At 31.8% G+C, this 61,445-nt stretch overlaps 3 protein-coding genes and 2 pseudogenes across 3 annotated transcripts; 4 read left to right on the forward strand and 1 right to left on the reverse strand.

Annotated features, from left to right (window-relative positions):
• Positions 1 to 8,099: 8,099 nt before the first annotated feature.
• LOC148193390 (uncharacterized) lies at positions 8,100 to 11,607 on the forward strand (annotated as a pseudogene).
• Positions 11,608 to 22,591: 10,984 nt separating this feature from the next.
• On the forward strand, positions 22,592 to 24,399 carry LOC148193391 (CBL-interacting serine/threonine-protein kinase 11 pseudogene; annotated as a pseudogene).
• Positions 24,400 to 42,578: 18,179 nt separating this feature from the next.
• On the forward strand, positions 42,579 to 43,199 carry LOC124835984 (uncharacterized). Its single transcript, XM_047311036.2, has 2 exons — positions 42,579 to 42,825; positions 42,919 to 43,199. Exons 1-2 carry the CDS (start codon positions 42,673 to 42,675, stop codon positions 43,021 to 43,023), a joined length of 258 nt encoding a protein of 85 aa, XP_047166992.1. The 5' UTR covers positions 42,579 to 42,672; the 3' UTR covers positions 43,024 to 43,199.
• A 706-nt stretch (positions 43,200 to 43,905) lies between these two features.
• LOC124835983 (CBL-interacting serine/threonine-protein kinase 10-like) lies at positions 43,906 to 46,961 on the reverse strand. Its single transcript, XM_047311034.2, is given in 3 exon segments — positions 43,906 to 44,561; positions 44,564 to 45,993; positions 46,483 to 46,961. Coding segments are annotated over 2 exon segments (1,338 nt in total). The 5' UTR covers positions 45,585 to 45,993; positions 46,483 to 46,961; the 3' UTR covers positions 43,906 to 44,244.
• Positions 46,962 to 48,764: 1,803 nt separating this feature from the next.
• LOC124835985 (auxin efflux carrier component 2-like) lies at positions 48,765 to 50,688 on the forward strand. The gene is made up of 3 exons (XM_088099410.1): positions 48,765 to 49,743; positions 49,860 to 49,975; positions 50,148 to 50,688. The coding sequence occupies exons 1-3, from the start codon at positions 49,677 to 49,679 to the stop codon at positions 50,265 to 50,267; spliced, it is 303 nt and encodes a 100-aa protein (XP_087955536.1). The 5' UTR covers positions 48,765 to 49,676; the 3' UTR covers positions 50,268 to 50,688.
• The last annotated feature ends 10,757 nt before the right edge of the window (positions 50,689 to 61,445 follow it).

Consider the following 61,445-nt stretch of genomic DNA (forward strand, 5'->3'; position numbering starts at 1 on the left):
AGTTCTACTGTTTGGAGTATCCTTTCTGTGTGCTTTGGAAACTATCTTTAAGGTTTTCATGATTTCCATATTTCCTTTTATAATTTTTTTTATATTTTCCTTTTTATGTGCTCCAAACACTGAGTTTATGGTTTTTCATAGTTTGCATGTTTTGTAATTTGTTGAGTTTAAAATGGTTCGTTGGAGTTATTTTTGGGAGAAAATTTCAAAGACTTGAAGGAAGTGTTTAAAAATTGGGAAAGGTTGGAAGATTTTGAGAGAAGGAAAGATTTGTTGTATTGAATGTTTTTAAATTTTTTTTGACTTAATTACAAACAATAAAAGTTACAACCATCTTCTATTTATACTAGTGGCACTTACTTAACCAATGGTTAGGATCTTGTCACACCACATTCATCTAAGGGTTTTTAAAACATTCATATAATTCTAAACTTGTCTAGAAACATCTTATGGATAAGCATCCCTAGATTTTTTTGTAGATCATTCTAGAATCCTTTCAAATAGGATATTCTAGAATTCTATTTGGGTCTTTTCTAATCTTGGGCTTCTATCTCTTAGACCTAAAACACAAAATCAATTTATATTCCAACATTTACCGTATAAACTTTTGTGGCCTAAAGAATATGGGAGTTAAAGGACATGGTAACATGTTTTTTTTCCGATTAAGGTTCATTAGTAATTAATGTAATGGTAAAATGTTTCATCTGACAATGTGGTATTATGATTTTTGGTTGACAAATTTTGAAATGCCTTTGGGAACTATATAGATTTCTAAACCGTTTTAGGTATAGTTAGTTGCTCTGTTATTATATTTGTAATGGTTTGGTATATTGTTTTGAGAGTGCCTCTTCATGCACCATTCACTTCTGTGCTTCCAATTTTTCAAATAGGTACTTGCTTTGACTATTCTCAAATTCTTCTCTCATATTCTTTTATTAAAAAAACCTAGCATCACCCAGCACTTTTACGTCTCATTCTTCATCCTTCGCAAGAGTTATTGGTTTTCTCATTCTCCTTCTCTTTCATTTTTGTTTGTCTTCTTCGACCCTCAGTTGTTTCGTGTACGGCCGACAACGTCGTTGCATTAGTCGTTGGTGGTTTTCTTTGTTTGTAGCATCCTGTTAGTGGTACGGCGTTACAACATTTCGTCTTTTTCCTGCAACAAAATCTATTCATCGTCCCGGCAGAAGTAACCTTCATTTCTCTTTTCCCTTTTTTAATTGTATTGTGTTGATTGAAATATATAATGGATGAGTGGTTTGGAGTGATGCAAAACGTTAATTGATATTCGAAAGTCATTGAAGGTATTAACGACTTTCGAATATTGGTTAACATTTTTGCCAACATTCAAAATATGTTTCGACGCAATTCATCATCCCCTCTTCTTAATCTCACTATGCATCACTCCAAATCACCACTCCATTATGCATTTCAATCAACACAATATAATTAGAAAGAGAAAGGGAGAAAGGAGCATTACCTCAATCGGCACGACGAATACGTTTGCTACACGAGGAAGACAAGATGCACCTCCAACAGGACGCCACAAACAACGATAATCACCTGCAACCACTGTAGCATGCATCGAGCAAATGAAGACAGAGGAAAATGAACGAAAACAAGGGGAAGAAAAAGACCGGGAACTCTCGCGGAGGAAGAAGAATGAGGCGTGGAGGTGCATGATGCTGCTAGGGTTTTTTTAATAAGAAAATTTGAGAGAGAAGAATCTCATAATGGTCAAAGATTCCTAACTTGTCAATTGGGGCAAATCTACCATTATTTAAAAAATTGAAAGTGTAGGAGAAAACGGTGAGGTGCAAAGAAAAAAGTGAAGCACTCTAATTCCTTTTCCTTTTAACTTCATTATATTTTTTAGAACCTTTGAACATGAAAAAGGTAGAGAATGTCTTCTAAGATAATTTATAATTCAACAACCAACTAGTTGGAAATTGTAACATTTCACATTTCTCATTGTTTATCTTAAATGTTTTTAGATTATTTTTGTCATTTAAATTTGTATGTGTTTTAGATTATTTCTCTGAAATATTTTTGAATCTTTTAACTAATGGATTGTCAACTATGGAACCATTATCAACATTTATTACTCAATATGGTGAGAGTGTGTATTGAGTTAGTTTTTGCTTTTAAAAAAATTTCAATTGTATTATTATTTTTGGAAAAGTATTTTAATTAGGATTTTTTTGAAAAAAAATTACTAACAAATTTGTGTTGTCATGTGTTAAGTCACATGGAAGGGTTCTCTCAAGTATCAGTATCATTGTCTTGAATTCAATTTTGTTCTTATATTTATTTTATTGATTCAGTTTATTCTCAATTTATTTCAAAATGGAGAATATTGTCTTCCTCAAATTTAAATAAAATTTATTATTTTATAAATCTTACATTGATATTTTATTAAAAGTAATTTTTTACTAAATTACATTATTATATATTATTGATATATGATTTGATAATTTTGTTAGTATATTATATTATTATATATTATTAACCTATGATTTCTTAATCATGATTTTAATCTCTAAATTTTTATAAAAATATCAGTTTAAGATTTATATAAATAATAAATTTTGTTTCAATTTGGAGAAGGACATTGTTACTCTATTTTTTAAAAAATTGAAACTAAATAGAATTATATATATATATATATATATATATATATATATATATATATATATATATATATATATATATATATTGACTAAATTAATATCAAGATAATAACATTTAACAATAATATTAACATGTGACAATATTATGTCACGTGACACTATTAATACTACATATATTATATTCTCATTCACTTCTTTCTCACAAGTATTGTTTTTTCTCTTATTACTACTCTTAAATAAGAAATAATAATTTTCGATGCCAAGAATAAACTAAGCATTTTCACAAAGTCACAAAGGAAACATAATGTTGTTTTTTTATGTGAACATAATTAGATCCTGTTTATTAAAAAAATATAATTAGATTCTTATTGTTCAAAGATAATATTAAATCCCTATTATTAAAGGTTATAATGATAATCTATTTTTCAGGAATATTTTTGTACTTTAATTATAATATACTAAATATGTTTTCATTAAAAAATATATCTTAATTTTTGTGGATTATCAACATCTTTCACGTTTATAATGTAATATTTTATCATTCTATTCAAGAATATAAACATACACAGACAATATGTTTTCATTTGAGATTAGAGCCAAGGACAGGTTTAATGTCTTTGTACGACTAAAAAAAGGTAAGATAGTGAAAGTACTAATTGTTTCTAGATATTGTTTGTGATTCTTGCGTTGTTTTTGTACTTTGAGGGTTCTAAATTTTTTAATATAGGATTATTTTGTTTTAAATATATGTTAGACAAGTAGTTATAGTGTTGATGTTACCTTTATTAGGACTTTTGTAGTAACATATATTAAGTTACTTTTTGTGAGTTTGATACTAAATCAAATATAAGATCTTAGGATAATTGTAAGACTATATAAAGAAAAATATAAGAACTAACCTACAAATTATCTTTCAATTAAATTTTGTGATTCTTGTGTTCTTGTGGTGTTGAATGGTATAAATGTATTTTAAGTGGTGTTGCCTTTGTTTTGATTTTTGTGATAGTATTTATATTAACCTACTTTTGTGAGTTGAAACTTAAGCGAATGTAAGAACTTAAAGATTTTTGTAAAACTAAAGTAAAAGGTAAGAGTAAACGTATTAACTATTTTTCAATACAGTTTGTGCTTTTACATTCTTTTATAATTGGATGATTCTAAATTTGTTAATATATATATATATATATATATATATATATATATATATATATATATATATATATATATATATATCAATAGTATATCTATAATGTTGTTTCTTTTAGTAGGATTTTTGTGATAATGTTTACATTAACTTGCTTTTGTAAGTTCAAGATTAAAACAAATGTAAGAGTTTTTATACTAACAATTTTTTAATACAATTTGTGATTTCTACATTCTTTTGAAATATGATGATTCTTAATTTTTTAATACAGATTTATTTTGTTTTAAAAATATCTCAGTATTGTATTGACTTGTTACTTTTACAAAATTGAAGCAAAAGATAAAAGCAAACTTTACTAATTTTGTTTCAATAGAGTATGGGATTCATGTATTCTTGGAATTGAGTAGTTATGGATTTTTTTAATATAGGTTTGTTTTTGTACGAGTAATGTATTTATAATGTTGTTACTTTTTTACTTGAACTTTTGTAATGGTGTTTATATTAACATGTTTTTGTGAGTTTGAAATTGAAGCAAGTGCTGGAGTCTAAGATTTTAGTAAAGTTGAATTAAAAATTATGAACTACATTATAATTATTAACAAATATAATTTTTCTTTCATCCTTTTAAAATTAGATGATTCTTCATTTTTTAATGTAAGTTTATTATCTTTGGAAAATGACTTAGTAATTTTACATTGTTATTTTTACTAAGAATTTTGTTATGGTGTTCACTAAAGCACATAAAAGATCTTATAGTCCTTGCCAGACTAAAACAAAGGCAAGAGCAATGATACTATCTATCTTTTCAATACAATTTACTATTGTTGAACTCTTTTGAATGTTTTAAATTTTTTAATATATATGTTAGTCAATTAGTTACATTGTTTTTAATGTTGCCTTTACTTGTCTTTTTTTCTTTACATTTATATGAACTTGCTTTTATGAGTTTAAAACTGAAAAAAAATTTATAAAATATTATACTTTCTTGTTAATTCTTGTTCTGTTTAAGCCATTAGTTTTGTACCTGTTGTCATCATTTCCTACGTTGTCTCTATCATATAAAATTTTGTATCTTTGCCCCTCATAATATATATAATTTTTTTACTTCCAATTTAATTATTATTATATAAAAAAAAGTAATAAAATCTTATTATTTTTAACTTTTAATAACTAACAAAATATATGACTCAACCCTAAATTGGTTAAAATTAATTTTTTTAGTCCAAATCGATTCATTTTGAGTTCAAATGCACCTATTTTAAACTTAAAAGCTTGAGTCGAGCCATCATGATCAAATTCGATCGAGTTTTGGCCGAAGATAACAACAACCAAATTTTGGTTATAGCCAAATTTTGAAAAGGGTGAACTTTATTGAATTTGGCCAAATATCGACTAAGGCAAACTTCTTAATAAATCTCAGTTAAAGCTAGCTCGATCGAATTTCACTGATAGATAGCTCTACCAAATTTCGGTTAGGTTCGCATGAATTCTAGTTAGGGTCAACTCAGGCAAAATGGTCATAATAAAATTTAAGTAAAGTCGATTTTGACCACCTTTTGACAGAGTCGAACCATGCTGAAAATTGGACGAATTCGATTGCATTGTCCCTATCTGAAATTCAACCAAATCCTCCCTAGCTTCTCCAAATTTGGCAGAGTAAGGCTTCTCCAAATTTGACCAAATTCGACACTAGTCGAAATTTGGCCTATTTGGTTGGTCGAGTCAATAATGGTCGAATTTAACAACATTAGCCCATCCAAACTTTGGCCGAATTCGTTGGATTCGATCGATTTGTCCCCGACCGAAATTTGGCCAAATTTTGTCATGTCGACTCAAACAAAACTTTAGTCGAGTCAATTCTTGTATAAATTTGGTCAAGTCTACTCCAATTGAAATTCAATCGAATTTCCAACGTGTATGTTCCAAACTTGACCAATTCTTTGCGCGAGGTTTAACTTGGCCAATTCGGTTAGGCCCGTCTCAACCAAGGTCAGTTCTTTCAAGCCTGTCACGACCTTTGTTTTGGGCCAACTCATCTCAAGGTTTGGTCTGAGTAGATCCCTCTTGACCTTTGGTATGGCCTGTCTTAACATTCATTTTGAGTCGGTTCATTTCGACCTTTGAACTAGCTTCATCCTTTAGCTTGGGCTGACCCATTTTTATCTTCAACCTGGGTTGATTGATTTGACCTTTGGTCCTAGCTTGCTCGTCTAGACCTTCAGCTCGAGTTGACCCTTCCAGACCTTTAGTTCAAAAGAGCTCGTCTCAAATTTTGGTCGGAAACAAAACTTCTCTACTTTTGGTCCAGGCTCGTTTGTCTTGGCCTTCGGTCCGAGATTGATCGTTTTGACAAGATGAAAGTATTATTTTTAAGAATTAATTGAAATATTGCAGTGGGTCCAAACTCACATAAGCCTTATTCTTAACCCGCTTAAATAGGGACTTCGAGGATTTGAGTTTTTTTTTTGCTTTTGAACCAATAACTTCTAACAAAAAGTTTTTTTTTCATAGATGAAGTAAGACTGGTCATGAATCAAGGCGAGAGTTCTACTTACCATTACAATTTATAAGTATATATTGGAGTTTATATTCGTTGAAAGTTGGAGGTGGAAAGGTAGAGATTGAAGAGAGTGACTAAATGGTAAAGATTCGTGGCAAAATGTTTTAGTAAAGTATCAACAGATTTTTCTAAATGCCACGCTTGGATGCTAAATTAATTTATAATCATTCTATCTTTTAGTCTTTTAATAATATGTACAATGTTCAGGAGGTGGCTGCTTTGAAACAAGAACTCCATAAAACAAAGACTGCTTTGGACATATTCAATGGAAAGCCAAGTCTAGGGTGTTTGAAACTGTATTAGCTGCACATGAGGCAATATAAAGGTCTTAGAAACTAACTAATAATATTGCAGATAAACTTCGTGGGCGAGTTGAATAACTAAACAGACAACTAGAAAAATGTGAAAGCAATATTCATAAACTAATACGCATATGTTCGTTATTGTAACTTTTCAAATTGACCTCTGGCAATATAGCAAACACTAGACTTGGAGATACCAAAATGATGCTACCAGAAATGCAAGTCTTAATTTAATCAACTAAAATGTATACTTACATTATTTTGCATTAAATTTTTTTATTATCCTTTTAAAATATATAATTAAATTTTATGAAATTTTACCTATAGATATAAATTTTTAATATGCAATTAATTGATAATTAATATATGCATATACAAAATTCTTATTATTAACCTACAATTAGTATATCAGAAAACTAAAAAGCTGAAAATGTGGAATAGAGAAGTCTTTAGTATCATGAAAACTAAAAAGCAGAAACTCATTACCCAGATAGTTGAGTTAGATAAGAGGAGTGTATAAGAGGGTGATGAGAGTAACATAGACGACAACATGAGACTATAAGAAATGAAGTTACTTGGCCAACTAAGATTGGTATGTAACAAAGAAGAGTCATGCCTAAAGTAGAAAGATAAGGCTAATTGGATAGGGTAGGGAGATACGAATTCCAAATACTTCCACTCTAGGATTAGATGGAAAATAATAAGGAATGAACTAAACGGGTTGGAAAGGGAAGTTGTGTGAGGAACCAAGCAAATTAAAAGAGGTAGTACAAGAATATTTAGAAGAAAAGTTTAAAGCCAAAAAATAGTATATAGATTAGCATTTGAAATATTGACTATCTTTATCAAAGAAGCAATAAGGTACTGATTGATGACGTGAAGGAGGAGGAAATAAAAGAAGCAATTAATTGTGGGAGTGAAAAAGGCCCTGGGCTAGATGGTTTCAACTTCTATTTCATAAAAACCAACTGGGATACCATAAAGGAAGACATAGTCGAAGCAGTACAATGGTTTCAAAGGGTTTGGAAAATGCCTAAGGTCTGTAATCCATCTTTCACAACATCGGTACCTAAAAAGGAGAACTCAGTAGTATTGAGTGAATTTAGGCCAATCTCCTTGGTTCGATGCATGTATAAAATCATATTAAATGTACTTGCAAATAGGCTAAAGAGAGTGTTCCCAAGACTCATAGATCGGTCACAATCAACGTTCTTAAAGAATAAAGGAATGTTAGGTAGTATACTTGTTGCCAACGAAGTAGTGGACTAAATAAGAAGGAAAAAGAAGAGGACAATAGGATTATGAAAAATCTTATGACTTGGTGAGCTGACAACTTTTGTATTATATGATGGAAATATTAGGATTTGATAATAAATAGATTGGTTGGATAAAAACAAGTTTGGAATCATCAACCATATCGACATTACACTGAATAGCAGCCTAAGAGAGAAATTCCATCCAAAATGAAGGTTGAGAGAAGGGACCTAATTGTGTCATTCCTAATTCTATTTGTGGTAGAGGGGTTGGCAGGGATATTGAGGCAAACAACTGTTGAGACTTCGGCAAGTTTACCGAATCGTACAAGTAATATAAAATGGTAAGACCAAGTATCGTGTTCCAAGAGACTCTCGACAGTAGACAGTTGTGTGATAACTCAATTAATCATTGGTTTAGAATGCAAATACAGAAAATTAAATATGAATGCAGTTTTGATCAATTGAAGAGTAACACAACAATGAACGGATGAGGTTTAGGTTATGAGATGAATATGTTGTTGAGGTTAGATTTCACCAAGTTTACTCTCATGTATATAAGAATTCTTCTTCTTTCATTAAAGTCAACGTCACTCACTAAATTACTTAAAACCCGATCCCTCGGTGAAGAAAGTTTATCCTTAATTACTAGTTCATAGGACTCCTAGCATTCCTAATAATTAATTCTGAAGATCAGAAGCTTAAGACGACCAAGACTCATACCCTCATTCCTGGGAAATACTGCTCTTGGAAATAATTCTACAAGAACCTTAATTGTAAGGAACCTCCCGGCACTCATGCAATTCATACATCACGCTATGAATGAGTTAAACAAAGCGAGCATTGATCACAGAAGAATTACCCTAACAGTTAATTAAAGAAGCATAAATTATTAAGATTAAATTCAAATACATGAGAGTTCACAAGGTTACATCATCCCCCAACAACAAATAGAAGTTAGTTCTTCATTGTCATGGAGAAACTAGATGTACAATGGAGAAGAATGAGATAGAAAAACCCTAAAAGTTGAAGATGGAAGCTCTCGCATCCAAATCCGCCTTCAAAGAGTGGGAGAGTGTGTTGATGTGCTCCCTCTACCAAAGATACAAAACCTAGGGCATCTGGGCCCTTTAAATAGAGCGGAATGAAAACAAAAAAAAAGTCCAGGCCCATCTCGCTAACGCTCAGCGCCCCACTTAGGGCGCCCGAGCGTGCTGCGATACCAAAACTTACGCTCAGCTTCACTCAAAGGGCAAGCAAGCATGGTTCATCAGGAAAAGTTACGCTCAGGGCCTCAAATAGGGCGCTCAGGCGGTGTGCGGTAGGCTTTGGCGCTGAGGGCCCCCAAAAGGGCGCTCAGGCGTTGTGCGTTCCTCCTTTCTGATGCTTTTCTAGATCTTTCTGAGTTCCATCGCCTTGGCACTTCAGCTCTGCTTCCCATATTATCTCATTTCCTGCCAAAATAAGGGAATTTAGTCATAAAATCCTTAAGTTCAACCTCAACTCTCTTACTCACACAACTTAACAGAAAACATGATTTCAAGGAAGTTTCTAAGTAGAAAGGGTACATATAGTATCAAAATCACATCATAGATAACGGTATTTTCAACCGTTATCAACAACATAAAAAAAGTTGTTTAAAGAAGTTAAGGTAGGGAAAATAAGGGAATAGAGATTAATTTTCTACAGATTGCTTACGGCATACTATATGCGTGTGAAGGTAAAAAAGATAATTTAATAACCATTAAAACTATCTTAAGATGCTTTGAGGTTGCAACAGGACTAAGGATAAACTACCACAAAATAAGAATTCGCGGAATATGAATTAGGAAGGACACCATAGAAAAATTCTTAGGGTTTCTATGTTGGGTACAAATAAAGTCCCACATCGGATAAAATAAGAGATGGACATGAGTTTATATACACATAAGATACTTCCATTGGTAAGAGGCCTTTTGGAGTGGTACCAAAAGCAAATCCGTGAGGGCTTGGCCCAAAGCGGACAATATCTTACCAGTATGGAGATCTATGTGTATGTGTGTATGTTGAACCTCCCTACAAATGGTATCATAGCCCATGGTTCAGGTTTGGTGACCAGGTTCAGACGAGTACGTCCCTCCATGATCAGGTGAAGCCTTGGCAGGTGGCCGGCAGGTAGCCTGAAAGTGAATCATGAGAGGTGGAGAGCAAGAGATGTTCAATGTTTGACCATGGATTGTGAAAGAGAAGTAATGACCATGGTGTACTCGAGGATAAGAAAAAGACTTCCGCTGTAAGGAAGGTGGAGGTGGAGAACCATAGTCCTTTGTTTGAGGGGAGGATGTTGGGTACAAACAAAGTCCCACATCGGATAAAATAAGAGATGGACATGGATTTATATACACATAAGATACCTCCATTGGTAAGAGGCCTTTTGGAGTGGTACAATATCTTACCAGTGTGGAGATCTATGTGTATGTATGTGTGTCGAACCTCCCTACAAATATCCGATGTATGTTAGGAATCCAAGTATGAGTCTAAGTCCAACATTGGATAGAAATAAGAAAGTAGAGCCTCTTATAAAGGTGAAAGACCCATTAACCCATTGCCTTAAGGTTTTGGGTAATGAGTGATGTCGATCCCTTTATATAGTTGGCTCAAATGTTATTGGTGTTTGTGTAACCCACAAGAGAACCTCCTCCTCAATAGACCTAACAGTGGTATCAGAGTCATGTTTGTCTTGATGACCGACTCAGACGAGTATAATGATCCCTTATACCGAAAGTCTTTCTGGCAAAGAGTATTCAGGTAAGCAAGTTCCGTTAAGATACGACGGTTGGAAAGGGCTACTCGTGGTTGTGGTTGATTGGGAATGCTTCCGCTGGAGGGGGAGTATACTTATGTGGAAGGGACTCACCCTTGATGGGGAGATGTTGGGAATCCAAGTGTGAGTCTAAGTCTCACATTGGATAGAAATAAAAAAGTAGAGCACCTTATAAAGGTGAAAGACCCATTAACCCATTGCCTTAAGGTTTTGGGTAAAGAGTGGTGTCGATCCCTTTATATAGTTGGCTCAGATGTTATTGGTGTTTGTGTAACCCACATGGTAACCTCCTCCTCGATAGACCCAACATTCTAAATTGCAGTCACATAGGAAAGAACCCTTAGAAAAACAATTGTGGAATGAGGTGGTAGTTAAAATTACGAATAAGTTATTTAGATGGAAAGGGAGACAATTGACCTTTGTGGGTTGTGTGTGCCTAATTAAGTCGATACTTTCATCTTTTTCATTATTTTACTTGTCATTCTTTGAAGCACCAAAGGGTGAATGCAAAAAGATAATGGAAATACAAAGAATATTTATGTGGGGTTGGGAGAAAGAGGATAGGAAGATAACTTGGATCAAATGGAAAAATATATATAAATAAAAGGAAGATGAAATAGGAAAGTTCAATATAGCTATATTGAAAATATGAAAGGAGACTAGGAAAAACAACAAGGATTTTGGAAGAATGTGCTTGAATTTAAATATAGCTCATGGAAGAACATACAACGGTAAAACTTAACAAAGGAAGGGTCGTGGTGGTTGAAAGATATATATATCTTATTTAAGGAAAAGGCTCTTGATAACTATTTTGACAATAGTGTAAGTTGAAGGGTGGGGAGAGGGAACATTGTAAAATTTTGGGAAGACAAATGGGTGGGAGATATACCTATGAGGGATAGGTTTCCAAGATGATACTCAATCTCAAATTCTAAGGAAAATTTGATATAGCATGTTGGGGGAAGGGAGAGATGGATCTTGGAAGTGAGAACTAATTTGGAAAAGAAAAAGATTTATATTAGAAAAATATCAACAACAATAATTTTAGCAACTTATTTTTGCCCAACATCTTAAGAGAGGAGAGGACATATGGGTTTGGAAATTTGATGAGGTGGAATTATTTTCTGTCAGTTTTGCATATATAACACTCTACAACACAACCTAATTGGTGAAAATGAGACATTGTTCAAATCTTTTTGGTGTTAAAGTTTTCCTAATTCACAACACTTGGATGTAGAGTATTACTTGATAAGGTACCAACAAAGGATAAGTTATTAAATATGGAGTACATATTAGTGGTAGCATGTGTGAATTATGTAATGAACAAAATGAAAATGTGCTACATCTATTCTTCTATTGTAAAATAGCATAAAAGTTTTGGAATTTGTGTATGGGCGGAAGTTAGTTCAATGAACCACATCCAACCTAAAACCCACTTCAAGCACTTCAATCTAATACATCTCAATAAGAAATACAATAAAATATAAAAAAGTTTATGAATAACAATCAAACGTGTCATATGAAATCATAGAAACGGGGTCAGTTTTAGAGAAGACAAATTAGACATAAAAGAAATATTTAGCATGACACAACTAATACATGGCTATGGATGAAACATAAACAATCCAAATTATCATTTTCATTCTCGGATTGGAATTAATGTCTTCTTATATGCTTAAAATATGTGACAATAGAAATTGAGGATTAAACTATTTAAGGATGTACATTATATTTTCCTTATTTATATGCCACAAACAATATTACCATTTTAAACCTAAGGTTATTATTAATATGGGACTTCTCATCACAGGACGTGGAACAATTCATATTCAATGACTCAAACAGTGATGCTGATTAACTTTAAGTAGAGTTTTTGGATTGAGCACATTTTAAATATGAGAGGGCTTTGATTCCAAAGTAAGCTCGAGTTCGATCAGTTAAAGCAACCAATTTTATAATAAATATGTCGTAAAAAGTTTCAACAACCATACTTTTGATCTATATTTATAGTTTTCTTAGTAGAGACTTTTGTTTAGAATTAGTCTAATTGCGACTCAATTATGTTTAAACTTGATTACTAATATATTTAAATTAACTAAAAGATTAACTGATTTTAATCATGACCGATTGGTGTCTTTAGACGATCTATCATTGTATTTCGATAATATAAAACTGATTTTACATGCATTTCTCTTTTCTTTTCTTTTTTTCACGGACTCCCAAAATACCTACAGTTCCGGATTATCTTAAGCCTTCACTTCTTTATTTTAATAAATTCTGAATAATTAATTTCAAAGTATTTCTGACTTTCAAATATGCAATCTGAAATTTGTTTTATACATACCAGATTAGTTATTTCGAAAGCATATTAATGGATACAAGAGACTGTAAATGTCAATGGCTCCCGAAATTGGAAATAACGTTGCCAATGTCACAATTGAATGGTGAAGAAGGCTCGCCGGATAAGATAAATCAACCCACCGTGAGAGAGGATGAAATAGGGATGGGGCTCCATGGAGAGGAGTTTGGGATTGAGGAAGAAAAGGGAGACAGTATAGAACACCTGAGAGAAGAAGAAATGGGGTTGGGTGTTGAAATTTTCAAGGAAGGATATTTTTATAGTTTCAAATCTATAGTGGGGGTGCAGGAAGAAAAAAGAGAGCTCCAAGAAGAAACAACCTCAACATATTTAGTTAGTGATAAAATTATTATAATTGATAATTTGAGACGTATAAATTTTTTATATTTACTTGATATTATTTTTTATATTTTTTTAATATAAAAGGTTATTATTTTATGATTATTTTTTTTGTGTTAAATGAATATAAATATATGACATTCTATTATTTTTTTAAATAAATATATTTAAAAGAATGTGTTAGAGAAGACTTGTTATTATATTTTTTAAAAATAAATAAATTTCCCCACAGTGTTTTTATCTACTGGCAGTTCGTATCCGCTGGGTTATTATACAAATCAAATATTTATTTAATATGAATTATAATCATAATAAAAATACTAATAGTGATTGTAAATCATATTCCATTGTGTAACGTATTTAACCACTAATTAACTTTATATAAATCAATACATAATAGACAATAAATATATATATATATATATATATATATATATATATATATATATATATTTTGTGTGCCATTATACATTATTTTTCTAAAATAATCTATATTATTATTGAATAAGAAAAATATTTAACAAATATTGAAAATAATAAAATAAATAGTATTTAAAAAATAAAATATTATAATGAAGACTTTATGAAAATGAAATCTTGTATCCAAGTTATCTAATGAAGATCTTTATGTTAAAGAATATGTCTAAAAAATTACTTACCAAATATAGAATAGTCTCTCATCTTAAATAATTAATACTAAAATATAAAAAACACCCAAAGTAGTTTAGATAAATTCATATTCTTCAATATAAATTATTTGAATACATGTATTCATATATGATTAAAATGTGCATTTCTTTTACTCTGAAAAATAGTTTCCTGACAAAATAACTCCATCTTTGATAAATATTAATATATGTTATTGTGGATTACTGAAAAAAAATCTTGATAATTATCTGACATATTTACCATATATATTAAATTTATCTTTGATACATTAAAACATTTTATAATATTATTTGATTAAAAACAAAAACAATTGATATAAAAGCTAATAGTATAATTAAATTTATAAATATTTATACAAAAATTTACAATAATGATTTCTTAAACAACAAGGTAGAAAGAATTCTGGAACTAATCTTCCAGTAACGAAACACACGAAAAAAAATATTGTACATTTTACCTCATGTATTGCATGTACTATATATTTATGCACATTGTTCCGTGTAAAATCTCTCTTATTAAGTAAAACGTGTATTAATCATGATTAAGTATCCTCTATCTCTGAATAAAAATAGTTAAACAATAAAGATTAGTCTATACACGTAATTTACGCTTTACGGCCATTTTAAACTGCAATATTTCACTTTAGATGATGGTCAAAACCTACTTTTTGATTATCAGCTGACAAGGTTGATTTAATCTAATATTACCATAAACACGGTTTAATTAGAATGAACGTGTATTTAAATAAATAATCTACTATAGTTAAGTTGGATTTGAATAATCTAGAACTAAAATATATCGTGATTTGCGGGATTCCCTTGCAGTTGCAGTTTACTTTATAGCTTCCTGGTTAAAAGAAAACGTTTTAATGATTTGCTTTATCCTTTATAGTTTTCATAAACAATCCGAGTTTAATTATTGGTAAAAAAGTCATCGTATTATTTGCACTACAATTTTTAGTAAGATTATACAATTTAAATATGTGTATCAAAACAGTTATATGTTGTAGATTAATTGAGGAATTTTACTACTAGTTTAAAATATTAAACAAAAGAGTAGTTTACATAAGCTTTTATTAAAATAAATAAATAAAATAATTTATTAAATATACATATATATAAAAAGTGATTTATATATAAAAACTAAATAATTAATTATATATAATACCTATAATATTTAAATACATTTTATTCTAATAATTTTGAATTAAAAAAGTAGCCATAGAGACTAAAATATTAAATTTGATTAAAAAGTATTTATTATTTGAAAATATAGTAATAATAATAAGACTCGATTTCATTGTTAATTTTTTTTAAGCAATAGTAACAAAACAAAACACATATATAATAATAAAAGAAAACACATATATAATAATAAGAAAATGGCAAGTTAATCAAATTTACAATATAATTTAACAATAAATAGGATTGAAGAAAATTCATCCATCCAAGAATTTTATATAACAAACCATCTAAATCAATAGACAATAAGATATAGTCCTTGTAGACTAGACTTTCAAAATATTTATACATTAAGTTCAATATTTACGAAGTTCTAGGTATCATGTAATTTTATATTGAAATTACAACAATTGTTATGCCTTCACTTGGCTTTAAAATATTTAAATCCTTCATGACAGGGTTAGTTAATTATAGTCTAGTTAAAAAGATGTTATTTCACACCAAATTCTGCTATAGAAACCTCTTTTAATTCTCACCACCTCAAATTCATCCTCTATGTGAGTCTATTTATAGTTAAGATAATTTCACTCTTTGAACTCTTACTCAATGCAAAATAATATAATATCCAACATGGCATTCTCCCTTAGAAATAATCTCATTCATACCACCCACATATCATATTTATATCATTAATTCCTACATTTCAATATATTTCAACCCTCACAAGCATATTCAAAATGAAACTAAATGTTGACAAGTATCGTCTAAGGCAAGAAGCCAAACGCCAACAAGTCAGGAAGAAAACTCTAACTCGCATCCAATAATACAAATCAATGCTCAACGTCAAGATCCCAAGAGCTTTCTGCCATAAAATTTCCAATTTGCACCCAACGATTTATACATAATGTCCAATACCAGAGATCTTTGGAGCTCACTGGACTTTTTATATTAGAGTGACGTATAGTGATATTGGTTGTTGGTCCTCACCATATTATATACAAAAATTAATGTTGGATTCGAGTGTGAAACAGAGAATCAGAAAAAACGAGAAAGAAGAGAGAAAAACAGAGAGGAATTATCTGAATATTACGGGATTGAAAATTTTTTTTCCAGAAAACCAAGACCAGCTACAATATATAGCCAATCCAAGTAAAGAAACAGAAAGGACGAACGCCAAAGAACGAACACAAAAGAGGCCGAACGAGACCGAACAACCAAAAGACCCGAACGCTCAGAAGAGAAAGTTTGGCCACAAACGACCAAAAAATAAAACCGAACGGTTAACAACAAGAAACCGAACGGTCAAAAGTAAAAGCTGAGTCTAACTAACAAATCACCACCTAGACTCAAAAATTACAAAATTACCAAACGATACACAAATTACAAACCAAGCGGTACAAAACCAATCCTGGACAATAACTTCAGAAACTTCTCTTTAGCGAGCGACTTAGTCAGCATATCTGCAAGGTTGTCTTCAGATGCAATTTTGCAGATTTGGACATCACCGGATTCCACAATGTTCCTGACAAAATGCAGCTTGACGTCAATATACTTTGTTCTAGAATGGTAAACCTGATGGTTCGCCAAATGTATGGCGCTCTGACTGTCAAATGAACATGGACGGTCGTTTGATCAATACCCAATTCCCAAATCAAGCCTTTTAACCATAGTGCTTCCTTTATCCCTTCAGCGAGCGCACAATATTCAGCTTCAGTGGTTGACAGGGAAACAACTGATTGCAATGTAGACTTCCAGCTTACAGTAGTACCGAACAGTGTAAACACATATCCCGAACGAGATTTCCTTGTGTCCAAGCACCCGGCAAAATCTGAATCAACGAATCCTTCAATATAATCTCCACCATGAAAATTATTCTGAAAGAGTAATCCAGTATCAAGAGACCCCCGTACGTATCTAAGCATCCACTTCAACGCTTCCCAGTGACATTGTCCAGGATCAATCATAAACCGACTGAGAACACTTACCCCATGCGCTAGGTCAGGTCTAGTGCAGACCATGCCATACATGATGCTCCCAATCCCACTTGAAAATGGAACAGATTCCATTTTCCTCCTTTCAGCCTCGGTCTTCGAGCATTGCTCTTTGGTGAATTTCAAGTGTTGACCGATCAGTGTGCCAGTTGGTTTGGATTCAACCATTCGATACCTTGAAATCACCTTCTGTAAGTAACTCTTTTGAGATAAAAACAAATGTCCCTTCAGATTATCTCTCTTAATGTCAATGCCCAAAATCCTCCTTGCTTCTCCGAGCTCCTTCATTTCGAAAGCACCACCCAATTTTGCTTTCATCTCATGAATCATGCTCCTGTCACTGCTAGCAATCAGAATATCATCCACGTATAGAAGAAGATACAGAACTTCACTGTCACGATGCAAAATATACACGCAGTCATCATAATTGCACCGCTTGAAGTTTAGCTTCATCAGAAAATCATCAAATTTTCTGTACCACTTTCTTGGACTTTGCTTTAAGCCATAAAGAGACTTTTGTAACAGGCACACTCTTTCATCCACAGCAAATCCTTCCGGCTGCTTCATATAAATTGTTTCCTCCAAGTCTCCATGCAGAAACACAGTTCTCACATCCAACTGTTCTAGATACAAATTTCGGTGAGTAACTATCGCAATTAAAATTATGACCGAACAGTGTTTCACGAAAGGAGCAAAAATCTCATGATAATCTACACCCTCAATATGAGTAAAGCCTTTGGCAACAAGTCTTGCTTTGTAACTAGCTTTCTCACCCCCTGATATAGCTTCCTTTTTCTTGAAGATCCATTTTAAACCTACAACCTTCTTTCCCTTTGGCAGATCTACCAATTTCCAGGTGTTATTCTTCCTCAACGCCTCCAGCTCTTCCTCCATAACACCCTGCCAAAGATGTCGATCGTTGTTGTGAAGAGCCTCCTTGTAACTTCTCGGTTCACACGAGCTTTCAAGATCTTCAGCAGCATTCAAGGCATAACAAATTAAATCTGCCTCTCCAAACCGTTTGGTTGGCTTAGATATTATCCTTTCTCTATCACGAACAAGCTGATAATTCCTCAATTCATCACCAGCTCCTCTTGGGTAACTCACATCGCCAGATATACCATATGTTTCATCACCAAGATCTGTTCGTATTTCACCCGTTCAATTTTCCTCTGATGATCGAACGCTTTTGTCTTGCCCTTCACCCGTTCGGTCTTCCTCAGTCAATGATCGAACGTCCCCATCAATAGTATGCTCCACGTCAACGAGCGTTTTCTTCTCACATCCAGGATTTTCAACATGCATTGCCATTCTCGTTTCGTCGAAAACGACATCCCTACTAATGATCAGCCTGGACGGTTTCGAGTCTAACCTCCACAACCTGTATCCCTTAACTCCTTCAGCATATCCAAGAAATACACTTTTTACCGCTCGGGCGTCCAGCTTATCTCCTTTGGCATGAGCGAACGCCAAGGAACCGAACACCCTCAAGTGTGAGTAGTCAGCAAGTCGTCCACTCCAAACTTCCATTGGTGTTTTATAGTTGAGGGCCGAAGACGAACTCCTGTTAATCAGGTATACGGCTGTATTGGCAGCCTCTCCCCACAAAGCCTTTGACAATCCTGATCCAAGCAGCATACACCGAACCCTCTCCAGAATTGTTCTGTTCATCCTTTCAGCCAAACCATTCTGTTGAGGAGTTCCCACCACAATCTTGTGCCTCCTTATCCCTTTATTTTTGCAGAACTTATTAATTTCATCTTAAACAAACTCCAGACCATTATCAGTTCTAAGATATTTCAGCCTATACCCCAATTGATTCTCGGTCTGTGTATGCCACTCCTTGAATTTCCGAAAGGTTTCAGATTTATTTTTCAGAACATAAATCCATACTCTTCTTGAAAAATCATCAATTATCCTCAGGAAATACGCTCCTCCACCATGAGTCTGAGTTCCTGCAGGCCCCCACAAGTCAACATGGGCGTACTCAAATGATCGTTCGATTAAGTGCTTCCCTTGACGGAACCGTTCGGCCTTCCATGGCCTCAACTGTTCCAGCATTCGGCCATTCGGCCTCGCAGGTGTTCGCCCACTCGGCCTCAACCGTTCGGCCTTCCATGGCCTCAAGCGTTCCAACATTCAGCCTCTCAGGTATTCGACCATTTGGCCTTATAGGTACTCGGCCAATCGGCCTCAAAGGTATTCAACCATTCGGCCTCGAAGGTACTCGGTCATTCGACCTTGCAGGTAATCGGCCATTCGGCCTCAAAGGTACTCAATCATTCGTCCTCACAAGTATTCAACCATTCAGCCTCAAAGGTATTCGGCATTGAGGCCTCAGGTATTCGACCATTCGGCCTTACAGGTACTCGACCATTCGGTCTCACAAGTGCTCGGCCCCTTCAGCCTCGACTGCTCGGCATTCGACCATCCGACATCTATTGCTCTGCCTTCCATGGCCTCAAGTATTAGGCCATTCGGCCTTCACATTCGGCCCTTTGGCCTCAACCGCTCTGTCTTTCATGGCCTCAGTACAGATGATAGGATCTTGCGCACAAAGCATTTGGCTAATATGAGCCTACCGTTCAAAGAAACCTAGGGACGTTCTCTAGGAACCTCTAGGTCAACACCGAGCGGGTCGGCCGTTCCCACCGCCCAGCAATCCTGGGTGCGAAAAACTGAGTGGGCGGTCGTTCCCACCGCCCAACAACCCTGGGTGCGAAAAACCGAGCGAGTCAGTAGTTCTCATCGCCTGAAACTCCCAGGTGCAAAAAACCGAGCGGGTCGGTCGTTCCTGCCACACAGCACACCTGGGTGCGAAAAAACCGAGCGAGACTGTCATTATCGTCGCCTAGGGCCCCTGGGTATTAAAAGCTGAACGGTGTGATCATGGACCATCAATCGCCAACCGAACGATCTTGCTTGCTTGGCCAACCTGCCTTGAGAAGTGGTTAGTATAATCATCCACATTCTTTTTACAGTTCAAATTCAATTATTATTCCTCAGTACAGATATTATTGGTTATCAATCAACACGAGAAAAGGTTCTAAAAGAACTCTCATCAACCACCACTCAGTTTAGAAAAAGTTCCAAAAGAGAACTTCTTTGGCATCTTGCCATTAACCGATCTGTTCAGCCTTGCTCGGTGAACAACAATCTAAAAGGGCATTACATACAGCAAATACAGCCTCCCTCAAACTCATAAGTCCTATAGTTAAACATGGCTAAAGTCGAACGCTTAACTCGAACTTGGGCGCATGTATCGGATATGGTGTATACCGAACGGTTAACATCACAAGTCGTTCAGTCACCACCACGACAATGGTCAACCGGGCCATCATCAACCGCATCAACTAAAGTGAACCGCGTTAAATAGTGTTGGGCCATAATTGGGCCAACACTTAAGGTACTATTGGACAGTAGTCCAGCAGAAGATAAAATAATCAAAGAAGAATAAAATAATCAAGAATATCTTATTAAATCTGAAGATGTTGATAAGTGGTTAAGATAAAGTCGTTTATGAGTAACTAACCGGATCTCTAGGTAAGGTTGTTTTTTGAAACACTTATAAATACACTAACAGGGTCAAAAGCCAGGTATGTTCAACTGAGACTCCACTACGGTCTACTTACGTCTGATCAGGACTTAAATATTAAATTGTGATAAACAGTTCATAAAACCGCTCCTAACTTGAGCATCGAAGTGTCTTTTGCAAGTACCTCCCCCCATCTAGAGTACAACCGAACGACATCCAGAGTATAATCGAGCGACATCCAGAATCCAATTGAACGACATCCAGAATTCAAGCGAGCGGAACACTCGATCCAGACGTTCGAAAACAAGGAAGACACGTGAGAAAAGATTAGTCTCTCAATCTTACAAAACTCTACCGAAACATATAGTAAGTGGAGATTTTCCATGTTGTGACAGATAAAGAAATGTCATGTTAGGATATAACATTTGATTCCTTCTCAAACTAAATTTTGAGTGTAGACAATATATGTTGATGGAATTAGATTTTGTAGACAATATTAATTAAATTGATAAATATTTTGGTCTTGATAATATATTTATAAAAGAAATCTTGTAGTTAGTCGTTGTTTTCTAGGTCGTGAAAGGAGAAGAAAAAGAATAGTCTACAACTCACTTTAATAATAATATGTATTATAATTTCAAATGAAAAAATAAAATAAATGAGATATCTTAAGTTTTCAAATAACCTTTTTTTTTGCGTGTGTCAAAATATCCCTTTGAGAGAAACCATGAACACGCATTTCATTTGATTCCATTGCACATCGTAATGTATTTTGAAAGTATCTCGCCTTTTTAAAGTATATTCTCAGTTTTTGAGAATCATTCTTACGTCCTACAATTTTATTTTATTTTATTTTTTAAAACCACATAATGCTTTTCTTTTCTGAGAGACTGAACATTATTATTTATACAAAATTTAAAAATATACTCGTTTCAAGGAAAGAGTCCAAAAACACTGGTAAACTCTTTTTTTAATCTTTGCAAGAAATCTCAACATATTAAAGGTCAATCTCAAAGCGCCCCCAACTGTACAAGAGAAAAAATCAACTATTTTGGTAAAACCGGCACCGACGTGGCATTATCCTATTGCTAAAGTCAATCTCATGTCCCATCGCCACCGCCCACGTGTATGGCAATAGTTAACACCTACGACTGCTGAAAAGAAAAGGGGAATCACGTTCCCATTCAAGCAATGGATCCACCTAGCGGTCTCCCAACTCCAACCACACACGCGCCCTTCACGCGTGTCATTAAAACCACCTGCTTTACATTTTTATTAAGATAACTAATTAAATTTATTATTTTATAAACTACTTTTAATATTTATGCAATTATTTATTTTTATTCTCCTATTTCAATTTTTTATTCATTTAATGTTCAGAGAGAACATAGTTTTAATATAATTTATCACTACTCATTTTTTCCAATTTTAATGAGACATTACCTCATTAATTTTAATATTTATTTTTTAATTAAAATTTCTTGAATAATTAGTAGTTTCTTGTAGAGATATATAACTGATGTATCAGATAATTAATAAAATATCTTATTCAAAGAGATAAAAAAATATTGGAAAAAGATTTAAAGGTGGGGCATATTTTTCCTCCAATATCTATAGTTCATTTTCTTTTTTTTATATTTAAATTTTTGAAATGTTTCAGTTTTTATTTTCTAACGTTATTTTACATTATCGCTTATTATTTATATAATCTAAATTACTTTGAAAAAGATAGAACAGGTATATGGAAGTTACAAAAGTACAAAAATTACAACAAATTATTTTTTGTTTCTCTGAACACATTAAATAATGAGAAATACATAGGCTACTGAGACCCCATTCAGTAAGTAGAGACATTAATAACCACCAAACCAACTAATAAACGTAATCTTCCAACGAAGTTCCAAAGCAGTTTCTTCGTGAAACATCTCAAACAGCCAGTGCCAGCAAAACCTCGTTTCCTTATAACTTAATCGATCCCTTCCAATTACGCTTCCACCAACCACAACAGCAGAAAAGGAAATCAATCCCGAAAGCTTTCATCAACAATTTTCGGGAAATTTCCAGATCCCCTTTCAACCTCTCTACAACAATCCCCCAATTAAGATCGTGCTGAGCACGATAGTCTTAGTGAAACCAATGCCGGAAATTGAACAGGCGGCGGCGGCGGCGGAGAGCACCGTTTTGTTTGAAAAATACGAGGTGGGAAGGCTCCTAGGATGCGGCGCGTTCGCGAAGGTGTACCACGCGCGTAACACCAGCACGGGGCAAAGCGTGGCAGTGAAAGTGGTAAGCAAGAAGAAACTAGCCGCAATGGGGATGGCCTCCAACGTGAAGCGCGAGATTGCCATCATGAGCCGTCTTCACCACCCCAACATCGTGAAACTCCACGAAGTGTTGGCGACAAAGACAAAAATCTACTTCATCTTGGAATTCGCGAAAGGAGGCGAGCTCTTCGCGAGAATCGCGAAGAGTCGATTCGGCGAAGATCTCGCGCGACGGTTTTTCCAGCAGTTGATCTCTGCCGTCGGGTACTGCCATGCGCGGGGCGTTTTCCACCGCGACTTGAAGCCGGAGAATCTTCTGCTGGACGAGCATGCGAACCTCAAAGTCTCCGACTTTGGACTCGGCGCGGTGAAGGAGCAGATGGGGGTGGATGGGGTGCTGTACACGCTATGTGGGACCCCTGCTTACGTGGCACCGGAGATTTTGGCGAAGAAGGGTTACGACGGGGCTAAAGTTGATGTTTGGTCTTGTGGGGTTATTCTCTTTGTTCTTGTGGCTGGGTATCTACCGTTTAATGACCCGAATCTTATGGTGATGTACAGGAAGATTTACAAGGGGGAGTATCGATGTCCGAGGTGGTTTTCGACGGAGTTAAGGAGGTTTCTGGCGAGGTTGTTGGATACGAATCCCGAGACGAGGATAACCGTCGATGAGATTTTGAAGGAGGCGTGGTTCAAAAAGGGGTACAAGGAGGTTACATTTGGCGATTTAGGTTTGGAGTGGAAGAGTGAAGGTGATGATGTGAAGGATTTGAACGCGTTTGATATCATTGCTTTCTCCACAGGCTTGAATCTCTCCGGTTTGTTTGATTCATTGAAGGAGGTGGAAGAGGGAGAGAGGTTTCTGCTTAAGGAGTCGCCGGAGAAGGTGGTGGAGAAGGTAGTTGCGGCGGCGTCTACTGTGGAGGGTATTATCGTGCGGAGGAGGAAGGAGTGTGGGGTGGAGTTGGAGGGGTGTGATGGTAATTTCGCCGCTTTGGTGGAGGTTTACCGGTTATCGGCGGAACTGGTTGTGGTTGAGGTGAGAAGGAGGGATGGCAATGGCGGAGTTTTCAGGGATGTGTGGAGGAATAAGATTAGGCCGTATCTCTGTGCTGCAAGTAGCAGTACGACGTCGGATCGGGAGGAAACCGGTGCGCAGCCGGTTGCCGGTGAATCATGATTCCGCGTCATTATTATTTTTCAATTAGTAAATTTAAAATAAAATTTTAAAAGAGAATTGGAAGTGGAGAATTGAAAATTGAAACGTAGTAGGGCACAAATAGATGTGGAACACAGTTAATTAAGCGTGCAAGTTCGCTATGTATATTTTTATCATGCTTATATGTAAAGTATTACAGTATTTTGCTTAGCCTTATTATTTTCAAAGTGGTTTGCTTGAAGTTTATGAAAATAATAATTGTTGTTCTAATAAGTTAATTCTTGCTCTGTTTCTTGCATTTGCAGGTTATTACAACCAGTTTCTCAGGATTCCCTTGAACTGGTTGGAGGTTCAAATGGAACTAGACGAACATTTGAATGAACTTTTTTTTGTTATAAAAATAGCTTACAATCTCATCACTTCTTCTTACCCGATTTCAATAAGTTTCTAACTTTCTAATCATTACTTGAAAAAAAAAAAGACTTTTTAAGTCGGTCTTTTCAATCGGATACTTTAAAATCATTTTAATAAATAATGCAATGATTTAATTCTAAAAAAAATTGAGCTTTTGAATAATATATTTAATAAACTAATCAAGTTCTTCCGTTCCTTCAGTTTCTTTATAATAGAACATAAATTATAGATAATACGCATGGGGTGGTGAAGGGAGGGCCCAACTGGTAGAAAGAAAAAACCTGTAACCTGAGGTTTTGCTGCACTTGCAAGAAAAAGTACAATAAAGGAAGATCAACAACTTTCTTCAAAAACCTATTTCTCGTGAACATGTTTGTCGCGTTCTCTCTGGCAGAAAGTGTCAGCATTTTTCGTAGTTTGTCCTCGTCGTAACTTCTCTAGTTTGATTCTCACTTCTGCAAAAACCTTCTTATGATGATGCTTAATTCTGGAATTTGTTGAGTCAAGCTTATTGTATAATATTTCTTTGTGCGGTTAGGAGATTTAAATATTTGGATAGGCCGTTCTCGTCCTGACACGTTTTCTTCTAGTATGTGCCTTTTACTTATTTGATTGCATATAAAGTGCTCGATTAAATTCCAGCTTCAGATATAATAAAATGCATTGCATTTTTGGAATGATTTGGCAATGGCGTGTCCCATTGGTCCATGTGCCTGCCTCCCCCAACATCAACAATGGGTGATCTTTTTAACATTTTTCATGACATTTCTCAATGACCAAAGTAGTAACTAATTATGTGTTTCACTTGTCATATCTTAAATTAATAGGTTGTTAAATCTTGTTGGATAGGTGGCCGTCGTGCTGGTGTAGCAAGTCTATGATCATCGGTGTTATTTTCACTTCTACTGGAGATGTTTAAGTCGTCTATTTGAACTGATAACAATTCATAAATGAAGTTGGATTGTAAAATAATGATAAATATATTTTTTCTCATGTTTTTATGAAAATAATATAAGTTTAATGAGTGTTGGGACTGGTTTGTTAAAAGTCAATTGTCTCATAATTAAACTAATTTGATGAAATTCTACAATTGTAAAATATATAAGAGATATAACAACACGAAAACCATGTTCGGCGATTATTAAAAACACAAATTGAAACTTCACATTTAAGGTTTAAATTATTGAATAAGATAAAAATATTCATCCATTAACCTCCTTTGGTTGTAATAAAATTCAACAAAAAAAATTCAATGTGATAACCGATCAGTTACATAATTGACTTGATCATCAGAGTGTCTTTCACAGATACTTACTCACAAAGTCTAGAATTTGAATATTGAGGACGGAGAATAACCATGTAACGGAAACCTAAGACGAGGATATGGAGAAAAGTGTGAATGAGTGTTTTGATCGTGATTCTCGACCTCACATCCAAAAAAGAATAATATTTTGATATGTGAATAATCATTGTTGTCTTTTAAAACTTATCGTTGTGTATTGTGTAAGTTTCTAAAGATACAATAGAAATTTCTTGAATATTTCAAGAAACTCAAAACTAGCAAGAAATATTTTTAAAGAGAAAAATAACTCAAGATGGAAGAGGAAGAGAAGAGAATATGAGTGAATGCATTTTTAGAGAAGTGAAGGTGCACCTATTTATCAGTGATGGATGGGGTTAGAAACCCATCACACGTAGCAAGAAAAATTGGAGCAGAAAAACAACTCAACATGAGTTGCATTTGTTGGAGAAGATCTCAGAGATGCATACACGTGCGGGAGAGGAATCAAATTGTTCCATAGAGGAAGCCCACCTTTCACGGATTGTGGAGTTGTTAGAACTCCATTCATGCATAACGACACCATATTTGGATTCACTTTGATTTGTTGTGCCTGATTTCAGGTGAGGTTGTAATCAAGTGTAAGCCTTTTGCAATAATTAACACTTAATTCACTTTGTTGTGCGAGTCAAAAACAGGGAAGAAAAAATGTTTCACAAAATTCCTCCACATATTATTAAAGGCAAAAGATAGAAAGAAATGAAAGAAGAAAATCATGGGTCTTATAAGATGTAATGCATTTAAAGTTGGTATAGAAAATTACATGAACTAGTCTTATATTAAGAAATATAACTCACAATGTAGTTGCTATAACAAGATCTATGAATAAAAAACAACTTGATTTGTGTTAGTGGTTTATCAATCACAATATATCATCATAATTCTTGTTGTTATCATTGTGTTGCGCTTATTAGGTCATGCACTTGCCTGATATTTATGAGTGTTCAATATATCCTCATTATTTCAACTCTTAAAATCACATTGGCTTAACCCGTGCTTTTCATTTCAAATTTAGATCCAAGAAATAACTTAGTTCCAGAGACCATCTCATTGCATGTGTCTAATATTAGGATGTTATCCACATATTTACATAAAATGACACATTCGTCGTTTTTAGATTTAGAGTACACACATTTATCAACATCATTAGGTGAAAAACCATCATAAAAACACAATCAAGTTTTTCATATCATTGTTTTGGTGTTTTTTATAAAGATTTTAAAAGTTTACACACTTTTTTTTTTTCTTGACTAGAAACAACACACCTTTCATATAAATTTCCTCCTTTAATTCACCATTTTAAAAAGTATTCTTAACATTCATCTGGTGTATATATAGCTTATGGACATCTGTCAAAGCTAACAAATACTTGAATAAAGTATATCTAGTTATAAAGACAAAAGTATTAAAGTAATCTAGGTTGGGTTTTTATTTTTATTCTCTTTTTTTTCACTTTGAAATTTTATAAGAACAATAACTTCAACTATTCTAAATTACAAAAAAATTAGATTAAAATATTTCACCATAAATAAAAAGATTAAAATAACAAAGTCATAATTATGTGTTATACTTTAATTAAATAATAATAATATATAAACTAAAATATTAATTTGGTCCCTACTTTTCATTGACTTTTGTTCATTTTAATTATGATATTTTTTTTAATTTGATTCTAATTTTTGTAAATTTTCTTCAATGCTTTTTACTAATATCGTTTAAATAATTAAAGAACAGTGAAAATAATGTAGGTCACGTGTAAGTTTATGGTTTTTTTGTTTTTTTTTCTAATATTTTTTTAATTTAAAAAAAGATATCTACATGTTGATTCACATCATGTTAAGTTGATAAAAATGTTACTTGTTGGTATGTATTAATGTTTTATATTCAATTTGCTTCTTATATTTATTAATTTTGTTTAATTCATTCTCAATCTTTGTTTTTAAATAGAATCTATGTTAATTTTCAAATTACTACAAATTTAATTTTTATATAAATGTTATAATAGTATTTTTATTAAAATTAACATTTGTATTAAATATTTATAATTTATGATTAGAATTAATTTAAAATTAAAATGAAAATTTTAAAAGTAGATACTAAAACCATTGATTTATAAATTAATTACATTAAGTATTAAATTAAAATGTGATACAACATTATATTAAAAGATTATAAAATAAAACTGTCCACTTTTCTTTGGTAAAAATACCTTTTTTTAATTTTCTTCGTTCTTTGTTTTTCTATCATAATAATAATTATAATGAGTTTTTTAATATTATAAAATTTTTTAATTTTTTATTTAATACCTTATGTACCTTTTCGAACTTCTTAAAATTTTTGTTCTAATTTTAAACTAATTATAATTTTAAATAAAAAGTATTTAATAAAATTGTAAATTTTAAGAAATATAATATTTATATAAAAATTAAATTTAGTTTCTTTTTTTTAAAAAAATTGATCTATTTTAAATAAAAACGAAAAATAAATTAGAAAAATATAAAAATCAAATTAAATATAAAATACTACGTCACATTGTTATTATGCACCACCCCATGTGAAATTAAAAAATAAAAAAATGATAATGATAATGAACTGAACATAACATACACTATTCACTAATAATTATTTAAATGGTGTTAACAAAAAAAATTAATAAATTAAAAATTAAAAAATAAGACTAAATTTTAAAATAATATTAAAACTGAATTAAACAAATTAAAAAAACCAAATTGTTATTTAAGTTTAAAATATAATAACATAAAATCGTGTATACCTAGTATTTATCTACCAATGAAATGTCAATTATCTAAATATAGGTCTCAGAATTTATTGCTGGGTGCTTTTGTCCACAAATTACACCAATAACGTATAATCATTATAGTAATATAGATCAGAATCATTAGTACGATTCCGGAGCTCATGATCATGTTCAGTCACATTCACTTGGTCTTATATTGTGGCGTCTAATTAATAGCAAATGGACATGCTGCAGTATCACATGCATGCATTCTCTCTGCTACTTCAAGTGGTCCAGTCCAAAATTCAAATAGTATCCTAACTTTCCAAACTTGTTCAAGTTAAAAAATTATTAGGTGATTTAGAAGTATCTATCGACACACAACTTTTTAAAGTAATTTTTAACATTATTTATTCTAAATTTATTTTCATTCATTATTTTTATAATTAAAGAAAAAAAAAAAAAGAGGCAACAAGGTATGGTACACGAGAGACAGAGCTATGCAACCATCCAAATTTCAAGCATAGCATGTGAGGAAGTTTGCTTAGAACTGAACCATTTTATTAATTGAACCATGTTACTCTCTATCCATCCAATTCAAATACTATATCCTTTTGGATTGTTCCTCCATTAATGCATGCTACGTTAAGTTCATTGTCGCTTTTCGTTGGCTGCACAGACAAAATATGATTGGTATTGGAATCCATACTTCAATCATAAACTCTTGACACCAAATATTAGTTTGCTTGTTGGAAATTTTAACTTTGGATTTTATAAGATAATTTGTTCATAACTGAGATTAAGTCACAGTTGAATTATAGTACTTAAACTTATTATATTTTTAAGTAAAAGAAGTACATCTTAATTGAACACTATAATTTTTATCTTAGTGATAAGTTTTCAATCAAAACTTAGATTATGTATTCTATTTTCAGTAAACACTTTTTAAGAAGTTACGTCTTATCTAAGTGAGCGTTAGATTCTACAAAATAAGTCTGATAGTGTCATATTTAATATATATATTGTTTCGGTCGGATCTGGTCTGACTCTTTAAAACACATAAGAGTTTGTCGAAGATCGGGCAGACGTTGCTGAATCCCACGAATTGAAGCAAACCGAGCGGCTCTGTCTCTAGGGGGCACTAGAACCGGCTCTCCCGTCTTCAAGTCCTGGTTGTAGCATTTGTTCTCTCTTCTCGCTCTCTAAGTCGGGCGGTCAGGTACCTGTCAAAGACACTCCGACGCTCGGTCTTGATGGCCGATCAGGGTGGACATTCGATTTATGGATGATCGACCTTGGAGGACCGCTCGATCCATGTGTGGTCGGACAGCGTTAGCTTGAACGCTCGATCTTGATAGCCGACTTGGATGGACATTCGATTTATGAATCGAGAGGACCGGACGGTACATGTATATATATATAAATAAAGATTATCCTATGTGATATTAAATATCTACCTCAAAATGATAAATAGAAAGATAACTTAACACAATAATGTGGTATACCTAACATGGTTGTCTATGATGGAATAGAATATTATTATTGTTATATATGTGTCATTTCCTTCTGTGTGGAACATGTCATGCATGATAATTGTAAATTAGTGTGTTAATCATGCTAATATTGCGACTAATGATTACTGACAAAACTGGCTAAAAATAATAGCCAAACAACGAACGAATATTCCCACGGACCCATAACAGAGAATCATGAAATAATATTTATAGTATTGCTTGTAGAATATATAAGGTTTAAATCTTGAGATGATATTTTATTTGTTTTAAAATTTTAATTTGGTTATTTAAGTATTTTTAATCTTTTTAAAAATGAATAATAAATAAAATTTAATAATAAATAACTTTTGAAAATATTTTAACAAAAAACATATTTAACTTTAAATTTAATTTAATTTTTTAAAATTCACTTTAAAAGTAAAATTTATTCATGTCTATATATTATAATGTAATCTTTTATTTAATTTACGTTTTATTTTTAACCTACTATCTTGCCTTGAATATAAAATTAAATATTAATGGATAATATGATAGAAGTTATATAATCAACTTAACAAATCTATTGTTAGACTAAACTTCGATAGTTAAAAAAAGTGAGTTTATATTTAAGGCTTAATACCCTATTTTGTTTCCAGTTTCGTTCGAAAATGTCAAATTAGTTCATCCTTTAAAAAATGCGGCAATTACGTCCTCACTTAATAAAATTTGCATAAATGAAATCTCTTCCGTTAAATCCGTACAAACGGCGTTACTTAATAAGAGAGAAAAATAATTAACGCCGTTTGTACGGATTTAACGGAAGGGATTTCATTGATGCAAATTTTATCAAAGGAGGACGTAATTGACGCATTTTTTAAAGGATGGACTAATTTGACATTTTCGAGCGAAACTGGGGACAAAATAGGGTATTAAGCCTATATTTAACTAGTGAAAGCGATATGTACTTATTATATAATAGTTATATGGTGTAATTTGATCTTATTGTTAATATATGTATTATATTATCGTTTGGTCAACTTTGGAACAAATTGTCTAAACGAGGTCAATCATATCGCAAACATGACCGCACATAACTATGAGATCAAGGACATTGATAAGAGGTCAAACGGTCATTCTAGAGAGAAATTACCTCTAACATTAATCAGTTCAAGATAAAGTATGATTAAAATCAATTGGATCGTAATTAGATTATTGTTGAACAGTTGAATCTTTATTTAGGTATTGAAGTATTTTCTACAAATAAACTCCAAGTTTGACAGAAATTGTAATAGAGTGAAGTGTTGACCTCAACTCATACCAAAAACAATATATATCCAATTTTTCATTTTTAACGAACCTAATGTCAAATCTAATTAAGGAATATATTAATTTATTTTTTAAAAAAACTAACAAAATATTTAAAATAACTAGAAAAAATTGAAAAAATATTATTATCATAGTAATAGAACTTACAAAAAAAACTATTCATCCTTTATAATTAAACAAAAATTAAACCGTTTTAGTTACCTTTCGTTTTCTTAATTATATTTAATGAGGAAAACAAAGTTGACCCCACGGTAAGAGCATGAAACATGCACCTGACTTGGCGTTGGACAATTATTGCTACTTTTTTGGCCACGGATGACCACAAAAATAAAGAATTAATTTCTTGTGTGTGATGGGTATGGTGACATTTGCAACTAAATATTTACTTACGAATAGTTAATTAGTCGCCTGAAAAAAAAAGTATAAAATAGGAAAATGAAATTCGAAAGAGAGAAAATGTAATGAAAATTTAAAAATTTATCTTCTTTTTATTTAATCATACAAAAAGTGAAAAAAAAAAACTATGTGAAATAATATAAATATTGCTAACTCTATATGGATGCTGTTTCATAATTAATATATTAAAACTAATATTTATATAAATTTATAAGTAATGTATACTCGAAAATAACCATTATACAGAATTTCATGTTTTATATGTCTTTCTTAATATAAAATCCTCTAAACAAACTTTGCTTTCAAGTTTAATAAAAATATTTTAAAAAATGATTTTTTTCAAATAAATTTTTTAGATTAAATACGTTAAACGCTCTATGTATAAACAACATCTTAAACATTAAACGTTCTTCAAACAATCTGTGCCAAAATGCTTATACACACGTTTAGAATGTCTAACGTTTTTAATGCATGTACGAAATAATACTCTCTTATTTATTGTGTTGTGCTATCTTTTTTAAATTAATTCAATACAAAACTTTATTCAAAAGTTTGCATTGAATAAGAAGAAGAATATTAAGAGATAGAAAGGTATTTTAAAAATGTTTCATTTATGTATTCTATTTGTTTCTTCCATACAAGCAGCACAATTACCTCTACATGACCAAACATAGCATATTTGATTTTGTACTAAAAGGTTACATCCCTATATGAAAGTCAATTATTTGAGTAACAGATCATTTTGAAAAAAACTTATATAAAGAGGACTACATAAAGAGAAGATAACAAGAATTATAATTGCTTACGCTTACACTATTGTTTTTCTCTTAAGCTTACACTATCTAGACTTTGTCTTTAAAAAAAAAAATTTCTTTATAAGTTTTCAAATCTTTATTGTAATTATTTTATATCCTCTCAAAGAGAGTAATTATACTTTTAATTTAAAAGACACTTTGTTGTTTTAGACTCAAAAGTGAATTAAAACACTTGTTGGTTTAACTCAGTGGAGTTAAACAATCTAATGAGTTGAGTTAGTGTTATACCAAGAATGGTGAAACTAGTCTAACCAATTAGGTTAATTTGTAAAATCAGGAATGGTCAAAGTCGATTGTAATCTTTGAAGGATTATTGAAACCCCTTAAGAGTGTTTAAGGGAGAACTTGACGCAACTCAGTTTGGAGTGAACCAGTATAAAATAATTTTTCCTTCTCGCTTTCGTTTTCGTTTTAAAAGCTTCTCAAACTCTTCTTATAAATATTTAATGTTTAACATTATTTGCATACCATCTAACCCCTACAAAAACATCTAACACTTATTTGTAAAGAAGTTTTAGAACTCTATTCAAACTCCTCTTTCTAAAGTTTTACTTATGTTTAAGTTTTTACTTTAATTACAATGTCAAAGTAACTTCCTACTACCGTTTCTATTGGATAAATATCCGCCTGGTACATATTCCCATATTCGTGTGGATTTGTTATACTGGTATCTACATATTTCTTTTAATATCTGCAAATATTCACAAAAAATATTTTAACTATAAAAATCTATAAAAAAAATATTTATAAAAAAAGTATAAAATTATAAAAAGAAATGTATAGTTATAAAAATCTTAAATATATATATATATATATATATATATATATATATATATATATATATATATATAAATACTATATATATAACTGAATTTTAAACATTCAACAAAGATAATAACATTCCAATAAGTTCAAATAAAAAAATACATCATTATCACAAGTTTTAAACAAAGTCTAAATAAACTCAAGTTCATAAAAATCCAAATAAAATTATAAAAATAAATATTAAATCATGTTTAACAAAAACTCTTTAATTAGTGTTTAATAAATTAAAGATTACCGACTACGAGCATCCACGGATACTATTATTATATCTTAGTCTGTTTGTTAATATGCAAATACTACCAATTATCCATGAATATTCATTTATAATATTGATCTCACTAGTGTAAAAACAACGTATAACGTCACGCGTTCAACGTTGAACCACTCAATATTGTAAATAAATACAATTATTAAACGTCGTTTAGAATTGTAATTCGACGTAAAAGGATATAAAACGTTGAATGCCCCAGCATTAGGCGTCAAAATTAGTGAATTCAATAAAAATTTGAGCGGAAGATTGAAAATTCATTCACTTTTCTCGAGCGAAGTTTGACGACCATCACATGTAATATTTCTTTCATTTGTATGATTTTTGTTTGTTTTGACCGATTATTTTCATGTTGTTGTCCTTCAAAGACGCATTCTGCTTTCTCTCTCACGTGTGGCAACACTTTATTCCGATGAACCAAGGTTAGTTTTCTTTTTCGTTTTGAAGAACTTATTTGTTGAACTTGTTTCTTGTTATTTTTTGTTGAACTTGTTTCTTGTTATTGTTTGGGTGAATTTGTTTGTTGTTGTTGTTTGATTGAACTTGTTTGTTTGTAATTGTTGTTTGTTGTTGATACTATATTACACGTTCATAGTTCATGCTTTACAAAATACCAAAAACTGAAATTTGTTGTTTTTCTGCTTTTCAGATCTCGTAGAGACAATTAATTTAAAAAAATAAAAAAAAATTTAAAGTCGTTTATTGATAAAATTCGATGTTAAATTTAACGTCTCCCGATATGACGTCGTTTTCGAATTCGACGTGAAAGACCCAAAATATTCGACGTTTGTAAGCTGTTTTTTGTATTAGTGTCTGATTTTATTCATAAGTACTCTATATACATAATTTGTTTTTTACTTTTGTGATTGTAATATTTATATATCTTTATAATTTGCGGAAAAAAACTTTAATATATTATAGTTATTGAATGAAATATAAATTTATAGTAGTTGTTTCTTTTAGTAGGAACTGAATGAATGCGCATGTAACATACAACTCACTTTACAAACCTTTAACACAATTGTTAAATCTAATAAAATTTAATGCATTTTAATTATATTTAACAATAATTAACTATTTCATACTAATAATATTTGTCACATAAAATTAATGTAACATTTGGTGTTACAAGTTCACTTTTGTTTTTTATGAATATATACGTAAGTATATTATTTAGTGTTAATTATTAAACTTATCAAATATAACATACTTAATAAATTCAGTAGTTATCAATTTATTATGTTTGATGTTTATTCTTTTATTTATTGAAATTTTTAACATTTTTTATGTAATAATAATAATACATTTGTATTTATAATTTTCAATTGAAATTATTTTATTTTTAATAGCCAAAGATTAAATATAATTTTATAATTTTTTTCTTAAAGCAGGAGTAAACTTCGTTATTTTAATTATAAAACGTGATATTTAAAAATAAACAAACTTGCGTATTTTAAAAAGTACATTTAGTTTAATACATTATACATCAATGGAATAATAACATATATAATTAATTATTTTCATAAAAAAGTTTACATTTCAATAAATATTAAGTAAGTTGATTAATTGATTACATTAATTATGCAATATCAAACTATTAGTAATATAATTATGATCTTGAATAAAGGTGTTTTTAAATCTCCTATATGTATTTATTTCTTATGATAAATTTCAAATGCATATAACTCCGAAGGAGGAAGAATATTTTTTTACTTAATTACTTTTCATCTAAATAGTTAATATATAAAAAATATTATTAGTAAAATTTTTATTAGTAAAATTTTATTTTTAAAATTAAAACTTTTTAATATTCTCCAACTCTAATTCTCATAGGAGAGATAAAATAAACAACTCTAAATATCGATTATTTATAAACTAAAATAATTACAAGCATTTTGATAAAATAACTAATATTAAAAAGTATTAAAAATAATGTAATAAATGAGAGAGAAAAACTTAAAAAAAAAATGTCTCGGGAGGAAATATATATAAAAAATAATAAATAAACAAAATATGTGGACCAGAACCTAAAATAAATTATGAAAGATGTGGGAGTGGGTATGGTGTAGTCATAAAAGAACTATATAAAATGGCTAGCAAATACAGTTCATGATTTCCCTTAAATTAAGCCCATTTAGACACCCAAAGTACAGCTCCTTCCTTCACCTCCATAATTTCTTTCTGCAGCTTCATAGTTTCTTCTTACTTCTCCATATACTTAAAAAATTCCAATTATATCATCTTTTCGTATTGAGTTCTAGCATATACAATCAGGAGACTTTTCATAACATAAAATCTGGAATGAAAAAAATATATTTCAAATTTTACGTTTCGAAATACAAAAATTATATATCAGAATATACAATTTGGAATATAATTTTTGCATTTTAGATTATGTTTTCTGAAATACAGAAAAAAAATATATTTTGGATTATACATTTCAGAATGAAAAATAAAATATGCATTTTGACTTGTAAAATCTAAAATATATTTTTTTTTTGTATTTTAAATTGCACAGTTTAAAATGTCTTTTTGCAGAAGAAAAATGTGAAGAGTAAGGTGAAAAGGCTAGTGAAGGAAGAAGAAGGTGATGAGTGGAGGTGCCAATAGAAGTGAAAGAAGAGAGGATATCAATGCAGATGAAGAAGAAGGGATGTTGGTGGAGGTCGATGAAGGGACTTCGATGGAAGTGGAGGAAAAAGAAAGGACACCAATGGAGTTGGAGTTAAAGGCACCGATGGAGGTGGAGGAAGATTAAAAGGGAAGAGAAGTTTGTTGGTGGAGGAAAAAGAAAATAAAGAAAGAAGATAAGGGCAAACAAAATATATTTTTACTTGACATACAGAGTTGCAAGAAAAAATGTATGAAGGTGCATGAAAAAATTTTCTACCAAAATTTAGAACTTTTGAATTAAGTCATATATATAACATGTGACAAGTTTTAATAGAATATGTACCAAGTAATTTATTATTTTATATGTTATTAATTAGATCTTTATTATAAATCTCTAATTCTTTAATTAATTGATTTTATTCACATTGACTCGTTTATTATTAGTTTTAGCTATTGCAATAGATTTGACAAGAACGATTACATTATTTCATTACTTGTAGATGACACGCCAGTAAATTACAAGAAATATCAAATCCAAGAATTGAAACTACAATTAGTTAGAACGTTTGATACAAAAGACTTGGGAACAATAAATAAGAATTCTAAGAAAAAAAATAACTAAGACAAAAGAGATAGGAATGCTTGACTTTTTAAACATAATTACTTGTTGAAAGTATTACATGGTTCGACTTGCAAAATTGTAAGTAAAATTATCTATCTTTTTTGTCCTTTACAAGTTATCTTTAAGTATGTATCATAACAATGAAGCCAAGAGGATGAATATGTCTCGAGTATCATATGTGTTAATGATGTGAAACTTTATATATATCATGATTTATATAAGACTAAGCATTGCATAAAATTGATATCAATTAGTAAATTCATCACAAATCGAAGTGAGAGCATTGAAATGTTGTTAAGTGGATATTTAAACACATTAAAGGAAACTCTGGTGTTTATCTATGTTGTAAAGGACCAACATTTGTTTTTAGGGACTACATCAATTTAAATTTCGCAAGTGATCTTAATATATAAATATCTATTATTGATTATGTATTTACATTGATAGGAATGATAATTATTGGCCAAAGAAGAAGATATTCAATAAAGAATTTTGATGATGATAATGTATGGAGAAGTGTTGAAGACTTAAAGAATGAATTAGTTCAAGAGAGACGCGTCTACCAATCATGTTCACTCCCAAATGAGTCTAACAAATCAGAATACACTCCTACAAACGATCCATCATCTAACAACTCAATTATGTTAGCAACAAAAGAAGATTTGAACTCAAAGGATGTTTTGATAATGAAGCTAGCTATTGAAGATTAGAAGAACATGCTATTCAAAAACTTTTTGTATTAAGTCATATATTAGATTTAGGATGGAAAGATGTATAATAGGTTGGAGGACTATGAGAAAAAACATTATTTTAAAAATTCACTAGAATAATCGATTATCCGAGTTAAATTTAGTATTGGCAAAAGGCATTGGAATAATCAATTATCGCTTAGGATAATCGATGGTAGCTACAAAAACCTTTTTAGCTTCTGACCTACTTTCAAACTTGGGCCTATAAATACTTTGCATATAAACACTTTCAAGACAACTTTTCACTAAGAGTTTTAGAGTTGTGTGCCTAAGAGAAACTCTTTGTGTTTATGAAAAGGGGCTTTGAAAAACCTAGTGTAGGTAGGGCGATAATTTTCACTAAGTGTGTTTTATGATTGAGTGTTGTTATTGTTGTTAAGAAAGTTGTACATCAGTTGTGTGTCAAAGGAGGTGTTGTTCATCTTTTATATGTCAAAGAAGGTGTTGTTCATCTTTTGTGTCAAAGGAGGTGTTGCTCATCCTTTATGTGTCAAATGAGGTGTTGTTCGTTCTTTGTATGTCAAAGGAGGTGTTGTTCATCCTTTGTGTGTCAAAGGAGATATTGTTCATCTCTTGTGTTTTCAAGATAGGTGCTTTCTAACCTTAATCTTTCTTTGTTATTGTAAGTATTGGTTATTTATTAGTGATTAGTTAATCCCTCTTTAAAAAGATTAACAACTGGATGTAGAGTTATTTTTTTTAATTCAAACCAGTATAAAACTGCATGTGCAATTCTCTTTTTCCAATAAGCTAGTTATCCAAGCTATGCGATGTCGTATCTTGGTGTACTACATAATTTAAGTATATGCAACATGAACCTCATTAAGTTCTTGAAGAATTGAATCTCTCCAGTCAAGCTTCAAAAGACAAGAAAGATTAAGATAAAGAAACCTTACATCTTTCATTGATTTATCGAAGTATTTATAGAATGAAATTACTTCGATCAAGATTGTAAGATTGTAAAAGATGGAGGAAGGTGGTTGATTCAATTAAGTTATGTTTAGTTTGGTTCTTAATTTTTTTTTATGAATCTTTGAAGGTTGAAAGTGATTATTAATGGTAGATACTAGGCATGGGATGTTGGCTAATTTTGGTTGAAATTTGTTAAAATTGGGTGGAACTTGATTGGGTTCTATAGAGGATTGGTATCAAAGGCTATTAGTTTAGGTGTTTTGAATTTTAAAAGTTTGATTGGTGAGAAGGGAATGACTATGGGAAACAAGTTAAACTTTTAATTGTTAAAAATTAAAATGCTAAATTCCATGTTGAAGGAAAAATTATATAAGCATTTTGTTGGATACAAACAAAGTCCCACATCAGATAAAAAAAGATGAACATGAGTTTATATACACATAAGATACCTCCATTGGAAAGAGGCCTTTTGGAGTGGTACCAAAAGCAAATCCGTGAGGCTTTGACCCAAAGCGGACAATATCTTATCAATGTGGGGATCTATGTGTATGTATGTGTGTGTTGACCCTCCCTACAAATGGTATCAGAGCCCATGGTTCGGATCTGGTGACCGGGCTCAGTAGAGTACGTCCCTCCATGATAAAGTGAAAGTGAAGCTTGGCAGGTGGCCGGATGTATCATGAGAGGTGGAGAGCAAGAGATGCTCAGTGTTGTGACCATGTCTCTTGAAAGAGAGTGTTGACCATGGTGTACTCGAGGACAAGAAAAGACTTCCGCTACATGGGAGGTAGAGGTGGAGAATCATAGTCCTTTGTTTGAGGGGAGGATGTTGGATACAAACAAAGTCCCACATCAGATAAAATAAGAGATGAACATGAGTTTATATACACATAAGATACCTCCATTGGTAAGAGGCCTTTTGGAGTGGTACCAAAAGCAAATCCGTGAGGGCTTGGCTCCAAAGTGGACAATATCTTACCAGTGTGGAGATCTATGTCTGTGTGTTGTCCCTCCCTACACATTCAACTAATTTTAGAGAGGCTTAGTGAAAATGGAATGTATCAACACATAAATCCAATACAAATAAAGTGAAAAAGGTGTTCATAAAACCTTGTAATGACGATATTCCCAAAATTTTCTGCTAGCATTCTTTGCACTTCTAGCCTTTTTTGTTACAACAATATCACCACAGTTGCAAATAGAGATTATCTCACCTCCCATCCAACCACCACCATGTAAGGAATGAGAAATTCATTTGCCCTATGTATTGGAACAAGAAGAACAACCTTGGGAAGAAGTCATACCTATCTCGAGACAACGACTTTGCTCAATTCAAGGTAACCTTCTTCAATTACCAATCTTTACCCTTTCCTTTTACTTAATAACTTTAATTTTTAACATTTCCACATGAGTAAACTTGACATTTACACGTCAATTGACCTAAGCTTGCCACGTAATGAATAACTGGACATGTCATTCACTATTGGCTAAGGTGGACATTATACCATTAGTGTTTTTAACACCATCAGTAAAAAGGATTAACTTGAACCATTTTTACAAAACATGGAACCACTTTGAACAATTCAAAAATAAGATGATCACTTTGAACACAACTAACAAAATTAGAGACCAAAATTGGTATTAAGCCTTTTAGAGAAGAAAATAATAATGTGTAAATTTATCATCATGATAAATCAATTAGTGCTTAACAAAACATTAAAACAAGGAAGGATGCATTTGGAGAAAGTTTAAAATGATAAGAAAACAAACGCTACATGGTGCACTGATAACAGTTGAAAAACCATTCTTTTATACTTAATTTTGATATTAAAAACACCCTTTATGACTTAGAAACTAGCTTGAAATCATGTTTTTGCTTAAGTTGTGAGAATAAGAGAGTTGAAGGTGGTATTATTGGTTTTATGCTTGTTTTTCCTTGTTTTGATAGGAATTAAGATGAATTGGATGAAGAAGTTGAAGTAGCAAGGAGCTGAAGTTATGAAAGGCTGGAAAAGTGGTACATAGAAGAATCACAGATAGCGTTGAGCGTCATTTGGGGGCACTGAGCGCCAGTCTGGAAGTGCAACCACTATTTCACGCTTGGGCGCCACCATTGAGCGCCATTCTAGAAGTTCAACCATGTTTCACGTCTAGGCACCACCGTTGAGCGCCAATTTGGTTTTGAAAGCATTGTTTCACGCTTGGGCGCCACCGCTGAGCGTCATTTGAGCTACCGTTGAACGCCATAAGTGGGGCGCTGAGTGCCAGTCTCGTGGGCTTGGACTTTTTCTGCACTCTATTTAAGGTTTTGGAGGACTTATGGTTCATATCTTTGGACAGAAGGAGGCGCAAAAACACTCTTTTCACCCCTTGGAGGCAGATTTTGGATGCGAAAGCTCCGATCTTCAACTTTAAGGATTTTATCTTTCATTCTTTTTCATATTTTCATCTAGTTTCACCATGTCTATGGTGAACTAAACCTCCTTTGTTGTTGGGAAAATGATGTAATCCTTTGAAACTCTCATGTATTGAATTGATTTATATTATAAATGCTTTACTTCATTAATTGTTAGGGTTTTTCCTCTACGCTCTATGCATGCTTTGTTTAACTCATTCAATTGCATGATTATTGATTTTGTCAATATGGACACATATGAAAAAATCTAGAACTAGAAAAATTCTTCCAAAAGCAATATTACCTAGACATAGGGATAGGAGGGTTGGTTGCCTTTAAGCTTCTGTGCGAATGTAATGCATAATTAATTGTTGGAGATACAAGACATTGTAAACTAGTAATTAAGAGTAGACTTTCTTCAACAAGACATCGGGTTTAAGGTAAATTAGAAAGTGACATTAACATTAATGAAGAAGATGAATTCATAAATACATGAGAGTGGATAGGATAAGTCGGAAACTCCAACAATATAATCATTCCATATTTTATATCAATCACATTTGCGTTCTTCAAGTCAATTGATCAACACTTGCACTCATATTTATTTTTTGCATTATAAACACTATGATTTTGGTTACAAGTCGTAATTAATCAAGAAGCCACATGAATGTTTAGGTTGTGAGTTCTAGAAAAACGATACTTGGTCTTACCAATTATTATTATTTGATATCATTCAGTACACTTATCGAAGTGTTAACATGCACTAACCACACTTAAATTAAATAAAAAATTATCTGAATGTACGTATTATTAGGATAGTAGAAATATATGGTTGATTAAGTTTGAAGACCGGAAGCAAAGATGGAAAAGGTTGAGTTCAAATCTTTTCCAGTAATATAAGATTGGTTTGATGAATTTCAATATTACATAAAAAAAATAAAAATCACTATAAATAGTAAATGAACCCATTTTAATTGTTGTTCAACTTTGTTATAATTTTGACCTTTTTGTACCAATATTTGTTTTTGTATTTGTTTTTATTTTAAATTATTAAAAAAAATTAATTTATTTTGTGATATAATATTCTTTTGCCACGTCACTAAACCAATTAACTTTGTTTCTATATATTTAATGGACGGAAGGGATTAGATTAAGATAAATTTTATCATATGTGAACCAAATTAAAACTTTTAAAAAAAGTTAAAGTAGAAAAAAAATAAAATTAAACCTTATAAATAAATAGGATGAGATAAAACAGCCTACCATGCTTTTTCTTCATGGTAGCCATCCCTGTGTTTAATTTAAGGAAGAAGAAAGTGTTTAATTTAAGGAAGAAAGAAAGTGTTTAATTTAAGGAAGAAAGAAGTAGCATCAAGTTATGTCAATGTAAAGAATTTGATAATAGGACAAAAGTTGATGGAGACCAGCCCACCAACCACGTCTTTTATTTATGTTTCGACTTCGAGTCTTTTCTCAATTTTAACTTATTTAGTGTCTTCTTAAGTCAGGGTGCACCACAACAGAGTCATACCCTTATTCTTCTGATATACACACAAAAGTTTGTAAATCCGAAGAAACCATGTGTCCTCTCAGGTTCATTCTTGTATTCTTGTCGGCAACTCTTGCCGGTTTCTTGGTTCTCAGAAATTTCAGATCTCAACCTCACATCACTAACACTGAGTTGGATGCAAACAATGAACACACCCTAACCTTAAAGAATGCAACTTCCAAGGTACAAAGAGGACCATTTTTCACTTATTTCTGTTTATGCTTTAGATTTTACAAAAATGTTGTCTTTTCATATACTGTATTGGTGAGTCTACAGGTTCGTGATGTATTGCAATCTGGATTCTGGACCTTCCTTGACATGGCTAGCGGTCGCTATCTTTGGAGGCACTTAGTCTCTTCCTCTTCCCCAAATCCTGAATGAACGGTTCCTATGGTATATATTTGCTTTTAATGGTGATAATAAGCATAACTTAGCTGCAATAGCACTACTTACTGTCCACTCTTTAACACGTGGTTTAGACTTATAAGTAATTGCTTGTTCTAAATGGAATACCAATATGGTGTAATTGATTGACAAATAACCATGTTTCTTACTCACTGTGTGTCTTGCTCACTATGAATTTAGCAGAACAACTATTTCAATAAAAGAGTATTTTGCAGATTAGTTTGAGTTTTTGGAATGAAAATATCTCAGTTCACGAAAATGTTGTGAATTAAGTACGGTTCTCCTCCCTTAGAAACTGCTCTTCTTTTCTTATGTTTTATTTTCAAGAAATTAGAGACTGAAATGAGAATTTCAAAGAGTAGAAGACTAAAGTGATCAATCTTTACGAGACTAGCGGGGTTCTACAAGGATAACCCACCACCAATTGATAATGCAACACGCTTCACCTGCTCCAAAGAAAATATCTTAGTCTTAAAATTCTTCATACAAGGCAAGTATAGGCTTTTGAACCTTTTTCTTCAATAATTTGGAACTGATTTAAAATGCTACCAGGATACTTTTGCTGTGAGGAGTATATTGTCTTTATTTGATTTGGTTTTGGAAGAGTATAATTCAGATTCCTGGTTGTAGACAATATAAAACCTAAGACTTTTTAAAAAAAAAATGGTAATTTATAATCTGTGATAAAGATGATTTTATCCCAACATTTTTTTTAAATTAATTGTTTGTGAAAATCAGTTCTAGACATAGAAGAGTGACAAGGTATGTTTTTGGGTTAATGTGTTGAGGTTGATTATGTATAATTAGTGAAAAAATTGCCTTTGCCTGTATCGGATGCAGGTCTTTGTATAAGAGGAATTGATAAAGAAACTCCACAATTTATTGATTTCTCTTAGGACAGTATGTATCACACTCTTTATTCACCCACATCCTTAAAACATTTTGAGCCACTACCACTACAACCGGTTTAACCAGTAAACTTGCATAAATATTCAAACTCAACATCTGTCAAATTTGAGACTCTATGTATTACAATAAGGTCATGGCATTGTAAAGAACAAGAAAATATACAGGCACAGCATCATTTACAATGGCATTTCATATTCCTAATGCACAAAGGTTTGAGGCACTGGAAACTAAGAAATTATGTTTTTGGGACTGAGATTGTTGTTGCTGCAGTTGCTCCAACTGTTGTGATTACTGTTGTTGGTCACCTTGCCATACCCAAACAATATCTTTAAGAGCAGGCCTTATGGCTTCTTTCAGTATTTTCTCATATTCCAGCGTATCTCCATTTGATTTCTTCACCTCCACCAAGTGCAGAAGTGGAGTAACCTCAAAGATTTCTGCATCAATGGATAAGATCCCCTTCCTACCTTCATGAAGGCTCTCCAATTTCAACAAACCGGCAGCCCTTTTCTTTATTTTCATCTTCAGCCGATTTGCAATTTCTTGCAGCCTGAAGATGATGAGAGATGCTGGTTGTCTTGAAGTAAATCTTGCTTCCCTTTTTGAAAGCTGTCTTCAAAGAATCCACAAAGATTAAACCCAGGTGAGAGGGAGATTATATCAAAGGCATTTATACTTACTGGCACAACTGACTCTTGCCTTGCTTCTGCTGCTAAGCCATTACTTCCATCACCATATTGTTCAGAATGATGTGTAATTGAAGGAGAGACACTCCTGTTTTCCCCTTCTTGTGTTGTCTGTATACCATTTGGCCACTTCCTAAACCAAGAACATTGCTTAATCTCATCAATGGAAATCCTAGTGTTTGGATTTGGATCCAACATCTTGCTCAATAGCCTCCGAACTCCTCTTGGGAGCCATCTAGGACATGTAAACTCTGCCTTGCTTATCTTCCTATACATCACCATCAAATTAGGATCTTGGAAAGGGATGTAACCTGCTAGTAAGACAAACAAAACTACCCCACATGACCAAATATCAGCTTTTGCACCATCATAACCTTTCCTTTTGATGACCTCAGGAGCAACATAGGCAGGTGTTCCACAAGCTGTGTGCAACAAGCCATCTTGGTGTTTGGATTCAGCCAGGGCACTTAACCCGAAATCTGAGATCTTCAGATTATCATTTTCATCCAACAGAATGTTCTCTGGCTTTATATCTCTATGGCATACACCTCTACTGTGACAAAAATCCACTGCATTCACTAGCTGAATAAAATATTTGTGTGCAACATCTTCTTTGAGCTTTCCTTTGGCCACCTTCTTAAACAGTTCCCCACCTTTAGCATATTCCATAACAAAGTAAATCTTACTCTTTGTGGCCATGACCTCAAAAAGCTCAATAACATTTGGGTGCTTCACCAGTCTCATAATAGATATTTCCCTTTTAACGTGATCAACCTGCCCAGCTTTTATAACCTTATTCTTGTCAATCACTTTAATGGCCACACCTTGGTTAGTTATTGTACTACGGCCATAGTAAACCTTTCCAAACGTTCCTTTACCTAGTAACCTTCCTAGTTCATATTTTTGCATCAAGATGTTTGATTTGTTCTCCCTAGAAGACATTGGAGTTGGGCAAAATAAAATTTCACTCCTTCAGCCAATTAAAATATCTATATCATGTACTCAGTATAGAGATTATATGATAGCAAATAAGCTACTCAACCGTCTTCACGCAGGTGATGTACTAACACAACAGGCACATCAAAATAACATGTTTTCCGATTATGCATCAATGGATACTGAAAGATTGAGCCAGCAATGTTTTCTCCACTGTTACCAATTAAGCTGGGCAGTGATAGCAAGAACATAACCTTATGGATCTCAGAGACAGAGCTCATTTTCCTGCATCTCTTTCTCTGGCTATGTCATGCACTGTTGAAGAATATATACATATATGTGCGCCATAGATAGCTGAGCAAACTTCAGAACTATACTGAAAATTGAAGATGATTTTCCTGTCGATGTAGTCAGTCTGAAAATCATAGAAGAATCAAACTCGATTCAATAACTAATGTTTTATATGTATAAATAATATATAAATAACAAAAAAAAAAATTAATCATAGCTCTGATAGTTCATGACAGATAGTATACTTTGGTATAAGTTGAATTCAAATATATACATACAGAGTGACTGTCACAGTAGCTTATCTGATTGTAACCAACATAAAAGTAAAAAATTTGATTACGAAAGGCAGTTGCAGATATTACAGTTCAATGTAAAATGATTTCACATTGAACGCATATAAATACAAAGTGACAGTAGTATAGTTATAAGATCTTAGAAAATGATGTATGTTTTCAGCCTCACAGTAAACACGTAATTCATTGATCTTTAGCAAGAGAAATTTGTTGCTGAAATAATAGTGAGATAGTAAGAAACATGTTGGTGTAATAGCACAATCCAAAGCATAAAATAAAACCAAAAACTCCATAATAAATAAATGAAAATAACCTCAAACCTTCAGAATTGAGATTGAACAGTTGTAGCACCAAACATGGTAGAGATATAGTACGGTGGTTGTATAGAAAAATAAATTAACTAGTAAGTACTAGAGCTGTTACTTGTTTGCATACAACATTCATATATAGTATGGATATTTCTGTAATGTTTTGGAATTGTTCATGTCATGGTGTGCCATCACCAGAGAAATGTAGCCGAACACGTGTACGGACATTAATGCATGAGGAAAAGGAATGAATTTGGAAGTTTCCACGTCATGGTAGTGTACCTAAGCAAAATTGATGATGTTGTGCCAGGTGGATGGTGACTGACACGTTGGCACTCATGATGATCTCGTGTTGCTTAGGTAGGTGATTGATTTCGATCGAATAACCGATACACACCATCATAAAAGTTACCAAATTCAGCCTATGGCTTTCTTTTCAAGGTGTACATTTTTATTATCGATATATTTCTTTTCTTTCTTCTTAGAATTAATGGCACTTTTATTATAGGCTTAATTATTTATACAATACCTACTATAGTGGTAGAGTATCAAATTATGACTACTTTTAAAAAAGTTTTAATTATGTCTTAATTTTAGTAAAAGTGTGTTGATTAGATTTATTTTTTAAAAAAATTATTAATGACGTTTATGACATGTTACATGTAATTTTTTAAATTTTTTTGTAAATGTTTATATTGTCATATCAAGTTTTTGGTGTAATACATGACATTGTCCGTATTTTATATTAAGTATCATTATCTTGATTTCAATTTAATTTTTAAATATTTTTCTTTGATTCAATCTAGTTTCAATTCTTTTTCTTAAAATAGACAAAATTTATTACTTTTACAAATATTATACTAATATTTTTATTAAAAATGACTTTTTACTTATTATTATATTATTGTATGTTATTAATCCATGATTTGTTAATCATGACTTTAATTACTAAGCTTTGATATAAATATTAGTATAACATTTATAAAAATAATAAATTTAGTGTCAATTAAAAGAGAACCAAATTTATTATTTATATAAATAATATTAATTTTTTTTGAAAAAACATGGATTAATAATATATTAATTTTAAATACTTGTTTTCTTTAAATATTTATATTTAACTAGTTTTAATCTTATAAAAAACATTAATTAACAAAAAATTAATTAATAATATATAATAATACAATAGGTTAGAAAATTATTTTTAATAAAAATACTAGTATAACATTTAGTAAACTTTGTCTCAATTTGGAGATGGAATATAAGAGTTAAATTAAAATCAAAACAAACAATATCATGTCAACGTGTAAAAGTGAAAGTACAACATGTCATATGAACTTGATACATAGCAATAAAAAATTTACAAACAATTTTTTTTAAAAATCATCACAAATTAACACGTAACATGTTATTAACGCCTTTAGTATCTTTTTCTTAAAATTTTAGTATTTTTTTTTTCAAAAAATATAATTGAGACATTTTTAAAAAAATTAGGATGTAATTGAAATTTTAAAAAACGAGACCAACTCAATATATTATTATCAAAAGTGAGGATTATACGAGTCATTAAACTTTTATTTTATTGTTATAATAATATTTTTAACTTTTTTCATAATCAGTATAAATTCATTTTCAGAAAATTAAAAAACTATATTATTTCTTTTTGTGAATATTCTAAAATAATAAAATATTATGAAAAACAAACACATTAGATACTAAGACAAAGTAATAAAATTCTTACGTTGTTCGCTTGCGCTTATTTATTGTATAGGAGAATTAGCAAGGATAGATTTTCGTGATAAACGTTGTTCGGTTCGTTGATTTGCAAAGAATGAAAAGCAGGGATTTGCGAGGATTTTACTATTTTTTGCATCTCGCAATTTTTCCAAGATTTGCAATGATTTATATCGAAAAGTTTTATATGCCCTTGTGCTATTTCTATAATTTCACAACCATTTTAAAGGCATGCATAATATAAATAAACCTTGAAACGTATTCGATTCTTAAATTTTGATACTTGATTCCAATCAACGAAGCAATAACACTGTGCTATCACGAGAGATATTATTGTCGCTGCCCATGTGAGGAGTTTGCACTGTCTCTCGCCATGCTTTTGCAGCGCAGTCTAGTGGCCCTAGCGAGATTCTCTGGTTGACACAACCACTCAATGCAAATGAGAGATTCGTGTTTGAATTTGAAAAAGAAGCCTGACCATGAACACCATTAATAAGACGGTGTTGGTAGATAACTTTGGTGTGTGTATTAACTGTGAGAGTGTGTTTACTTTGCGGAGCTTTGCGCGACTGAGACTTGTGTGTGTGCTGAAGCTTTCAGTTGAGATGTAGCAGCTGTGAAGATGTTCATCTGAGGTAATGTTTCTCGCACACATTTATGTGGTTTTTGCAGGTTGAAGACGTCTGCAACTGGTGAAGACGAAGACATGGGTGTTTGGACGAGGAAGAAGGCGGTTGATGATGAAGGCAATCAGATGAAGAAGACGAAGGACAAGTAAGAAGGCGGTTGATGATGAGGAGGCAAGTGGATGAAGAAGACGAAAGCTTGAAGCAGAAGAGATCTTCATGTATTCGGTTCCACTGTCAAGCGTATCCGGTTCCAGCCTTTGGAAGAATTTGCGAAAGAGGTGTATTCGGTTACATGCTTTTTATATCCGGTTCCATATAATTTTGCGTCTCGAGTCTGCGTGCTTCATATCCGGTTCTGCAGCGTGCTTCATATCCGGTTCTGCGGACGACACCTCTGTGTTCTGGTTCTAATAACCAGTTCGAGTAATCGGTTCCCCATACCTAGAATACTTGCTCTGTCGCCAAAACTGGGTTAGCATAAGTGTGTTTACGGCCGCCCATGGGGTGATGCGGTTATGATCTTCGTGGCGTCGGTGTGAAAGTGTACATCTGCCATGAAAGCAACGGTGGGTTGGGGTTGAGGAGAAGGCCTCAGAGAATGGAGGTGTGTTGTTACGATCACGATTCGACGTAGACATAGACGCAGGTGGAGAAAACGACGACGGAAAGCACGGAGATGTCTGGCATGGAGAAGAGGACGAAGGTTTGTGCGGTGGAGGATATCTGGTGGTCTTGGCCGAACAATAGTATGGTGAGGTTGATGGGGATGGAGGTGGCATTAGGTGGAGGTGGCATAACGTGGAGGAGGACTGTTCTGTCGAGGGTGAAGGGCAACGTTTTGCAATGTTTTCCGGCGTACGGTTGGCCGCAAATGGGTTCCATGAACTGCAAATGGCCATGTCCAGTCTAGGTACCTGTGATGAACCCTTTATTATTTTATTTCTCGTTTCTATCCGCACTATATCATATATTCGATTGTTTGAAAAAAAAGGGTAAATTATATATGGGAATCTTAATTGTAATCAGGTCTGTTCATGGCATTACAACCCAAGATCATTGCCGGTGGAAAATCTGTTGCAGCATTTTCTACTACGTGCAAACACAAAGGAACCATACCTTGGGGAAGGGCAGCCTGCAATATATAGGCCATATCATAAACAACTAAGAATTATATACTTTGAGTGTAATAGATAGTTGATTAAAGAAGGTTTCATAACTGGACAATTGCAACATGCAAAAGAACTCCACAGAGTCCAATGCCTATGGAGGTTGCAGCAATAACAGTTGGACCTGTCAAGAACCTAATAGCCATAGAAAATGCTGTCAACACAAAGGAATCATAAACAATATATATATAAATTGTGCAGGGTTATATTTGGAATGCTGATTGCATTGCCCATAACCATACTCTACTACGTGCTTCTTGGACTCTAATCTATCTTGCCAGGCAGAAGGATATGATGCTGTAACTGTACGTACTACGTGAAGCCAAGGACACCACGCTCAAGCGGCTGGATGAAGAAACGTAGAAGATATTTGATTTTAGATGTTAGAGAGGGAAAGAAAAATTATATATAGTATATAGTAGAATGCTATATATATATATATATATTATTTATGATTGGTATGAAAGTTTGGGTTTGATTTCTTCCAAATTTCTTGCCCACTCTGAATTCTCTCTATTTGTTAATGGAAAAATCTAAGCAATGTGTCATGAAGAACAACAGAACTTCAAAACAAACTCAAACCAAACATTTTAGCAGCGTATCATGTAGGAATTTGTAGGAGAAAAACCACTTGGTCTTCTTTGCTTCCATTTTTATTTCCTGATCTTGTTTACTCTTTTGACTTTTTAATTACAGAACTATCACCTTCTTTTAATTATGTTCCCTGATTTCAAATATTTTTACAGAAGACACCGAAATAAAATTGTTTCCTCTACAAATCTTTCAAAATTGGACATAAATTGAAAATGAAATTGCAGTTTTGTTGTAATTAAGTAAAAACAGAAAACAAAAGATAACAGTAATAAGATCATAAACATTGTGACAATGTGGCAAAACACATTGCCATAAAGCACAGTCTCTCATAAACAAATTAATTTTAATAATTATTTTTAATTTTTACTCTTATAAATATTTTTACAAATAAATATAACATTAACAAATACTACATTTAAAAATAAATTCATTTTACTACATTATAATTTTTTTAATTTTTAAAAATTAATTATAATAATTATTTATAATTTTGGTCTTTTTATATACATTTTTACAATTAAATATAACATTAATAAATAAGATTTTATATTACTTTAATATCTACGGGCATTTTGGTAATCTTTAATTTCTACCAATTAAACTAATTTTTTAAATTTATCACATCAATCAAGTCCTACACTAGTTCTCACAAACTTTACTTCCAAATCCTCTCTTAATTATTCACAAATTCACTCAAAAAAACAACAAAAAAATTACCATCAAATCCATTCAATTACTCTCCTCAAAATCATCTCCCACAAATCACCTTAGGTGAACAAAACATTAAACTCTGAACTTAATTTAAAAAAAAATAATGCTCAAATATGACTTGTTTAATTAAGTATACTTAAATATTTAAGTTTGACTTCAAAAGATCAAGAGTGAACATGAATTGTTTAGATTGTTTATAACTCTTTTTTTTATAGCATTCTTTTAAATTATGTTTTCAATTTTATTAATATAATTTCTTAAAATTATTTTAATATTAATCTCATAATTAAAAACTATGCATAAATGTTTTTCTAAAAACATCATTTACATATGGGTTAAATATGTTTTTCGTCCTTAAGTATCACACGCTTTTGGTTTTAGTCCCTACTCGAAACTTTGATGCTTTTTAGTCTTTGTAACACCCAAATATTTTAAAGGGTATTACTGATAGTAGAGACTAAATTAATTCGATATCTCATATAAACAATCAAACTTTATTTCAATTACTCCAAAGTACAATACCAAACTTACAAACTTTAAACAATATAGTCTTCACCGTTGACATTTCAACTTTTAAATTTTACACAACATAATCTTCCCAATACAAATTTATTCTTTTTACAAAAAATCCATGAAAGGTTTTCCCCGCATCTCTCTCATCTCTAAGCTTTTTCAACCACATCTGCAACATTATCTAATCACATATAACATGAGTTATATGATCATAGCATAAACAAATAAGGGTAAGCCAACCATATCAAATCAATCATTAAACTTGTAATAAGAATAGTTTAATCATTTATTTCTACAATTACTCAAATATCATTACCCCGATGTCATTAATTCATCATTATCAAAATCATCTTCCTCAATTTCATAAACCTTACAATTTATACTATGCTTACTCACGAAGCCTTATGGTCAGACCGCTCTCTGCCTGCTTCCTTAAGCCTCACCTGTATACTATGTCTTATAACCACATATTTGCTTCTATAAAACTTATAAACCACATATATGTCAAAGCCTTATGGTCAGACCACTTGCTGCCTGCTTTCATTAACCTCAGGTGTTACTTTGTTCATACCAAGCTCTCATGGTATAACCGAACATACTACTTCCCGTAGGAAACATCATTTCATAAGCAATAATTTCTTATATCCACTCCAACATTTCATCACATCAACATTTCATACTCTCTTATCCACTCCAACATTTCATCAAATCAACAATTCATAACCTCTTCTCCACATAACTCAATCATGTTCATTCTCTAATCATAATTTGACAATAACCTATTTTGGTGTCAATAAATTAAACATATCGCCAGCTATCATACTTCATATTATAAACTCATTTTTGACCATAACGAGTATAACTCAACATATTTTCACCAATTAAAGATTCATAGATCAGCCAAAACATTTCATCATATCTGAGCCACTACGTATTAAAGTCTGAGCTCAATGTAACGATAAATAAAATATATATGAAGTTTTTACCATGATAACTTTATGCATCTCCAATTAACTTATTTTATTTTAATTTCATCCTATTAGAGATCTTTCTTTACCCCAATTGGTCACCGGAGAGGACCCAGATGTCTGAACGCATCAAACTCACCTTCGACGCCAACACATATGACTAGTCACAACTGACTGGACCAGGCCAGGGCTGCTCTATGATCAGGGATGTGCCAACTCAGGTTTTTAAGGTTCCTCTATCCTACCAACAAAGGGAGGCCTTCAATAATTAACAATTTATTTATTTAAATTATCTACCTTGTTCGCTTATGCTCTAAATCTAAAATGCCTAATTTTAATATTTTTACTTCCTCTTACAACAACCTCAAATAGTATCACTACATCTATTTAATACTCATATACAAGTTATTACAGAATCCTTACTCCAGACCTTCCAACAAGATCAATTTCAGCCAAGAAACTCATTCATGATAGAATTCATACAAGATAATTATAAACAATTACCCATAATAAGATATTACTATAAATGGTCATAGAAGAATACAATATTTGACAATCATAAGAATAATCTTAATATAAAAATTCATGGGAAACAAGAAGTTGAATCTGGCAGAGCCGGTTAGACAACTTCTAATCCATCCCAAAATACAATATAATTAAATAACAAGAACAATACATGTCTGGGGAAATAAGAAGTTGAATCTGGCAGAGCCGGTTAGACAACTTCTAATCCTTCCAAAAATGCAATAAAATAAATAAGTAAAGTAATAAATAGTTTGGGGAAACAAGAAGTTGAATCTGGCAGAGCCGGTTAGACAACTTCTAATCCTTCCAAAAGTGCAATAAAATAAATAACTGAAGCAATAGAAAGTTTGGGGAAACAAGAAATTGAATCTGGCAGAGCCGGTTAGACAATTTCTAATCCTTCCAAAATACAATAAAATTAAATAAGGAAAACAATAGAATGTTTGGGGAAACAAGAAATTGAATCTGGCAGAGCCGGTTAGACAATTTCTAATCCTTCCAAAATACAAAAAAATAAACAACTGATAACATACAAGTGGCATAACATAATCAACATTACATTTTACAACTATCACACTTGGATATCAACACAAAGTATACTCTCATTTAAAATTTAAGATCATACAGAAACAAAATACTCCATATTCAAGATATAAGATCAGAAAAAACAAATATAGCATATCCAAGACTCAAGATAATACAAAAGGAAATACTCAAAGTTAGCTCCCCTTACCTCTATTACAGACTTAATCCCCTCGTCCTCTGAAAACTTCCAGAATATCCCATTTGAAATTCTTCCAACTCTCTTCTCTCAAAAATTTTCTAAGTTCTTTGGTGTAAATTTTCAGCCTCCCCCCCTTGGCTATTTATAGCAAAAAAAAATTTACTATTCATTTTTACTATTCATTTTAACTATTCATTTTTTTATTCATTTTACTATTACAAAAATAATTTTTTATTTGCAATTTGATAAATTCTGATCTCAAAGCTACGTGGAACACTTATCCTTTCCAAAAATATTTTTTTTTTTTTTTTTTTTACTATTCACTTTTTACTATTCACCTTTTACTATTCACAATTTACTATTCACTTTTTTTTTTTTTATCTAGTATTTAACTTACAAATATTTTTCAAGGATCTTACAGTCTTCATAGTATTGAAACTATTAGTATTAGTCCTTAAAATTGGACGGCGTCAACTTTTAGTTGATCTGGCAAACGGCGAGGCCACGTCTTCTTCTTAAGTATCTGCCATGTTGCTTCTTCGTCATCTCAGTTGGGGCAAAGTTGAGTTCTTCTTTTTCGTCATCTCAGATTAACCAATTCACAGATCCCCTCAGGAATCGACCCAGAAAAATTATTTCCTGAAATTAACAAAATTGACAGGTTTCGTGCCCCGGAAATCCGATTAGAAAGTTCGTCTTCGGCAACGTTGGCCGCTACGAAAGTCCCTCCGGCGCCGCCGCTAAGGCCCATTTTGCCTCTACTTCCACACTGCGACCGTCTTCAGGGATCTCATCTCCTCCAACGCTGCATCTCGCTTCCGCAATGAGATCGGAAGCACCGTTAGCTGGCCATGTCATCGCCGCCTTCATCCCTATGTGAGGGTTTGTTCCCCAGTTGGTTTCTCCTCTGGCCACGTCGCCGCTCCGTTCTCTGTTCGAAACTCAGCGTGGGGAAGATGAACGAATGTATGATGATAGTTGAGGGGATGGATCTGTGTGGTTCAAAATAGCTCCTTAAATAATGAATCAATGAAAACAGAAAAAGTAAAGCGTACTAAAAAACTCACCAAGGATCACTACAACGGAGAAGAGGACAAGAACAGGCACCGCGCCGAACTTCGCAATCAAAATCCAGTTGTCAGCGCGGTTCTTCGCTAGCAGCCGGAGCTTCACCGTTGCGGAGCGCTTTACTGCCACCGACTGCGACTGGAGGCCATCGATGCAAATCTTCACCATCGGCTGGAGATCTTCCGGCGAAATGCTCTTGATAATCTCCATGGAGAAGCTCTCCCTCTGCAGGAAAGTTGTGCAGGGCTCCAGCTCCACTTCTCCAAATATATTGTTCTTCTGCACGCATTCCGCTGATGGGAGTGTCGCAAGGCGCTACAGCTCGCCGGAGATGTCGTTGCTACATGCGGAGAAATCACTAAAGGCCTGAGAGAGGTCGAGGAAGTCATCCTCTGCCGTTGTGATTGCAATTCTCGATTTTGGGGTGGTATCTAATCTAAAAGCAGAATGAAATTAAATCAGATCCTAATTACACCAAATCGAATTTATATGATTTTTTTAGATCAAATCAATAATTATGATTTCTTTCCTTTATCTACACATCTATGTCATCCATACAATAATTGCTTGTTTGGGTTAATGTTGTAAGATTGGTGTTCCTTGGTTGTAGTTTCCTCCCATGTCATCTCTGCAAGGTGCTCTGCTAATACCTTCAGCTACAAAGCACCCTTTAAACATGGGTAATCCATTTCTTTCATGGAATCCGTCCTCATCATCATATGCATCAGTGCCGCCTCCTCAAGCACAAACCCTTGCACCCACAATGGGACCAGGTAATTCTATTACTATTTTCTCAATCAGCTATTTCATCCCAGGGCAATTGGCTCTTTATCTGGACTTCCATTGTGTGCGACGACGACGAAGCCGAAGCGGTAACCGGCGATGAAGGGTTGGTAACATGGCAATCAATTTTTAAAAAGAAAAGCAACGTGGCAGAGAGTAAAAAGGGAAGGTGGCTCGCCGTTTGCCACGTTTGTGCAAAAGTTAATGCCGTCCAATTTTAAGGACTAATACTAATAGTTTCAATACAAATTTTATTATAATATTTTTATTTATTTTTAAAAGTAATACTATTTTATAAAATAGACTGTTTTATATTTAGTTGCAGCAATCAAACATCAAATAAACCTCTACTAATTGTAATATGTTTGTACCACTTGTAGGTGTTTAAATACAATGTCTTTTCTTTTCTGATGAAGAAAAAACATTTATTTTCCTAATTTACCACATCAATGTAACATTTTAGCTTGGTTGGATTAGTTAGGAAATAGGGTTTCACTTACAATTATTATGTCATCATACTTTTGTCTAATTTTTATAGAAAAGTAAAAATAAAAACTAAAAGAATAACATATAAATAAAAAATAAAAGATAAAAAAATGAAGGAAAAAATAAATATAAAGTAAATAGTAAAAAAAATAAAGGAATAAATAGATAAAATTAATGTTAAAGGCAAAAATATATAAATAAAAATAAAGAAATAAAATACTAGATAGAAGATAGTTTAGGCGCATGTTGAATGAATGTAAATGTCTGAGTTGAGTTGAGTTTTACAAAATTATCCATGTGCAAAATTTTGAAAATTGTATTTAATTTATAATAAAATTATATATATCACTAACCTTTTAATTATTCCAATCTTAAATTTCTTAGTGATTAAATTTAAATTATTTTATTCTAATATCTCCTTCTTGATAATTACCATAAAATAATAAACTTTAATTAATGATCAATGATTTAAAGATATTATTGGAATTAACTCATTCCTAATAACATTAATCCTAATTAGTTTTATTTATATTTTCTAAAATATGAGTTTTTTTCAAATTTGAGTCAAATCTCAATAGTAAGAAGTGATTAATTTCATATAAATAATAAACATAACATTAATAATATAATGAATAAAACTTTATATAAACTAAATAGAAATTTATACCAAATCTCGACTCAATAAATAAAAAGTGACTAATTTCATATAAAAATAACAATATAACGAATAAAGTTTAGGTAAACTAAATAGACATATATTTGAGTCTTGTTATATTAATGGTATTATAAAATTTACTATTATAAAGAACTACTTATAATAGATGAAGGTTGATACGTGCTAAAACTCCAAAAGCCACTATATCCACTTCAAAATCAGGTAAACTTATTTTCTTAGTATAATTGATATAAATAAGCTTTTAGGTCAATGTCTTGCTAATTTCTTCACCTAATCCGAATTACTCATAAAGTATTATTAATTAAAATTTTAAATAAATACTCAAAAACATTTTAAAAGATAAACTTTTTATATCATTAAATCCATAAATATTGTTAAAAACATGAGTCTTGACTACATAATCCTATCGGTGGATCCACTGCTTTTTTTTTCTTATAGAGCAGATATACACTCTTGTTGGTGATTAAGAAATGTATATTTTTTCCTATTTTTTCTTCAAATGCAAAGTAATTAGGGTGGTATAATACTTGAAAGAAAGAGAAGATTTTACTTGAAGATTAGAGATTAAAATTGTGTTTTAATTTAAATATATTATTTTAATCTCCTAAAATTATTTATAAAAATCTAAACCCGATCAACCCCATAGAATTTTTCTTAAACCATGTATTAATGCAAAATGGCAGGTAATCTGTTATAGTTTCTTAGGTTAGGCACCTTTTGTATAAGTATAACCTAATTTATTATAGAAACCTAACAATAGTATGTTTAAAAACTTATTTCATATTAAAACTTTAAAGGTTGAATTAAAAAAAATAGATTTCTATGACTAATAATACATTGGATTTTTTATATTCATAAATTTATTAGTATAATACATTTGGATTTTTTCTGTGATTCACTAATTTATGACTCGATAAAACTTACTTATTCATGAATCTATGACTAAATTATTAGTCTTACGTATTATTAGTCTATGATTCAATAAAATCTAAGTATTATTTAAGACTAATATATCACTAATATTACGTATTCATGAATCTATGACTCAATAAAACTTACCTATTCATGGAAATAGGTTTCTATGACTAATAATACATTGATTTTTTTTATGACTCAATAAAACTTACGTCTTCATGAATCTATGAGTAATAATACATTCATATGTACTCGACCAACCACAATTGGTCTATCACCCGAAAGTCAATTACAAAAAATATTGCATTTTATAACTATCATAAAAAAAATTAATAAAAAAATGAAGATCCAATATTATCTATTAAATATTTTTTATGCTAAAAAAATATTATTATTTATAAATAGATCAGTTATGATTTTCTAAAAACATGCAATATATCCTACTAAATTAAAATGACCTTTTAAAACAAATCAGTTAACCATTTTTTATGATAAATAAGACTACCAAATCAGATCTTAATGAGTTATATAGGCTATAGGCTTTGATGGTAAAAACTAATTCATTTTCCTCTTTTTTTTTTATTAATCATATTTTCAAGCTAGAAATATGGGACGCTAATTTTTATGTGTACTTCCTTGTAATTAATTCACGACTATTAAATATATACAAATATATACAGAATTTTAATTGTATTTTGAGTAACTAAAAAATTTCAAAATTTTTTATTGAGTCTCTCTTAAATCTTGTGATGTATTGAGTTCTCACATTTTTGTAAATTTTCAATTGAATTTCTGTCATTAGATTTTTTTCTATTAACTATATTACTGCTATAGTAATTTTATCTTACATAAATATGTCATATAATGATGTGTTAAGATCAATAATGATTAATATCCCTTAAAGATTTATTGTATTTAATTAAAAAATTATTTTTAAAGTCCTTTAAAATTATAAAATATAAATTAAAAAATATATATAATTATAAAATTAGAAAATTATGAAATATAAAAAATATAATTTTATAATTTTATAATTTTATTAAAAAAGATACAAATTGAAACTACATCCCTTCTCTTCAAAAATCCAAAAATTAAAATGCATGTATACACATATATAAATGCCAAGATCTCATAAGATTTAAGTAGGAAACTAAACAATTGCAGCAACTTGGGTTATTTTAGATATCATACATAAAACTTAGCTGGTAATAATCTAGAAAAAGACCAAAGATTGGTTGTGTATATTCTTATTTCTTGGTTGGTTCCTTACAGAAAAACAATCTCTGAGTCGTTTTCCCTTGAGAAGTGGACTTTGATAAACAAGTTACACTTTTTCTGATGTGGATGATGAGATCAAAATTCGAGAGTCAGATTTAAGTTACTAAGAGATGCCGTTAGCAAGTCTCAATTTGTGCCTTCTCATCACTTTTGTAGTCTTGCTGTTCTTTCACCAAATAATATGTTAGCATTCCATTAAATATTACAAAAGTATTGCCATACTAACAGTGATTGTGATGGCCTAACTGATGCTGTTTGTTGGGAAAGTGCCATTGGGAAGTGGGTAACATGCATCTTTGTTCACTCTCTTCTTGTCTTCACACAACATAAACCACTCACAATTTTCTTTGCTATATTATACTAAATAAGGTTCTTCCATTTTAGAGTTTAATATGCAGACACTGTCTAATTCTGACTATGCAAAATCTATAATTAAAAACAATGAATGAAATGAATGAATGAAGTATTCCTTATTTGCCTGCATGACAGGGAAAAGGAGCATTGGATCTAAAATAGTTGACCAAAACAATTAGAGTAAAGGAGAACTGACAAGGCACGTGGTTCGAGAAAGAGTAGCACGTGTTCTTCTTCATCTTTCTTCCGTTCATTAATTAGGGTTGGTATTGCCTTACGCCATGTTTTTCTTTTCTTGTCTTGGTCTTGTTCTTGAGATGGATGGTTAAGATCATTTTGTATTCAAACAAACATTGAATTGCGTAATGCAATAATAAACATCCAATAACCCCATTGGGAAGGGATGTTTTTTTAACCATTGGTTGTATAAGATTTATTGCAAGACTAATTCAGAAGACGTTGTTACAACTAAAAGGAAGAACTCTTTGAACAGTGATGTGACTCGTTCTTTGTTTTAACATATTAGCAAGACTTTTATAGAATATGTTTTGTACAATGTAAATCAATTAACACGGTTGTTAAGGTATTGAATTATTCACTCTATTTGTTAAGATGTTAAATCGACACGTTTATCTCAGAGATATCCTGAAAAAAATATTACAGAAACTAAAATAGATGATTAGTTAAACTTTTGCTTTTTAGATAGAAAATAGTTTTTTTCTTATAGCCTTTTCAATTCAAAAGCTATATCCCGACACTTTTGTTTCTTAAAGAAAAGTTTCTCAATAATCATTCTTCCTTATTCATATTATATTCAACTCACGAAAAACATTGCACCAACTAAAACAAATGGATCATTTTGGAAACATGTGATTTGATGGCTATATATACAGATGATAATGCAAAACTGTTTTACATTGTCATTTATTTACTATTACCTATTGTATCAAACTAAGATAATTATATACAATTTTCTTAGACGAGAGTATCAGTTGTTTTATACTTAAAAATACATAAGCTCTTGTTTATTTTTAATTTTATTTGATATCATATACGAAAAAAACCTTATAACATTATTGTCTTAAAGTAAGTATTTTGTTAGAACTTTGGTCTTGGATTGGAAGCCTATTTAATTTTTTATGTATGCTGAATTTTTATTGATATTGTCTTCTCTGTCGTACAATATCTCAGCAATTTTCAGGCTTTGATTGTGTCGTTCTAGGGTTTCTGGCACGACAGTATCGTAGTCAAGCAAAGCTGTGGAGAAGATGGTCAAAATCAGTAAATAAGATGAGATTGAAAAGGAAAAGAAAAATAGTGGGATGATAGAGCCTTGTATTCCACTTCATCCTTTGTTCATAATGTTTGACAGAATATTAAACAAACGAAATCGATCTGAGTGGATCCTAGGAACTATAAATCTATGAGAAAATAATCATTAAAGAGGCATTTTATTATCTTTACGTGAACTAAGCGCCATTAACTAACCTGCCACAATTGTATATAGTTGACTTCACTTTCTTTTCTAATATATTCAACCATCGCAAACTCCACTGGAATGTGGAAACCACTTAAACATACATAGGCCACCCACTACCAATCGCCAATCTCATGGCCATAGATTCCCATTTTTAACATAAAAAAAAGTCTTAAACTACTCCCTCACATCACCAAAACCCTTTGAACATGTCTCTTTTGCACTTTCCCATCTTCAACACTTACTCATATATACATAACATAACTATTCAGCCACACCTACATAGCATAACTAGCTCGTAATTATTTACCATGTCAAAGCTTTCTAATACCACTCTCCAAAGGCCTTCTAACATTGTTGTACAAAGGCCTCAT

Source organism: Vigna umbellata, chromosome 9 (genome assembly GCF_029865625.1).
Source record: "Vigna umbellata cultivar VRB3 chromosome 9, Vumbellata_1.0, whole genome shotgun sequence".
In the NCBI taxonomy this organism is placed as follows: Eukaryota; Viridiplantae; Streptophyta; class Magnoliopsida; order Fabales; family Fabaceae; genus Vigna; species Vigna umbellata.

Excerpts from the sequence above, each read along its gene's own strand:
- LOC124835984 (XM_047311036.2), top strand. The coding sequence starts at position 42,673 with ATGTGTCCTCTCAGGTTCATTCTTGTATTCTTGTCGGCAACTCTTGCC. Across the intron at positions 42,826-42,918 it reads TAAAGAATGCAACTTCCAAG|GTTCGTGATGTATTGCAATC; the intron begins GTACAAAGAGGA and ends GTGAGTCTACAG.
- LOC124835985 (XM_088099410.1), top strand. The coding sequence starts at position 49,677 with ATGTTTTCCGGCGTACGGTTGGCCGCAAATGGGTTCCATGAACTGCAA. Across the intron at positions 49,744-49,859 it reads AATGGCCATGTCCAGTCTAG|GTCTGTTCATGGCATTACAA; the intron begins GTACCTGTGATG and ends AATTGTAATCAG. Across the intron at positions 49,976-50,147 it reads GAAGGGCAGCCTGCAATATA|AAAATGCTGTCAACACAAAG; the intron begins TAGGCCATATCA and ends TAATAGCCATAG.